General features: G+C 51.3%; 2 protein-coding genes across 3 annotated transcripts in view; both read right to left on the reverse strand.

Annotated features, from left to right (window-relative positions):
- Nucleotides 1-28,316: 28,316 nt before the first annotated feature.
- Nucleotides 28,317-56,292, reverse strand: MMP15 (matrix metallopeptidase 15 (membrane-inserted)). The gene is made up of 10 exons (XM_006878730.1): nucleotides 56,097-56,292; nucleotides 38,757-38,905; nucleotides 36,711-36,836; nucleotides 32,903-33,210; nucleotides 32,425-32,586; nucleotides 31,454-31,707; nucleotides 31,187-31,325; nucleotides 30,128-30,278; nucleotides 29,862-29,977; nucleotides 28,317-28,845 (listed from the first exon to the last, which is right to left on the reverse strand). Exons 1-10 carry the CDS (start codon nucleotides 56,256-56,258, stop codon nucleotides 28,394-28,396), a joined length of 2,019 nt encoding a protein of 672 aa, XP_006878792.1. The 5' UTR covers nucleotides 56,259-56,292; the 3' UTR covers nucleotides 28,317-28,393.
- A 5,209-nt stretch (nucleotides 56,293-61,501) lies between these two features.
- USB1 (U6 snRNA biogenesis 1) overlaps nucleotides 61,502-70,385 on the reverse strand; it is a 13,009-nt gene continuing 4,125 nt past the window's right edge. Inside the window, exons 3-7 of one of the 2 annotated variants that reach the window (XM_006878731.1) lie at nucleotides 69,527-69,710; nucleotides 65,997-66,050; nucleotides 63,512-63,617; nucleotides 62,495-62,578; nucleotides 61,502-61,606 (exon numbers count right to left, since the gene is read on the reverse strand). In XM_006878731.1, coding sequence (XP_006878793.1) covers nucleotides 61,502-61,606; nucleotides 62,495-62,578; nucleotides 63,512-63,617; nucleotides 65,997-66,050; nucleotides 69,527-69,710 — 533 coding nt within the window. The remainder of the gene's footprint in view (nucleotides 61,607-62,494; nucleotides 62,579-63,511; nucleotides 63,618-65,996; nucleotides 66,051-69,526; nucleotides 69,711-70,385) is intronic. The other variant, XM_006878732.1, reaches the window with a different exon arrangement.

The raw sequence follows: 70,385 nt of genomic DNA on the forward strand, positions 1-70,385 counted from the left end.
TCCTTTCATCTCCAGCGAGACTCACTCGAGAGGGAGATGAGACTCGGGAGAAACTTCCCTTACATCAGCTCAAAAGTGTGATGGGATTTAGGGGTGTTGTATTGTACTCTTTTTTTAAAAAAAAATAGTATTTTCTTCTTCCAAATAAGTAGACCACAAAACTGGAAAATTTTCCCCCCAAAAAACAGGTTCTTCATGCATTGCACTGTTAATCCTTTTACAACCGCTTGTTTGAACAGATTATGGGCACCAAAACAAAGAAAGAAAATAAACCACAACAGATTATGGGAATCGTTATACAACTTGCATATTACATCATACACATACAGATTTTGGGGGGACACAATTCAGTCTAAGACAGTGTGGGAGGGGTTTCTCCTGGCTATTTTACCCAAGGAGTCTTGGTGATAGAGAGTGATCAAAGAGTGGCAGTTTTAACATACAACCCCCCACCCCGCCCCCAATGTCTCTGTGGTAAAAAGACTTGACAGTCGGCTCCGGTCAAGATTACAGCTAAGAAACCCTCGTGGGGCCATTCTCCTCTGTCTGCTCACAGTCGCAAGGGGTCACTGTGACTCTGAATGGACTCCACACACCTACAAGCAACAGACCTTTAACCTGGGATGTCCTGCTTCCAACTCATGCCAGGAATTCTCTCAAGGCAGTCTGAACGTTCTGTCTGGAGACTGAGACTTGTCTTTGAAGGACGTGGGCAGGAACTGGAGAGCACAGGGCATGAGTCCGGAGCTGTGAGAGCTGGAAGTCAGGAAGCCACTGGAGGCTTAGTGACCTGGAGGCGGGGGGGCCTGGCCCTTCAGAAGGGTCATTGTGTGCAAAGACTCAGAGGAAGGTGAGTCTGCAGCAGGCATGGATGCCAGCGTGAGTGGTGGATAGGCCATTCAGCACTGGGTGCTCACAGGAAGACAGGATTATAAGTGCAGGTGGAAGCCAGGGGTGGACCAGGGAGCAGGAGAGGGAAGAACGGAGCAGGTGAGCTCTGGGAATTCTGCGCATGTTCAGGGGCCTGTTGGCTGACCCCTGTCGGGCTGACTGGATAAGGACTGGGACAGCAGAGAGGCTGGTACCACCACTAGTTGCTAAGAGCACAGAGGAGAAAGAAGAAGTGAGGGCTGAAGAGAGAGAGAAAGTGAGGTCAGGAGAGAGTGCCAGGTGAGAAAGCTAAGCCTGAGGGAGGCAGAGAGGACAAAAGAGAACACACACAGAGATACAAGTCAGCACCTGCAAGGACAGGGAGAGAGCAGAGCGCAGGGAGGGTGAGAGTCTGGGCCAACACTAGGAAACAGGGCACATGGGTAGCCAGGGACTTCTCAGCAGCCTTGACCTCTCTAGCCCTCCCCTGTGGCCCGTCCCTCTGGCCTGCTCGTTCCCACAGGGCACTCTGCCCAGAGAGGGAGACAGAGCCCCTTGTGCTAATCGGCACAGTTAGCCCAAGAGGTCTGACATAAGCGGGAACTTCTGATTTAACTGCAAGGGAAGCCATGAGGGAAACGGACCACATAGGAGGCCTGGCTTTGACCTCCTGCACTGAGTTCTGTGTTGACAGGACCTAGTGTGGAAAGGGGTGCTGCCTCAGTTTCCCCTCTGTAAGACGGAGTGGTGGTGAGGGGCTTAGGCATGCTGGGCCGGGTGGGGTAATCTGAAGCCAGTTGCTGAGATGGTGAAGTCACAGCCGAGGGGCCAAGAGATTTTCCCCTCCCCGCCCCAGCCTTTGTTCCAGACACAGGCAGCTGGGAAGGGGGCGGGCAGGAGCCCAGTAGAGTGTTTCCAGGGAAAAATTGATCCTTCCATTGACCAGCCAGCCAATCTTGACACCCCCACCCTTCCCCACCCCTCCATTCCTTCATTGCTTCCTCCTTCATTTCTAGCAGACGGAGGCTGCAATTGGAAAAAAACACCACGCTGTGTTTGTTCTCACCCTTAGCACCAGGCAGGCAGAGCAGGGTGTGTGTGTGTGTGTGGGTGTCCCCCCAGTCATTACCACCTGTATCCTGTGAGAAAAGAGGATGCATGGAGGGGAAGAGAGTCTGCCCACCTGAGCTGACCCCCAAGGACCTCAGTTTTGCCCTTTCTTATTGTCCCCATTTTCCACACCGAGAATGTAAGGCTTCAAGATTTGAAATGACCCACCACCACGGCATGCGGGTGCCCTGAGACTGAGTCACATCCCAGCCTGAACTGACCACCAGTTTGCTAACAAGGACCCAAGTCCTGCCTCTTTGCCCTCCTGGACTAGGCATTTCTGTCCTCTGTGTGGCAGTCCCTCTCCTGCCTATAGGACCCTGGAGGCCTCCCTATTGTCCCTCCCCGGGGTACAGGACCAGTGGAGGCCCCTCCCCTGTCTATAGGACCACTGGAGACCCCTCCCCGGAGACCCCTCCCCTGTCTATAGGACCACTGGAGGCCCCTCCCCTGAGTACAGGACCACTGGAGACCACTCCCCTGTCTATAGGACCACTGGAGGCCCCTCCCCGGAGACCCCTCCCCTGTCTATAGGACCACTGGAGGCCCCTCCCCGGAGACCCCTCCCCTGTCTATAGGACCACTGGAGACCCCTCTCTGACTCATGAACAGTGTGAAGGTTTCCAGCTCATAGAGCCTCTGCAGGCCGCCTGGTCTAACACCCAGCTGCAAAGACATGTGGAGCAGTTGAGATTCTATTTTTCTTGTTCGGAAGTAGGTTTTACCACCTCTTCTTTCAAGTAGGATGAGTTCTTAGAGGGGCTGTAAGCTCGGGTAGAGCCCCCTTCCCTCACTTCCCCTCATTCCCAAACCCCACTACAGCTTCTCTGCCAGTCTCAAATCAGGAGCTTAGCCTCGTTGAGGTGCTGATGTTGGGGTGCTGAGCCTTCTGGGCGTCTCTTCACTCCTTACCCAATTTCTGGTCATAAACGCCTCTTCCTGGAGCCTGGTCAAAGTGAACCAGCCCTTCCCCAGCCCTCAGCTCTGCGCCTTGGCCCCCTCTTCCAGGGTTAACTGGTGGAACGATCAAGCTGGTAGATGAGGCTGCTCACCACCCCCTGCGCCACCAGGGGGCAGGAAGCTGCAGGAACCTTTCCTCTTCCCCAGTCTCCCTTTTCTTGGTCACTGCTCCCCTCAGAGGCCCTCGAGCCCTTTCCTCCTGTCCTGGAACACCTCGAAGGGGAATTCCAGGTGGGGCAGGGATAGAACCATACATTTACTCATCTTCGCTCTGGAATCAACAGAGCTGAATTGCAATCCTGCATCTATGACTTTCAGCCATTGACACTAACTCTTGAGGCTTTGGCTTATGTGTTAAACAATCAGTTGTCTATCCATTCATTCATGGCAACTCATTCATCTGTCTGTCTGCCCAGTCATACATCTTTGACTAATCTACTTACCCATTGTTGTTGTTGTGTACCATCAAGTAGGAACCGACCCATAGCTGACCCTCCAGTGGGTTTTCAGAGGCAGTTAATTGCACAGAAGGAGACTGCCCATCCTTCTGCAGAGAACCTGGTGGATTTGAACCACTTGCCTTTGGGATTGCAGCGCAGTTTCTTACCACTGGGCCACGGGAGAAGCTGATTGCATTTATCCTATCTACCTATTTATCCACCCACCCATCAGTGATTCATTTAACTGTTTTTCATCCACCTATCCACTCATCAATTCATCTATTTGTTTACCTATTTGTTGTGTGGATTTTATTTTGTTTATCTATTTGTTTGTTCACCATCCATTCATTTCTCCATCTATTCACCCCTGGAGATATGCAGTAGGCTTTGTATCAAGTCCTGGGGGGTTAAACGGACTCATGAATTTCTAACAGTCCCCCTTTCCATGATAAATCATTTTTATGAGTTGTAGAGACTTTGATTTCAGGGGAACATAGTACAAAAAGCTAAAAACTCGGGCTTACTATTGGCCCACATGTACCACTGCTCACGGATCAGTCCGCTGTGCTGGGTCGGCTGGTGGCTTGCTGTGATGCTGGACACTATGTCATCTGTATTTCTTTTTTTTTTTAATTGAAATTTTAATGAAAGTTTATAGAGACTTAGGATTTCCATTCACTCATTGTTGCACATTCTCCTCCCTAGCCACCCCTCCCCCCAGTTGGCTTTTCCCTTTGAAAAGTAAAAAAAAAATAAAATAAAATTTCATTATTATACACACACACACACCCCCACACACACCCACCCACCCACCCACACAGTCCACTCCACCATGCAGCTCTCATTCTGGACCCTTGTCCTGAAACACCTATACATTCCTCTCAAGCAGTTCTCTCCCTCATCTGTTTTAATGTAGTATACATTATTTATCCCCTCTTTTCTTAATTTCCCCCCAACACTGATGTCAGTCCTGCTTTACAACAGTAGACTATGCAATATTTGTCACTCAGCATAACGTCCTCCAGGGTCACCCATTTTGCATAGTATTTCATGAGTTCTTTGTTTTTTAATGCAGCGTAGTATTCCATTGTGTGAATATACCACAGCTTCTTTATCCATTTGTTTGTTGATGGGCACTTAGGTTGTTTCCAACTCTTTGCTATTGTGAACAAGGCAGCAAAAAACATGGGTGTGCAAGTCATCAGTCTTTCTAATAATGGGTCACCCATGGTGGACACGGTTCAGTGGAGAGTCAAGACTCAGACAAACCTGGAAGCAGGACGAGCCAGAATTTATAGCTGACTGTCCTGCATGTTTTCTCCAGCTATAAGTTATCCCAGGGGAGATCACTCATCTCTCTCTCTCTATCTCTCTCTCTCTCTCTCTCTCTGAGCGGCTGGTGGATTTGAACTGCTGGAGGCAGCCCCTCTGGAATTCCGACGCAGCTCCTTCCTAACTGTGCCACCGGAGCCTTTGTCCGGGTGGATTCTCATTCATTGCTCTTGAGTCAGGACCAACTCAGAGCTGCCCCTTCAGTGGGTTTTCACAGGGGCTGTGAATCACAGGTGATGAAATTGCCCATTTTTCTTCCTTACAGCAGCTGGTGGGTTTGAAGCGCCTGGTCGGGCAGCTTCAACTCCTTACTGACTCGGCCACCAGAGCTCCCTTTTGGTAGGATTGTTGTTACGTGCCGTCGAGTCGAGTACAACTCATAGCGATACTGTGGATGGCAGGCCTGAGCCCTGTTCTATCCTGTGCCGTACTCACCACCTCTAACGCACTTGCGCTCGTGGCTGAAGTCACTATGTTTATTCATCTCAGTTGAGGGTCTTCCACTCTTTACCCAACCTTTTCGGGAATGATGTCCCTTCCAAGAAATGGTTTCTCCTAGGAACATGTCCAAAGTATGTTAGAGTACGATTGTAAAAATGGGGCATTTAAAAAATTTCATTAGAAAGACTATGTTCATGAGGGACCTCTGGTGGCCTAGTGGCAAGAAGCTTCACTGCAATCCTGAAGGTGCACGGTTCAAATCCAGAAGAGCATCTGGTGACAAACACCTCCTATACATGTCAGATCCAATTCGACAGTACACCAAATAGAAAGAAAGAGAGAGAGAGAGAGAGAGAGAGAGAGAGAGAGAGAGAGAGAGAAAGAAAGAAAGAAAGAAAGAAAGAAAGAAAGAAAGAAAGAAAGAAAGAAAGAAAGAAAGAAAGAAAGAAAGAAAGAAAGAAAGACTGTTCAACAATTGCATTGTTTGGGCTTCTGCACAAATCATCTTCTACCATGTAAATTCCAAGTCTTCTGGGCCAGTCTGGAGAGGCTTGCGGGTGGCTCCCAGGTCCTCATCCTCAGGAATATCGTTCCTCGCTGCCCGTTCACACCTCTGCTGTCATAGAGATGTCGCCTGGCCAGGTGCCCTCTTCCCTGGAGTTGCTGAGAAGTTATGAGTGATGGCTGGCAGATGAGGGGGTGGAAGGATGCAGCCCCGTCCCCTCTGTATGGGACACCTTCCACAGTGGAGTGCACAGTCCAGGTTCCCTGTAAGCGCAGACTCGGGCGAGATTTCTCCTTTTAAAAAAATTATTTTATTTCATTATTTTTTGTGTGTACCGTCAAATGATATCCGACTGGTACAGGAGGAGATTGTACCTCCTTCTTCAGCAGAGAATCTGGTGGATTCGAACCGTGCATCTCTGAGATTGCAATTGCAGCTTCCTGCCACTAGGCCACCAGAGCTCGCCAAGATTTCTCTTAAAGCCACATCTTTGCCTCCTTCCCCTGCCTTTTCCCTCACTTCCTTACAGGTGTCTGGAGAGTCTCCATAAACGAGTTATGCAAGACTCTCCCCTCTAGGCCTGGCCTGGCCCAAGACACCCCCTTTTCCCTGGAATCCACCCGGTGTGCCCTCTTGCAGAATGACAGCAGGGCTGGGTACCAAAGAGCCTCCCGGAAGAGACGGCACCAGAACCGGTGTATTGAAGGCGAAGGGAAGAGTTGACCAGCTGCTGCGTTTGGTCCCCTTGGCCTGATTCAGCTGCTGAGTCCGACGGGAAGGACGCAGTGGGCAATAAGAGCATCGTGGGCAAAGATCACGTCAAGTCAGGGAAAGGCCAGTGCGTTTGAGGAGAGCAGACCTGCGGGCAGCAGGCAGGGAACGGGAAGGAGGTCAGAGATAAGACTAGGAAGGGAGCTGGTACGAGAGCAGAGGGTGCCTGATGTGAGCCGCGGCCGTGGGTTCATGTCACTCACATGTAGCTGTGGAGGGACACTGTCACACGCCTCTGTGCTGAGCCCGGCAAGCGCTCGGATTGCCTGCATTGTGGCCAGCAGGCTCTACGGCTCTATGGGAATCGGCATGTGAGACGACACCCATTCACTGTTCTTGTCTCCGGAGGCTGGACGCTAGTACAGTAGGGCCTCCCCGGGGAAGCAGTCATTGTGGTCCACAAATAGTTGAGGTGGCTAGGAAACAGGAAATCCTGAAACACAATGAGGCCTGGCGTGCAGGATGCTCCAAGAACCTCCGGGGGCCAAAAGCCTGACTGAAGCGGGATTCCCCCTCACAGCTGCCCACACAGCAGGCCCCGCACAGGCCTCAGGGGCTCAAGGCCCAGCTTGGCTGTCCCCTGCCCCACTGGGGCAGCTCAGGCCAGGCCAGGGCAAGGCAGGACAGGCAGTGGACCCCTGAGGTCTTGGTGTGCACCAGTGGGTCCTGCTGCCCAGAGGTGTGGCAGGTGATACGTGGGCTGCCCCAACACCAGGACCAGTGGGTGCTTTCTTTAGGTCTTCCTCCAGGCACCCTGGGAGCCAATCTCATGTCTCTGACACACCTACCCTTATTACCCTAGTTATTGTATCAATCCATCTGGTCTGGGATCTTCCTCTCCTGCACTGTTCCTTAACCCTTCCATGTACTGCTGCTGCTGCTGTTGTTGTTGTTGTTGTTGTGTACCATCGAGCTGGAACCGACCCCTAGCTGACCCTCTAATGGGTTTTCAGAGGCAGTTAATTGCATGGGAGGAGATTGCCCATCCTTCTCCCACAGAGCACCTGGTGGATTCAAACTGCGTGACTTCAAGATTGCAGAACAGCTTCTTGCCATTAGGCTACCAGTGCTCCCTTCCAAGTACTGTTGTTCTTGTTGTTGTTAAGTGCTATGGAGTTGCACTTAACATAGTGACCCTATGAACGAAAATCCTGGACACCTCCTGTATAACTTTCGTCCTTTCTCCAGTTCCACGTACTACTATTTAATGTTCTTCACTAGCACAACAATTTAAATTTCAGAAAATCGGGACTTAACCCTGCTGGGGAATTCTGGGAGAAGATGTCGAACACCCATCTGGGAAGTAAAGGACTGAGCTATTGGCCCATGGTTCCCGTTGCTGGTGGCCAGCTACTCCAGGACTCTCCACCAGAACTCATCTGGAAATTACTCAAACTCATCCCCATCCAATCAGAACCAACTCCCAGCTGGGTTTTCCAAGGAGATTGTCCATCTCTCCTGAGAAGCCACTGGTGGATCCCACGCACGAGACAAACCCCACCTTTGAGCTGGGAGCTCAGTTCTCCACGAGGAACGCCCTCAGCACTGCCCGGGGCCACAACTCATGCTAATCCACATGGTGGAAGGTACAGTCTCGTTGCAATGTACACAGCCCTGATCGTCTGTTTCTTCCCTCACCCGCAACTTTATTCTGAAACATGTCAGGCCTATAGGACAGTAGTAGAAGGAACATTCATACACCCAACACGTAGATTCTGAAGATAGGGCCCCAGGGGAAATCCAGATATTGGTGGGACAAGATGTCACGCTGGAGACAGGACCCCTTAGGCACCCCGCCACTGGCTATGGAGATGAGAACCAGCCCTTCTGGCTGAGCCCCGTTGGAAGTGGGATGAGTTGGTGGCAGAAGCAGCTGTGCCTTTTCCCATTTCTTGAACCTTCAAGAAGACATGAGGGAAATGACACAATTAGCGTGTGTCAGATACTGCTGTCCCACTTCCTTGCCATTTCAGGGCAGCTGGCCTCACTCCTCATCCGAGGAGGCCAGGGGTGGCAGGGAGCTGAGCGTCCTGGAGCAGCGACCAGGGACTGACGGGAACTGAGGCCAGACAGCTTAGGCCTGTGCCTCTCAGATGAGTGTTTGACGTCATGTTCCCCGGCACATTCCCCAGGGGGATTAAGTGTAGTTACTTATGCATTCAAATTAGTGAAGAATATTGAATTTACCTTGTACTGCCAAGAGAACAAATCCATTTTAGAAGAAATGAAACCGGAATGTTCCTTAGAAATGAGAATGGCTTACTTGCTTTGGACATGAATTAAGAAAGCTCAGTTTCTACAGAAGCATATCATGCTTGGTAGGGTAGGGGGTCAGTGGAAAAGGGCTACCCTAAATGAGATGGTTGACTTAAAAACCACACGGATAAATCAAAGCACCCCGGCAGACACAAGGATGGGGTTGGGCCACACTTCACTCTGTTATACAGAGACTCGTCCCAAGTACAGGCAACCTGATGGCATCTAACAACAGCAACAATGCCTTTTTTTTAAAATCAGTCTTTTTAATGACTATGTAAAATAGGCTTGAGCATGGCAGAGCCTCAATAGTTGTTAACAACACCTATTTTAAAATCACATATTAGGACGAGCTCTGGTGGCCTAGTGGCAGGAAACTGCACTGCAATCCCAGAGGTGCATGGTTCAAATCCACCAGATGCTCTTCTGAAGAAGGAGGAACAATCGCCTCCTGTACCAGTCAGATCCAGTTTGATGGTACACACATAAAAAGAACAAATAAAAATTTTTTAAAAATCACATCTTAGTTTAGAAAATATATCATCTTATAAATAAGTCCTATCAAGAACATAAAAGAGAAAACTAAGACAAACTTAGGAGTCCTGAACTATGACTTAAACAGAATACCAAAGATAGCTGATAACATAGTCAATCGAGGATAAATGAGATGATTGAGACCTCCTGAAAATTAAATCTGTATGTAATACAAAAGAATTCTCCAGAAGAGTAAAAGGATATTTGCCCATGACACATCAAGCATATTGCATTTATAGAAAATTCTCAGCCTCAGGAAACTTCAACTAGAAAAGTACAAATTACCCAATTAGAAAATGAGCAGAGGACATGGATAGAGGACATGTCTTCTCCAGAGAAGACATTCACATGGCTAACACGCACATGGAGAAATGCTCGAGATCCTTAGCTGTCAGAGAGATGCCAATCAAAACAACAATGAGGTATCACCTAAGCCCAGCATGCAACAACAAATCCTGGCAAGGGCATGGAGAAGCCAAAACTCTCCAACACTGTCAATGGGAATGTAAAATGGCACAACCACTATGGCAAGCAGTTTAGAGCTTCCCTAGAAAGTTGGGAATAGAAATATCATTTGACCCAGCAATCCCACTGTGATTTATCTGTCCTACAGAAACAAGAACTGCATCACAAACTAACACACTCACATGCACGTTTATTGCCGCACTATTTTTTTATTATTTTTTTTAAATTTTGAAGATCAGTTTAATGTCCACAGGGAAATTATCCAGGATGTACTAAGTTTCCACATAACCTGCTCTGCACACAGTTCCTTCTTTTTTTTTTTAAATAATTTTAATGATGCCGCACTATTTTTAATAGCTAAGAGTCGAAACATTCAGTTGATGAACCTAAGAGTTCATCAGTGGGTAAATGCCTGAAGAAACACATACATTCACACAGTAGAGTAATATGCATCACTAAACAAAAGTCAAGAATTTGTAGAATTTGGGATAACATGAGTGAAACTAGAATAAAATACGCTGAGTGACATAAGTTAGTTACAAAAGGACAATTGTGGAATAAGACTACTAATACATAAATCTAAGAAATAAGGGAGTGCTGGTGGCCTAGTGGCAAGAAGCTGCACTACAATCCCAAAGGTACGCAGTTCAAATCCACCACTTTTGCCAGTTGGGTCCAATTTGACGGTACACCAAATTAATTTTTAAAAAAATAGCATTTTTTAAATTTTTTAAATTTTTATTATGTGTGTGTGTGTGTGTGTGTGTGTGTGTGTACTGTCAAATCAGATCTGACTGGTACAGGAGGATATTGTCCCTCCTTCTCCAGCAGAACATCTGGTGGATTCGAACCGTGCGCCTCTGAGACTGCAATGCAGGTTCTTGCCACTAGGCCACCAGAACTCCCCTAAAAATAGCAATTTTTTTTAAAATCCAAGAAATAGTTTACATAGAGATAGACTCAATAGTGGTGGGTTAACTGAGATAAGGGAGGGAGAGGAATGGAAAAACTGCAAAAAGAAATGTAGTATTATTATTAGGTGCTGTCTAGTTGAGTATGACTCACAGAGGCCCTGTAAGCAATAGGTCTGAACCCTGTGCTGTCCTGTACCAACCTCACAGTTTCAGACACACTCAAACCCATTGCTGTAGTCACTGTGTCGATCTACCTGGTTGAGATCTTTCCTCTCCTTCACCATACCTTCACCTTTCCAAGCATGATATCCTTCTCCAGGGAATAGCTTCTCCTAGCAACATTCCAAAGTATGTAAGATGAAAGTTTATCATCTTTGCCTCCAAGGAACACTCTGGCTGCACCTTCTCCAAGACATATCTGCTTGATCATTTGGCAGTCCATGGGATATTCAGTACTCTTCTCCAATACCACAGTTCAAAGGCATCATTTCTTTATCGGTCATTCTTATTCTTTGTCCAGCTCTCAGATGCATAGCAAATGATTGAAAAGAACATGTCTGAAACAGGCACACCTTAGTCCTCAAACTAACATTATTGCTCACCAGTCTCACTATATTGCACTAAATAATTCTATTTTAGGTGTAACTTCTGCATATCTTTGGTGTCTACTTTGTCATCTTCCCTAAGCGTGCTCTCTTTCTCTCTTCACTTGCCAGTGTTACTGTCACTTCAGCATTTGCAGAAGGAGCCCTGTTGGTGCAGTAAGTAAGCACTGACATCCTAACTTGAAAGTTTCTGGTTCGAGCCCACTAGCAACTCTGTGAGACGGATGTGACAGTCAGCTTGTGAAGACCTACAGCTTGGAAACCTGATGGGACAGCCCCGTCCCAGAGGGTCACAATGTGTCAGAATCAACTGCGTGTCAATAGCTGTTAAATGTTTTTAATGGCCACAAAGGATATCATCATTAGAAATTTAACCCAGGTCACAATTATCATTTGTGTTACACAAGGGCCTGCAGATATGTTTAATCTCTTCGTATACACAAAACCCCACACAAATAATACAATGGATTTTCAGAAACTGATCCTGTCCATGTAACCAATATCCAGACCAAGAAACAGAACACAAGCCACCAGAATCCCTCTTGTGACCCCTTGGATCACTACCCTCCACCCTGAGGGGAGCCACTAACCTAACATCTAGCCATTTTTAATTTTGTATGTATGGAATCTGAGATTTCTTAGTAAAGATGGCACAGGTAGGCAGGCCAGTCCTTGGGCCACATCCGTCGCTCGTTGGCTGGCTCTAGCTGGATGTTTGCAGCTGTTTCTCCTCATCTTGCTTGGATCCACAATCAACACTCCCTGGGACCACCAGTCAGAAAATCAAGTGAAATATCGCACTGAAAAAGTCTGCTACTCTCCAAAGTACTGAGAGCAAGTAAGTCAGTTTGAAGACTAAGGTGCAACTCATTTGCTATGCATCTGAAAGCTGGACAATGAATAAGGATGACAGAGGAACTGATGCCTTTGAATCGTGGTGTTGGAAAAAAGTGGTAAATATCTGGTGGATTGCCAAAAGGACAAACAAATATGTTTTGGAAAAGTGCAACCAGAGAGCTCCTTGGAGGCAAAGACAGTGAAAGTTGGTCTCACATACTGTGGGCATTTTGTTAGGAAGGACCAGTCCTTGGAAAAGGACATCATGCCTGAAAAGGTGGAGGGTCAGCAAAGGAGGGAAGGCCTTTGTTGTTATTGTTGTTATGTGCCATCGAGTCGCTTGCGACTCATAGCGACCCTATGTACAACAGCCTTAAACTCTGCTCTGTCCTGTGCCAATCGCACTGTCTCTGACACTCCCATCCCAATTACCCCAGTCACTGAATCAATCCACCTCATAGAGGGCCTTCCTCTCCTGCGCTGTGCCTTCACCCTCCCAAGCATGATGTCCTTCTCCAAGGACCTGTCTCTCCTCACAAAAAGTATGTTAGACAGAGCCTCAGAATCCTTGCCTCCAAGGAGCCACCTGGTTTAACCCTTTCCAGGACAAATCTGTTTGTTTTCCTAGCAGTCCATTGTATTCTCAATACTCTTCTCCAGCACCACAGCTCAAAGGCATCACTTCTCCTTCTATCCTCCTTGGTCATTGTCCAACTCTCTGATGCATAACAAGTGATTGCGAAGACCATGGCCTGTATCAGACGCACCTTAGTCTCCAGAGAGACACCATTGCTCTTCAGTACTTTGGAGAGGTCCCTAACAGCAGACTTTCCCATGGCAATGCGCCTTTTAATTTCCTGGCTACTGGTGCCAAGACTGTTGACTGTGGAGCCAAGCAAACTAAAGCTGTGAACAATCTCAATCTCTTCACCATCCATCCTTATGCTGCCAATTGGTCCAGTGGTGAGAATCTTTGTCTTCTTGACATTGAGCCTTTAACCAGGTGGATGGATTTACACCGAGACTAAACTAATGGGCTCAAGTGTATCACGGATGATGAGGAAGGCACAGGCTAGGACAGAGCTCAGATCCTTTGTTCGTAGGGTTGCTATGAATGATAGTTGACTCAAAGGCAACAACGGTATTTTTTTTTAGGGTAAAATAGTAAAGACAAATTTATTAAAAAGTTATAGCCCCAAAGTGACAGACCTCCCTGTTTGAAATGAAATCAAGGAGAGAGGCCAGTGTGGTTTCTTCTGCGTTTGGCTCCCTTTGTTGATATTTTCAGAAAGTCTTCCACACAGTTAGTTTATTACTGTACAAATGACATCCTCTGTACACACCAGCTTATTTTATCCATTCTGCTGTTTATGGGCATTGAGTCGGTTTGCAGTCCAGTCATTACAAATAATGCTGCTATGAATGTTCTCATGGAAGCCTTTTTGCAAACCTATGTTGGCATTCCTGTTGAAAGTGTTATGTATGAGGTCCCTCGGTGGCACAGATAGTTTGCACAGCTAACCTAACCTACAGAGTAGCAGTTCAAATCTTCCCAGGGGTATTAAGGTAGAAAAGGCCCGGTGACGTGCTTCTCCTTGGATGACAGCCAGGAGAATCCTATGAAGCAATTCAATCCTGTAACCCATGGAGATACCAGGAGCCAGGACTGACTTGATGGTAACTCACAGTCATATATTCCTATGAGCGGATGTTCCTAGGTCACGGACCATATTACAGTTTTCCAAAGTGTTTGTACAACGTGTGCTCCCATCAGGAGAGTATGAGAGTTCAGGTTGCTCCACATTCTTGCTGACACATGATCTCACCTTTCTTTTCTATTTTTCCATCCTAGTCTATCTCACATTTCTTCATTTACCTTTCCCCAACAGCTAATGAATCCGAACATATATTGTTATCTTCTTTAATCACTTGGATATTCTTTTTTGGAGAAATCCTGAGTGAGTGTTTTGCCCACTTCCCCCCCCCCTTTTTTTCTATTGAATTGTTTGCTTTCCCCCCTCTTCTGTTTTACAAAACAGTGATTTACATATTTTTGAATACAAAGTCTTTGTCAGGCCTATACAAGTATCTTTTTTTCATTTGGTTTCCTTTGTAATTCTCTTAATAGTTTCTATGAACAGAAGTTCTTGGTGTTATTAAAGTGCAGCTTTCTAAAGTCATCTTGAAAAGGTTTGTTTGTTTATAGTGCTATTTAATACCTGCAATTGTGATGTCATATCCTGGGAAAAATGACAACATCTATGTTAAATATCTTTGCCTCCTTTCTCAATTCTGTTGGACGGCTGCCTCAAGGCATCCCAAATTAGAATCCACTGAGGTCATTCTGGGCTATTGTGTCTTCTCAAAGAGTATTTCCTGTTTTAAAATAAAGGAGCCAGAGTCCCAGGTAATGGAAGAGCCTTTTAAAGAATTTTGAGATACAAGAACTTTCTCTTTTCTGAGGAATTATTTTGGAGGGAGCTGAAATCTTGCCTAATATTCAGGCAAAGAAGCTGTGGCAGCACAATGGTTAAATGCTCAGCTGCTAACCAAAAGGTTGGCAGTTCAAATCCTCCCACGGGCTCTACAGGAGAAAGAGGCCCTGATGATCTGCTTCTGGAAAAACAACAGCCTGGAAAATCTGGTGAGGTCAGTTCTGCCATCATATGATGGCTGCAAGTTGGAGGCAAATTGTGGCCACTTACAACAGTGTTCAGATACAGCCAGCCTGCTCAGAACTGTTGGCGGCTCCACTACTGGGAATGGCGAAATATCCTGGCTGTAGTCTATTCCTTCAATGGGAGACAGAGAGCGAGTCAAAGAAAACAAGGCTGTGATTTATGCGTAAGAAGATGGCTTCTAGAGGTACACCAGAGCTCAGTAAAACGCCGCAGACACTCTGCTCCTGTGTGCCTGCCTGGTCTGTCTGGACAGACTCCCAGACCTGCTAGCAGGGGAGTGGGGGCAGGAGGACCAGGGAGAGAGCCGTTTCCCCTCAAACCAGTTGGATGCTCAAAATATGTTTAACATACAACACTGTTCTTTATCTTAAAAACTAATTTTATGTTAGGGAGCTCTGGTGGCCTAGTGGTAAGAATCTGCGCTGTGATCCCCAAGGTAGATGGTTCGAAGCCACTAGCTGTTCTGTGGGAGAAGGATGGGCAATCTTTTCCCATGCTATTAACTACCTCTGAGAACCCACTGGAGGGTCAGCGATGGGTCGGTTCTGACTCGATGGTACTCGACAACAACAGCAATTATATTTTGGGAAAAAAAATACAAAACTTGTGATTTTTTTTTAAATTAAAATTTGTCTTCTAAGAAATGTACCATTATTTTAGAGGTTCCCTGGAGAGCTGCCAAGACTCCTCGCTGGGCCCTAGTGTTGGGGTAAGGAACAGGATTGAATTCCTGTTCAATGAGCCATGTTTCCTTTTGGGGCTCTGCTCTAAGGAATGGGGCACCCACTTGGGCCACATGATGGCAAACTCGGACTTCTTCATGAGGCATAGTGGGCACAGCGCCACGAAACTCTGCGAAACCTTGAAGGTGGTATCATGTCTGTTACAGTGAAAAGGAAAAAAGGAATACAAATCCACTGTTATACCAACAAAATCTTGAGATACAGTGGGGGGAAGTGTGTGTGTGTGTGTGTGTGTGTGTGTGTGTGTGTGTGTGTGTGTGTATTTCTCTCTCTCTCTCTGGTGTATGGTCAGGAGAGAGCTGTATTGCTAAGCCAGAGGTGGCGTCTCTCTAGCGGTTCGAATCCACTAACTACCCCACAGGAAAAAGGTGGGCAACGTCCTCATATAATTTACAACCTTAAAACTGCCTGGAAGGTCAGCTGTGAGCCACTGCTGGCTAATTGGCCCTGAGAGTGTGTGTGTGTGTGTGTAATTTTATTTTGTTTTGTTTTTAATGAGGAAAGGGCCTGTGACAGCAAGAGTGGTTAGAACGCCCTGCTGTCACCCTGGGCCATCTCCGTTTGTAAAAAGCCAGGCAGTAAGTACTCCAGGCTTGGAGGGTCAGATGGTCTCTGTGTGACTCTCTGTCCAGGGAGAGTGGTTTCAGATGGTACACAAATGGATGGTCTTGGCTGTGCTCCAACAAATTACTTATGAAGTGAGCTGTAGACGAGGCTGGTGTATCCCCCACAGTGGTTGTAGTTGGGGGAGTTGAAGGCTGAGGGTCAGTTTCGTGCTCCCCCGGCTTCTGACTTGTTGTGTGACCTTGGACAAGCTGCTGCCCCCTGGCCAGACCTCAGTTCCTAGTCAGTCTATGCAGTTGTTGTTGTTGTGTACCGTGGAGTCAGAAGCGATCCACAGCTGACCCTCCAGTAGCTTTTCAGAGGCAGTTAATCACACAGGAGGAGATTTCCTGGCTCAGAGGACCTGGTGGATTTGAACCACATACCCTGGGGATTGGCAACACAATTCCTTACCATGAAGCCACCAGAACTCGGTGCAGTACTATCTCTAATTTGATGTCTGATGTTGAGAGGATAGAGAGTGACAGAGGGTGTGGAAGTGCCTGGAATAGCAAAAGGAGATTCCCACTGGGCAGCCCAGGGCAGGAGCTGCTGGCTTCCTGGAGGCCTGGCCACCGGGGAATGCCTCTTTGGCAGAGGAAAGAAGGGAGTGGGGGCAGCCAACAGCATGACCCGAAACACAAACAGTCTTGGGAGAGTGACCGAAACTTCCAGGTTGCTGAAAACATGCTGGTCAGGTTTCAGGCCGGTTTCTGAGCAGGCGCAAAGGAAGGTGCTGGGGCTGGTCTCAGCCAGCGGTGGCCGACAGAGGCCCAGGCCCCTCACCTGGGCAGGCCTGGCGCTCTCCTGTAAAGACCACTGCCCGTCGAGACGCTTCCTCCAGAGCTGGAGCCCCTCTCAGCCACCCCAGCTCCATGGAGGAGGTCCCCATCTCACCACAGGACAAGGCCAGGGAACCGGCCAGGCAAGCTGTCACGTGGTGTGGGAGGGCACTGCGAAGCACATTTCCAGGGAAGGACGTGGGGCATTTCATTTTCTCTCCTCCCTTAATGACAACACTGATCGGATCGTCCCAATGACTGGGAGGGTGACACAGGGCTGGACAGTACTTTGGGCCGCTAGGGGTTGTAACTAATGCAACTGGCCCTAATAACAACTCCATTTGAATCTGTTGAGCCCTGGGAGGAAACAGCATTAACTCCAAATAAATCAAAGAAAAAGTACTAGTTGAGTACTTGTAGGACTTACAGAGGTCAAGGTCAAGGACTCCACAGCAAGGGATGCTGAGGTACCCTGGGTGCCCAATGAGACACCATTGCCAAACTGGGTTAGAGGGAGGGGCGGGAAGCACATCACTAGACCCAGTGAGAGCTGCAGTGGAGGGAGGGCACACACCCCTTCTCCAACCAGAGAAACACCCCTCCTCCCCTCCAGCCCCTGGAGGTCAAACCCACTAGAAGTCACAGGACACAGGAGGCTGGCACTGGGAAACGTAATCCACTTATCAGGCTCCCCGGGGACAAAGAGCAGGTGGAAACATTGTGGAATAAAGTCAGAATAAACGTTTCTTGTGCAGAAAGCTCTCCCCATGGTTGGAAACTATCTTAAGAACTGACTCCTAGACTTTGATTCATGTATGAAATGGAACAAGACCCCATGTGTGCTGGCCTTTATTAGTGTCCACGTTCACATGGACATGTGACAAGTGAGGATGGTTACATCACATAACCCTGCAGACCACAGCAGCACAGCCATGTGGCTGGGGCGGGCACGTGGGGGCCTCTGCGTGACCCCCCCTTCTGTCACTTAATTGGTCCATGACTGGGACAAGTCTATTCCTTTCACTAAGCCCCCGATTATGGTGATGAAATGAGAGGACCGTATCAAGGACAATTATATTTAGTGGGGTTTTTTTTCCAGGAGGATACAAGTCATAGCAAACCCCAAATTGAGTTGCTCAAAGAAAGGGAACTTACTAGCTCCAGTAATTCTATTATTTCTTATGAAATACTAAGGACACTGGCTTCAGGTCCGGCTGCATCAAGGAGCTCAACAATATCTGTTCACTTGTTTGATGTTCCTTTCCAATAGGTAGTTCCCATGTGTGACAAAGGTCAGACAGAGCTGATGGTAATCATACTGCCTTGGACATTAGCAGGGCAGAGGAGGGAACAGGCAGGGGATTCTACCTGGTCCCATCTGTTCCTGGTGCCAGGAGGAGGGGTAACACTTCTAGAATTTAGAGTGAAGGAGAGAAATTCTCAGAGAATTGTTGATTTTTTGCGAGTAGGGATGAAGGGATGGGTGAGGGGCAGCAACACTGATGCCACCACAGTAAGCATGGCTTTGTGTTTGCACTTGGAGAAAGTCATTATTCTGCTGATTCTTTTTTTTTTTTTTTAAATCCTACTAACAGTATTTATTTATCTTTCCTCAGTCAAATCCAGAGCCAATCACTTTCCCCGGGCTGCCTTGGGAGTTACAGGGAAAGGAACACAGAGGGTAGATGAGACAGGGGGGAGAAAACTAACAAATTATGGGAGGTAGAGATGGCTTCTTCACACGGCGAAGAGGATCAGAGAGGCCACCGTCAGGCAGAAGAGCGCCATGGCCTCCGAGAGGGCAAAGCCCAGGATATCATAGGAGCAGAGCTGCTGCTTCAGAGAAGGGTTCCTGGCATAACCAATGATGAGGCTCCCAAACATAATCCCAATCCCAGCTCCGGAGGCAGCCACTCCAACCGTGGCAGCCCCAGCCCCAGTGAACTTGACTCTGTGTCAATACCCTTGAGACAGTGCTGGTTTGGAAGCTGTGACTAGGGATAAATGAAATCAAGGGATGTGGGGCTGTCAGGCAGCTGAAATTCTCATCTCTCAATGTCTGTGGTTGTTTCCAGACCGCTGCAGACAACGGACGGCTCAGCAGCTGAGAGGCACTGCTGACCAGGGAAGGGGTGGGGACAAACTTGGTGCAGGTATACATTTTCAGGGGACGAGGGGCTGTGACAGGAAAGCTGCTCCTAGTGCAGAGAAGACAGAGAGGGGAGGGGCCATTCTGCTGATTCTTAGCACCAAGAGCTGAATCCCTGACAGTAGAGAAAGCAGTGACCGTGCATACAAGTAACTTGTCCAGACAGAGCTGGGCTCAACCCCAGGGTTTCTCTGGCCCAATTATTCTGACTTATTCTGATTCATCTCCCTGTCCTTTCTCTGATGCCGCTTTAATTCTGCCACCACAGCTCCTGTAACAGACTGCTGGGCACAGGACACACACGGGGCACGCCTCCCAGCCAAACTCTGCGGCTCCTCCTGGTGTCTGAGCACAAGGGGCAGGCAGGACCACCTGCCCCAGCCCACCCCACTCACACCAGGAAACAAAGCTGCATTCTCAGGGACACATTCCTCCCTGGTGACGTTGGTTGCACTCGGAGCCAGCTGTATCCAGAATGCACTCCTCCTGCAGTGCTTGACTCAGCCAACCAGTGGGGTAGGCATAGACTTGATGTGCTTCCTTATTCCTCTGAAGTAAATAATTTCACCACCATATCAAACATTCTACTCTAGGCGTGCCTGGCATCTGTCTCTCTCCCAACCCCACAGCACTTTCCTGCAGAATCAGATCTCTCCAAGTTGACAATCAGGGACAGAGTACCCAGTAAGCAAGGTAAACACAGGCTTACCTGTGTTTGCTTATACTCTGTAAAGAATAAAATCATGTGCACTTCACCACATCTGTGTTTGTGTGCATTTACTCATTAATAATCTCTAATCTGCTGTGAATAATTTCACATGTTTTCTACGATGTCAAAGATGTGATGAAACTCATGCTAGACTGTTCACTGGAGAGTAAAAAACTATCACACATAAGCCCATGCTGCCCTTGCTTTCTGGGTACTCTGCCCTCCATTCAGAATTCTAGGCCAGCCGCAGGACCTTTGCACATGCTATGCTTTCTGTGTGGAATGTGATCTCTCTGAGGTAGCGGCTCTGTGCTACTCACCTTAGCATGTCTGCCTACCCCTGATCATCAGTGGATGGCCATTGAGTAATTGAACAAGATGAAATCTTTGACAATTTCAATCTTTTCTCCATCTGCCATAGTATTGCCTAGAGGTCCAGTGGTGAGAAATCTCATTTTCTTGGTATTGAGGTGAAATCCATATTGAAGACCTTTAATCTTTTGTCTTTAAACTACCCCAGCCAGTCCTCCACACTTTGAGCAAGCAAGGTTGTGTCGTCAGGTTGCTGATGAGTTTTCCTCCAATCCTGATCCCTCATTCTAGTATAACACTCTTTGCAATCTGACAGAGTCTGTGTAACTCGGGTCCTGACTCCTTCACCACCCTGGCTACCTTCAGTCTGAAGGTTTTTTGCAAAGACTATAATGTCCTTTGCTGTGCTTTTATCAGGGATCCAAGAGGGAGACCTGACGCTTGGTAAGTATTTGAGGGTAAAAAGAAAGACAAAGAAAGAGGAAAAAGCAGATGTGGGTAAGGGGAATGAGGGAGCTCTGGTGGCTTAGTGGTAAGGAATTGCACTGCCAACATAAAGGTATGTGGTTCGAATCCACCAGCTACTCCACAGGGCAATTTCTTCCCTAGTTTTTTTTCTGCCTCTAAAACACCTAACATAAGGTCAGTTATGGGTCAGTTCTTACTTAGCGGTACACAACAGCAACATGAGGGGGATGAGGGCTTGATTTCCAGACAATGTACCTCATGTGACACCAACCATCCATCAGAGGGGGTTTGTGTGCTTTGATGCTGAACAGGGTGCTCTGGTGGCCTAGTGGTAAGGAGTTGCACTGCCAACCCAAAGGCATGCAGTTCAAAGTCACAGAAGGACGGACAGTCTTTTGCCGTGTGATTTACTGCCTCTGTTAACCCGCTGGAGGGTCAGCTATGAGTTGGACTCAACAATATGCTGCTGGACAGGACTCAGTGGAGCTTCCAGACTAAGACAGACTAGGAACAAAGGCCAGCTGAAAATGAGCTGGTGAAAACCCACATGGGTCATTGAAAGGTCTCAAATCGAAGCCAAGAATCACGCCGAGGTAGAGACAGACTTCTCAGAATTTATCGCGTACTGAGAATTTCTCTACTGAGAAAGGGGAGTAGCCCTGAGGATTGGGCTCAGGGGGTTTATGTGGGGTCATTGCAATGGTGCATAAAGTTCCTGGTCTTGGGAAACTGGTTCTGGGGAATGTCCTGACATAGGATTTTCTGAGTTCTGGCTTCAGAAAAATGTCCTGACATAGGATTTCTGAATTCTGGTTTCAGAAGATGTCCTGACATAGGGATTTCTGAGTTGAGCTTCAACCTCCATTTTTATTTTTAGCCTAACAGTCATGAGGCTCTGTGCCTTTGAGTGACCATGCGGGTGGCCCAGGTGCTGTTGTTGTTGTTATGTGCCGTCGAGTCGCTTGCGACTCATAGCGACCCTATGTACAACAGCCCTAAACTCTGCTTTGTCCTGTGCCAATCACACTGTCTCTGACACCCCCATCCCGATTATCCCAGTCACTGAATCAATCCACCTCATAGAAGGCCTTCCCCTCCTGCGCCGTCCCTCCACCCTCCCAAGCATGATGTCCCTCTCCAAGGACCGGTCTCTCCTCACAACATGTCCAAAGTATGTTAGACGGAGCCTCAGAAGCTCAACTCAGAAATCCCTATGTCAGGACATCTTCCGAAACCAGCACTCAGAAATCCTATGTCAGGCAGGACATGTCAGGTGGCCCGGGACTCATCCAGGCTTTATTCCATGTACTGGGGAGCTGACTCAACAGCAGCTAATAACAATCTGGAACAGCAGTGATGGGTGCCCTGTGGTCTGTTGTTGTCCAGCAAGTCAAGTATGACTCACAGCGACCCTATGAACAATAGAGCTGAACGCTGTCCTATCCAGTGCCATCCTCCTACTTCCTGATACACTTGAGCCCATTGTGGCAGCCACTGTGTCAATCCACCTGATCAAGAGTCCTCCTCGCCTTTGCCAACTTTCCACCTTTCCAAGCACCACGTCCCTTTCCAAGGAATAACCCCTCCGAGCAACATGCCGCAGTATGTGAAGCAAAGCCTCATCATCTTTGTCTCCAAAGAGCACTCTGGCTGCACCCTCTCCAAGACTTATCTATTTGTTCTTTTAGGAGTCCATGGGACGTTCAGTGCTCTTCTCCAACACCACGGCTCAAAGGCATCAATTCTCGTCCTGTCATCTTTACTGTCCAGCTCTCAGACGCACAGCAAGTGATCTGAAAGACCGTATGTTCTAGAACCCAGCAACTACAGCACAAGTTGGGACCTCAGGGCACCCTGAGGCATCAGCAGAAGAAAAAGGTTTTCTTTAAATGACAAGTGGGCTAAAGCAAAAAGCAAAAAATAATAATGGAGTTTATTGCCAGAAAACCCTGGGGAGTGTGTGTCCCTGAACTTCAGGCATGACTGGATCCAAATGTTCAAATAATACCTTCCAGAATCCATGCTGGCCTCTCTCTGGACAGGCTGTCTCCGTGAGGGGCAAAATGACCACCAGCATCTCTAGGATGGAGTCCCAGCAATTTGGCAGTCAGGCAGACACAGGGCTCCAGAAAGTCACAGGGGGTCCTTATTGGCTTGACTGGGTGACCTGCCCACCCCACAGGGGGTCCTAATTGGCTGGTCCTGGGTCACAAGTTTATCTGGTCACCAGAGGGTGGGGCCTGCCCTCCCAGAGGGAGGAGGGAAGGGGAAGGAGGGGCTGGTCACACAATGAAGGGCTGTTGGCAGAGGACAGGGGGCTTCCAGAATCCCTCATCTGCTAGTTGTATGAAGAAGTACCTTTGTCCAGAAAGCAGGGCCAATCACAAGCCCCTCTCTACAGTCCTTCTAAAGAACAGACAAGGAGGCCCCAGGAGGGGCTGGGGGAAGAGGGTGTGAATAGCGGGTGAGTGTGGGAAGAGTCCTGCCTGGTGGCCAAACCATGCAGATTCAGTGACTCCCCTCCAGGCCTCTGTTTCCTGATCTTACAGCATTGTGAGTTGGCTGGTGTAGACTTCTGTGGAATTTTTTTTTTTTTAATGAAATGATCTGTTTACTATCACTCCTCCCTTTCCACTAACACCATGACTCTTAATGGAATCCACTTTATTGCTGCCTTTCACGCAGGGAGGGGAGAGTTCCCAGGAGAAGCCTGCTCACACGGTTGTCAGTGAAGGGAAATTTGGGGACTATTTCTGTTAAGGTTAAGGCGGGTGAAAATGCGGGATGGGGGTCAAGGACAGTAGGAAGAAAAACCTGACCCTCAGTACCCAGGGCCTGGGAAGAAGGGGGTTCCTGTGGGTGAGGGAGGCGCTCTCAGCAGCTGAAGGGCGGAGGCTGGAACAGGATGGCCCTCCTCCCGGGCACCTGTCCTAGCCTTGCTGACCTTTGGCCCTAGTCCACAGACACTCCCAGAGCAGGAGGATGAGGGGAGTTTCCTCACCAGGTACCTGCCTGGAAAACAGGACTCCCCTGATCATGCAAAATGGCCAAGGGGTCGACAACCTGCCAAAGGGCTAGTTAGTGGTCTGAGGCCACCGACAGGTACAGTGAAGGAAAGGCCTGGAGACATTCCTGGGCGATTACAGCCACTTCCTATCCCATGGAGCACAGTGGGTCTCAGAAACACGTGGAGCTGAAGTTGACTGAACTACATTCGACTGGCTTAACCAGCTTCTGGAACTCCTGGGATTCCCGTGAGCTGGGCTCTGTTACAAGAGTCTGCACGGACCAGCTCAATCCAACCTCCCAAGTGTGTAAAATGGGCAGAGATGGCAGCCCCTACAGACGAGGGGTGAGGCCGGGAGGGGTAATGCTACTTGGCTGAGAGGCACAGCCTGCGAGCTACGGTGTCCAGGTTGGCATACAGGTGTCCACCTGTGACAATGGGCAGGCTGGACTCAACGGGGGATGAGCAGTGGCAGTCTGGCCAGTGGTGGAAGGAGACTCCGACCTGAGGAGGATGGGCGGGAATCTGGAAGAGGCAGACCTGGATCTTGGAGGACTGTGTGGTGTGTGCAGGGAAACACATCACAGAGACAAGAGCAGGGCATGTTCAGAGCGAGGCAAGCCTCCCCGCATGGGCTTGCCACTGCTTCCTCGATACCAAGGCCACGTTCACAGTGGGCTGAGGGCAGGGCCTCTGTGACCTGAGGCCTGGAATCCCCAGCCTCTACCCAGATAGCCACAGGGCGGTTGTCCCCTGCCCTTTGCATTCTGGAGGACGAGATGGGGGAAAGGCCTTCTGTAGAGGATCCTGCTGTGGCCTGGGCGGCTGTGGATGGGCAGGAAGCCGCCGACCATTCCTTCCCGTGAATCCAAGGAGAATGGCCTCTGTATGAGCCACAACAAAAAGGCTTTTTTGCCAAGTCTGAGGAGGAGGCCGCGGCCGCCTCACTCCCCCAGCCCGGCCTGAAAGGAGGCTCTGTTGATGGGCTCCTCTCAGAGGCCAGTCCTGAATCTGTGGGGAGGGGTAGAAGGAAGTGGGGTGAGGCCACCCCATTCTCCAGAAGCACCATGGCAGGCGGGGTGGGGCTGCTGTGTAAGTGGGCCTGGCCGGGATCGACCCTCTGAGGCCGCTTCCTAGCTGGGTGACCTTGGCCAAGCTGCCTTTCTGAGCCTCATGCCTCTCAGCCGTAGCATGTGAACAGGAGCCCTGGTGGCACCATATGTAAGCGCTCAGATGTTAACCGAAAAACTGGCAGGTCGAACCTACCGGCAGCTCCGAGTGAGAGCGAACCAGCAATCTGCTCCCTTAAGGGTAACCGCGTGGAAAACCCTCCACGGCAGCTCTCCTCTGTCACCCAGGGGCCACTGTGAGACAAAATCTACTCGAGAGCATCTAATGAGGCAAAGAGCCCTGGACGAGCAATGGTTAAGCTATTAACCAAAAGATGTGATAGGCTGCTTCTGGAAGATTCTCAACAGGTGCTGAGCCGGCTCAGACTGGTAGCAATGTCGTGAACAGGAGACTGAATCCCCATCCAGCCCTGTACCACCACCCTCACAGCCTTGGTTGGACGCTCTGTGGACGGTTCTACTCTGTTCTAAATGGTTCTGCTAGGAGCTGGAAGGGACTTGAGGAAAAGTTACACCCCAACAATGAAGGATTAAAAGGGGGAGCATGGGGTTGTTGGGGCCTCCGTCGCACATGCAGCACTGGCTCGTGCACCTCCTGGTCACCTGGGCCCACATATCCTCCCAGGAGCCCGGGAGGCAGGTGGAACGTCCTCTGTCGTGTACATGAGCCGTGGAGGGAGGAACGGGCGGCGTGGAGACCAAAGTCCTGCATGTGTCAGGCTCTCCAACTTCAACTGTGCAAATGCAGGGGGCAAAAAATACTGGAAGAAAACACTCTATACGTCACCACTGGCTGGTGGGACCATGTGGCTGGTTTGATTTATTTTTATTTACCTGTAATGTCTCACTTTTCCTACTTGAGAATTAGCAAACTAGAAAGGGTTGGGGGCTGTAAGGGGCCTAAGGTGAATTTAGGTTACAGCCATATTTTTTTTAAAAAAAACCAAACACCTTTTTTCAAGATGCAGTTTCCTCCTGCCAAATCTTGGGGCCACAAGACTTGGGAAGTTATGGCCTAAGCCCAACTCCTCTGCTCACCCCTCCTCTACGACCTCGAGTCAACGTCTCCACAGCCTCTGAGGGAGAAGTGGGCTTCCTTAGACCTGCTGCTGCTTCAGCCACAGGGTTTTGGATCTTGTAACAGAGCTTGGGGGTGGGAAGCTCCTCACAGTTTCCTGAGGAGATGAGGCCTCTGCCAAGTCTCTGCTCTGAGGAAGCTTTCAAGGAGAGGCAGCCTCTCATCCTCAACTTCCTCAGCCCAAATCTCTCCTCCACTGCCCTGTGACCACTCGTCCAGCCCAGGGTTTAGGCAGAAGGCAGCACTTGGGACTTCTCCCACAGGAAAGCTGACAGATAGCATCCCCTTCACCCCCCATGCCATCCACAGAGACCCCTGAATGTGAGCAGCTCACAGGCCATTTCCTCACTCGCTGAGAGGGCTTTGGGGCTTCCAAGGGCCAGCATTTCCTATTCTCTTCAGCCAGTTTTCAACACAAAGAGAGGAAGGGTGGGAACATGGGGGACAGGAGCTGAGGAAGGCGTGGGCAGCTGCAGGGGGAGGGGTGGGACCTGGAACAGATTGAGAGACCCTGCCCCAGAAGTTGTGGCGATCTGGCCTGCCTGTGGCTGGTGTGAGATTCCCACTACAGTTGATCACGGCATTACGGGGGGCCCAGCCATTTCTGAAAAGACTTGGCCAACAGGGTGGACATGGGTCCAAAGCGGTCCACCTGGCTGGCCAGCCATGTTCAGGTCTGAGAGGACCTCAGCCTCTTCCTCAAGCCTGGGTCTGGAATTCTGCCTCCTCAAATATGAAGAGCAGGTCTTGGAAGGTCCCTCGCCCTCTGAGCAGCGTGTATGGTGAAGGGCACTTAGGGAATCCAAGGTGCCACCATTCCCATCTCTTTGGTGCCTAACTCTGGACTCCTGCCAAGGGGGGCTGCAGGCTGCCACAGTTCAGGGAGGGCTGAGTGGCCCTGCCTGGTTCTTCCCACTCATCCTAGTGTGTGTGTGTGTGTGTGGGGGGGTGGACAACATAGTTGCTTTAAATGAGAGCAAACCATTCCTTCATTCCCTCCAGTCTGTGGCCCCAGGTCCCTTGTATCTCCCTCTGGCCAGCTGAGGGTGGCACCTCTCAATTGTCCCCTACCCCCCTTCAAAGCTCTTCTGGTCATAAGGCCTCATTTCTAAAGGTCATTAGGAAGGAGTCCCTAGATTAGGAATGCAGCCTCTCTGAGGCCTGTGTAGGTGGTCAGACCCCTGTCCCCAGCCTGGGCCCCTTTCTCTGCACCTGTACCCACCGGCCTCTCCAGTGTGAAATCCAGCCCTTCCAGATAAGGCTGCACTTGCTGGCTGTACAGTCTAATCACTGTGGAATATTTACAGAAATAAATGTATGGGGGTGAGTCCTGAGCCCAACCACCCCTGGACTAGCTCTCTGGGTCTACGTGGTGGCATCCCCTGCCCGCCCAGGGGCTATAGGATGCTGCGTACATGTTCCAGGAGCAGATGGGACACAGCTGGCTGTATAGTACCGTGAAGTCTTGGCCTTCTGCTGACTTTGGGAAGGAAGAGAGAAATATCTTTGTGTTCGGGGCTCAGATAAAGGAGGGGCGTCTCCATGAGGAGAGGAGGCTCCATTAGGGGTTCCACACCCCACCCAGGCTTCATGGGAAGAGGAGCTGCTGGACCCTCGCCTGAGCATCTCTCCTTCAGTCCCTGGGAGGACACAAGGAGTTGGAGAGGAGGGTCGTAGGGCTGCTGCATGGTGGGCTTTGGACCTCCACCAGCCCAGACTGGACACTAATCATCTTCTCCCAGAACCCCATTCTCAAGAGCTGGGATGCTGGCATCTGGAGCCTGGAGCTGGTGAAGATGGGAGCCTGAGGATAAGGGTATGTGGGAGCAGGCAGGAGAAAGTCTAGCAAGGGTGGCCAGGTGGTCATAGCTCAGACAAAAGAGTCATCAGGGACCTTGAGGCCCAGACTAGGGGGCTGAGTGGGTGGTATCACTCAGGAAAGGGGCCTTAGCAGACACTCAGAAGGCAGGTCCAGTGAAGGAAGGTGTTGTGGCTCAGGGGATGCTGGGAGCTGCCAACCCCTCTGCTGGTGGGGAGGCTGAAAGGGTTCACTAGGTGGGAGGTGGGTGAGCTGAAAGGAACCAGGCCTCGACAAGGACTCACAGGTCATGACTGCCCACTCCACCCCTCACCACTTCAAGCCTGGAAGCCAATCTCTGGTGGAGAGACCAGTGGACCACATCGGTCTCCAAAGGGATGGAGGCCACCATTATTTCCCAGGCTGGGGCAAAGGTGCCAGGCTACCCTCCTCTCCCCCATTGGCCTAGGGCACAAAGGACCTCCTCCCACCCTTTGCCCACTCTCCCAGGCTGGCCTCATAGTCCCTCCACTCCTCTGCTTGAGGCTCCTCACCTGTGGGTGGGGGCCTCTCCCTGTCCGGAGCAGAACTACATTTAGAAAACTGTTAATATTCTGCCCTGAAGGACTGAGGGACCACTCCTGCTCAGGGAAATTGAAACAAATGTCCGAATTAACATGGGGGTGGGGCAGAAAGGAAAATGATACCTGGGCATAAATAAACTATAGGGGCAGCGTGGGCCGGGGATGTTTGAGGGTCCAGGGGGGCCCCATCCAGAGGCTTGAAGGAGACATCAGAGGCTCTTGCTGGGCTGCCCCCGTGGGGCCCGTCTAGAACCGCAGGCTCCGCCTTGCCGGGTCCCTAGCACCATGAAGCGCTGGCAGGCGAGGCCGTCAGACCCACTCCTGTAGGGAGCGCTTGCAGTAGAGGAGCATGCGCGGTGCGCCCTTGCGCTGCATCTGCACCAGCGCGTACGTGAGGCCCAGGATGCAGAGCAGCAGCAGCAGCGGCACCAGCACCATCACCACGTTCACCGTCCGCGCCATCTCGTCCATCTGCACCACCACGCGGCTGCCCCCATCCTCATCTTCCCCGGCATCGAAGCCCCCGTCCCCGCCGTCCGGGCCAGGCCCTGCTTCCTTGCCATCCCCTCCGGCCCCTGGCTCCGCACCCCCGTCGGGGTTGAAGGGTGGGCGCGCCACGTCCGGCCATCGAGGCCCAGACTCCACATGCTCTTGGCATCCCATAAAGTCCCGCAAGATGGACTTGGGGTAACCGGGCTCCATTCGCAGGCGCTCGTTGTCAAACTTCCAGTATTTGGTGCCCTTGTAGAAGTAGGTATAGGCTGCGGGGAGGCAACCAGGGAGGGGCAGGTCAGGCCAAGGGGGGGCCCACCAACCATGGGGGCCCACCCACCACGTGGAGGCTGGACTGTGCTGAGAGGCCTTGACTTTAAAACCCTCTCTTACTTGGTTTAAGTATTTTAAAATCCTTCATGCCTAATCTACAGGGGGGTCAGGCTCAGAAGGTCAAAGCCTCTTCCAGAATACCAGCTTCTTGGCCCTGGTGAACACAAGCTACCATCATAGATGGTCCAAGTGTCCTGTCCAGCTTGCTGGGTCAGGGGCTGCTGCATAGTAACCCTGCTGACTCAGTGTGGAGCAGGGCCTGCACGCCATCCCAGACTTTACCAGAGAGCCTAGTGTCCTGCTTAAGGCCACACATCCATCCCCAGTACATTAGACATAGAGCCCAGCCCTGCCTTGGACACCTTGTCCATGTTTCATTAGCACAGAAAGATCGAGGTCTGAACCACAGGGGTGGTTGTGTTCATTGGGTCATATGCATTCACAGTGGTACCCTCAGCCGTAGCCCAGGGATAGCCTGGACCAAGTGGGCAGGGTCCCCCTGAGAGGTGGGCCTCTGGGGGTGAAAAAGCTAAGAGTCTCAGCTGCCTGCCGCAGGGCCCAAGTCAGGTGAGATTGCATCCCCCAGGAGAAGAGATACTCGTCCACGCCACCTCTGAGCCAGGCTAGTCCGCCCCTTCAGACTCGGGGCTCCCTGACGGCTGCCCAGTGTCACTCAGGACAGGCTGCCCTGTGCTGGAATTCTAGCTTCACAGATTCCTAGTAGCTATGGGATTTGGGCAAGTTACTCAACTCTCTAGCTTTGTTTTCCCATCTACAAAAGGGGACTATAATAATGGTCAGAGGGCCAGGAGAGGCCAGCTCAAGATGCTCCTAGCCTCCCTCTAAGTCACCATAATGCCAGGTGACCTCAAGCAAGCCTTGCCTGTCCCCTTGTGAGAGGGAGTGGGAATGGGGGGGCGGGCAGCATGGTATGATCTGGGCAAACTGGTACCTGCATCATTGCTCAGGAACGCCCCTTTGGGGGAGGTGGGGATCCCCTGCCAGACACTGATGGGCTTGGGGTAACCAGGGTCTCCGTGCTGCGTCTCCTCATTGAAGCGCCAGTACCTGAAACCCAAAGCATGCAGCTCTGCACCCAGAGACCCTGACGGCCCCAGGGCCTATTTGACACAGGCAGTGGGTTCTTTGTGCGTAGGCCTGAGGGGAGAGTGCCCAGTGGGGGCCTGGTCTGTTATGGGGTCAGAGCATGCCGCTCACCTGTCCTCTTGGAAAAAGAAGGTGTGGCCCGTGGGCTCCCACCAGATGGCCGTGTCTATGCGGTCGTAGGGGATGCCCAGCCCATAGCTGGTCAGTGGCTGTGGGTAGCCGGGCTCCAGGTTCGCCTCTCGGAAGAGCCAGTAGCGGTCCCCTGTGTGGACAAGGGGGCGCTCATCTGAGGATGGATCTGGGCTGAGGAATCACACAAACGAGGGGCACAGGGAATGCTAATGTTGGCCCACAAATGCACTCAAGGCCACTGCCACACTGACCTCAGCCCCACTCCCCAAACCCATCCATATCTCCACCACCACAGGAATCTCTCACACCAGGACATATCCATTCACTCCACCACCATGGTGATCACAACCTCCATACACATGACATTTACACAGATACACTCATGGTGACATTCAAATGAACTCACCTGTGCGTCACACACTCTGTACTCAGAGGGGCCTGGGACATGCTCTCTTGCATGCACGTAAGATCCTGGCACAACTGTGCAAACACCACGCACCAGTCACACTATACTCAAGCCTTCATTGCCCTGCCCCCTCCCACTCGGAGTTTTTACACAGCGAAGAGAGGGGAGCCCTGCCTGGCCCCTGGACCTGTATCTCTGGGGTCCCCCAGCTTCCAGTGTAAACTCACTATCTTCCTCATAGAGTATGTGCCTTGATGAGGCTGGGGGGCAGTGGGGCTGGGACACAGCTGACGGATGGGAAGGGCTGCCCATGCAGGGCCTTCCCCAGAGGGACAGGTCCTAGAAGGGGAGTGGTGCTTGGGGTCCAGAGCATGCTGGGAGAAACCATTTAATGAGGAAGGGGCTGCAGGATGCAGCCAGGATAAGGTGGCAATGGACAAGGATTGAGGGAAACCAGTCAGTGTTCTGTGTCAGCAGGAGGGTGGACATCATCCCGTCAGCGCAAACTCCAGGGCCCCAGGAGGGCCCCTTGCCCAGCTCGCCCTCACATGTGCATCTACAGCAGGGACGGGGCAGCGGGCATCTGAGAGACCCAGGGCAGACTTCCTCCCTAAGCTGGAGGGCTGGCTCACCCTTGAAGAAGACAAAACGCCCATCCTGACGCTCATAGGCAGCACTGATGTCCCCGGGCAGACCACGCCAGAAGTGCCCGATGGGCATGGGGTAGTTGTCCAGGACACGGTTATGCCGGACCCGCCAGAACCAGCGGCCCTGTGGAGAAGCTTGGCATGAGCAGGCAGAGCCTGACACTCCCTCAGGGACAGCTGGGGGCTGTCCAGCGGGCCCGGGGACGGCCACTGGGACTCACAGTGGGACAGGGTGAGGGGCCGGGGTCAGACCTTGAACACGAACATCTCCCCACGGAGCACGGCCACTGTGTCAAAGTCCCCGTCGCAGATGTTGGGGCCGTACTGGTCGGGCCGCTCCGTGGCTCGGGGCTGAGCTGGGGGAGCCGGCTTTGGGGGTCTCTCTGGTTTCCCACCTGGGGGAGGTGGCTGGGGAGGCCGAGGGGGCCAGTGGTCTGGCCGGCCTGGTCGCCGGGAGGTCACAGTGGGCAGGGGCCGGGTGGGCTGCGGCTGACCATCCGGGGTGCCTGTGAGTGAGAACAGGAGGTCAAGGGGCAGCCTAGCTTCTACTCCAGACTTGGAACCAAGGGCCGCCGACTGGAAAGACCTATGCAGGTATACCTGGCTGGACGAGGGGCCTCACCTGGCCAGTTAGCACTTCACCTGCTCTCACACAGCCCACTCCCTACTCTGGTGCCACCCCTACCTCACGTCCAGGGCCAGTCCCCTGAGGAAGCAAGGACAGAGTGCAAACGGCATGGCTCTGGCCTCTGCCTCTGAACCCTGCCAGGTGCCCATTCATCACTGGGTTTGGGGGATACACTGAGGCAGATCTGGCCAGGCTTAGCCAGGTACATGCTTCCAGCACACAGGAGGAGCCTGGCAAGGGCCCAGGACACCCGTGGCACCCCCAACATCTCAGGCCTTCTCCAGTGGAGTCTGGGTGGGGTGTACCTGCCTCGGAGGCATCACCTAACAAGACCCTGTGACAGAGAAGATGGGTTCCTGGGGACCCCTGGACCACTCTTAGTCTCACAGGAACACTGAACATGAGCTCTGGTGATGGTGCTGGGTGCGGCCAGGCCCTGAGGGCAGCCTGGCCTTGGTTTCCAGCACACCCCATGTGATGTGGGCAAGTCTGGACCTCGGTGGCCTCATCTCGACCACGGGATAAGGGCAGTGCTGTGCCCCAGGGTGCTGACAGGGGGAGGTGGCAGGAGTAGTATGCTGTGCCCCCCACTCACCGTAGAGCTGCTGGATGCCCCGGAGGTCGTCCTCGGGCAGCTGGAAGTTGTCAATGTCCATCCACTGGTAGAAAGGCGCCATGATGGCACTGGGGTTGCTCGAGTGCTCCAGCCCCAGCGCGTGGCCCAGCTCATGCACTGCCACCAGGAAGAGGCTGTTCCCTACAGTGACAGTGGGCAGCAGGGTCACCTCAAGTCCATCCTGGGGACGCAGGCACCCCAGAGTCCCTCAGGGATGAGGCTGCTTGCCAGCCTGCCACTGCTTCACTCTTAGAGCAGGCTGACTTCTGAGCCTCAATTTACCCATCTGAGAAATAGGTACAAGGATTCTTTCCCTTTCCCTGCCACAGCTTTCAGACTGTGAAAGAACAGTATCAGCGACTCTCACAGGGCAGCTCTCCCCGCCCAGCCCTGGGGAAGCCATGCAGCGCCAGGGCTACCACCCACCCCTGGCCCCACCCTGGCCAGCTGTCCTCACCATGCAGGTCAGTGCTGGAGAAGGTCCAGGGCTCATCTGCATCAAAATGGGTGTCCCCACCCAGGCCAGGGCCAGGGAAATAGGCGTGGGCCAGAAAGCCACCTGTGCCATCAAATGGTGAGCTGTCGCCATGGAAACCAGAGGCAAAGAGGACCATGATGTCAGCCTCCCTCTGCCGCCGCAGCCGGATGTCCTCATAGGGCACCTCCTGGAAGACCAGGGGCGTGGCCTGCTCCCACACACGAAAGGCCCTGCGTACTGCCTCCAGCGAGTGGTACCAGCCCAGCTTCTCTGTGTAGTTCTGGATGCTGCAGGGAGACACGTGAGTGATCCAGGGCCTGGGGACTATTATCAGAACCAGCACCCCACAAAGTTCGCCCACTGGGTTGGAAAAGAGACACCTCTGCCCAAGGAGTGCTCTGAGGATGTGAGGGGGGCCTGGAGAAACCAGCTGTCATTGCCTTAACTCTGACTCAGGGTGACCCTCTGTGTATCAGCAGAACTGTGCTCCCCAGAATTTTCAATAACTGTGACCTTTCCAGAGGAGATCACCAGGGCTTCCTAAGCCTCTGGCTGGACTTGAACTGCCAGTCTTTTAGTTTGTAGCTCAGTACTTAACTGTTTGAGCCAACCAGGTGACCTGGTGGACAATGTCAGTCAATATCAACTTGAGTTATTTTTATATTATTTTGAAAAACTGAATATGTCAAGCCAGTTTGTTAAGCCATCACTAAGTAAGGCACATAATATCACAAATGCACTTTAAAAAAATTATATTATTTTGTGTGTGTACTGTCAAATCAGATCTGACTGGTACAGGAGGAGACTGTCCCTCCTTGTCCAGCAGAGCATTTGGTGGATTTGAACCGCCCACCTCTGGGATTTTAGTGCAGCTTCTTGCCACTAGGCCACCAGAGCGCCCCAAAATGCATTTATTTTAAGAAAGATGTTAAATAAAAATACAAGTGATTACGTGGCCTAGGGAAAGTTCTAGAAAGTGGGATGCAAAGACTTGTGATTTGAGAAACAGGTTAAGTGGTTCTGAGTGCTGGGCTTCAGAGTCAGGCCTGAGTTCCAGTTCTGTCTCTAACATTATCTGTGACACTGGAAAGTGACTTGTCTCTGGGCTATTTGTAAAATAGGAAGGAAGAGGCAGATAGCGTTTTCTTCACGGGGTCCGTGGGAGGATGAAATGAAATGACTCATGTAGAATGGAGGCTCCGAGCCTGGTGTATGATAACACAAGACGAGGCCTGTTGCCCGCATTTAGCTTGTGTGCGCGGATAGTGTCCCATCAAATGCGATGGACATGTTTCTGCTGGTTGAACCATTATTCACTCTGGGACATCTAAGTCACTGCTTTCCTTCAGGCAGCGGGAGCGCTGGGTGGGGCTGAGGCTGGACTGGAAGATGGGAGGGAAAAGCCCTTGGGGACCATGTAGGACTTGCAGACTCAGGCCTGCAGAAGTGGGGAAGCGGATATTTTGCCCACAGACAGAGCACAAAGGAGAAGGGTGCGTGAGGACAAAGTTTTGCTGGTAATATGCGGCCTGTCCACCTGGTGGATACCAGCATTCCCTCCAGTCCTTCACAGACATCTGAAGCCAGGGGTCCCTGGGTGCACAGATGGTGAAGAGCTTGACTGTACTCAGCCAGGAGATCTGGGTCCTCCAGAAGTGCCTCCGGAGACACTTCCTGAATCTTCTCCCAAAAGGTCAGGCTTGAACCTCCCAGCCTTGTTCTGCTGGAGTCCACGGCAGCAGTCAACACGTCTTACTGGAGGCCTTCTTCTTCTTATGGGGACCCCCTTTACCAAGCATGATACCTCTCTCCAGGCCTGGGTCCCTCCTGAGAGCATCTCTAATAACATGAAATCTTACCATTCTCACTTCTTTTTTTTTTTTAGATGAGTTGGTTTAATTCCAGGTGGTACAGAATTCTGGGCATAATGAAGAATGAAGATTCTGACAGGATTCTGGATTGCATTTACTTTGACTGCACAGACAGCTAAGATTGGAATGGCTGAATGAGAACTGGAGATGGACCATCATAAGATTTCTTCTTCACTGTTTCACAAAGTTTCCTCTTAAATGTACAACAGGCTCCAAGACAACACTTCATTTTAACTGCAGGTGGTAAAAGATGTTACAGCAGAGAATCCAGATGTTTTAAAAAAGAACGGAAGTAAGGTTCATCATTGCCTCAGTCTTATTTTTTGCTAGATTTCTTAATTCCACCCGTGACCAGGGGACCTTTGCCCGCGGCCTTCGCTTTTAGTTCCTTGAGTTTCTTCTCTTCTTTTTGTTTCTGCTTGAAAGCCTCATCTTCCTCGTGCATCTCCTTGGTCTGCTTCTTGGCCTGTTTCAGGGGCTTCTTCTTACCACCTTCGCGGCCAGACATGGCGCCGGCCGCCCCTTCCCCAAACCTGCCACCGAAAGCCGAGGTCTGAGCCCCCTCCAATTCTCACTTCCAAGGAGTATTCTGATTGTTCTTCTTACAACATAGATGGTTCATTCTCCTGACAGCCCAGGGCATATTTAATATTCTTTGCCAGTACTTCAAATAACCGACCATTGAAAGGCTCGATTCTTCAGTCTTACTCAATTGCCTAGTTTTTGTATGCACACTGAGGTTGCCATTAACTTCTAGTCTTCAAAGTGCTATCTTTGCTTCTTTTATTTTTTTAAATTTTATTACTTTTTTGTGTGTGTACCGTCAAATTGGATCTGACCGGTACAGGAAGAGATTGCCCCTCCTTCTCCAGCAGAGCATCTGGTAGATTCAAACCACACACCTCTGGGATTACAGTGCAGCTTCCTGCCACTAGGCCACCAGAGCTCCCTTATCTTTGCTTCTTAATGGTTTTTAAGAAGTCCTTGACAGAAGATCTGTCCAATGCAATATGTTAACTTGATTTCTTGACTGCAGCTCTTCTGGGCGGTGACTGTGGAGCCCGATGTCTGTCTGTCCTTCATCTGTCATGATCACGTGTATTTGTCTCTACTGAGAGAAATTTGGTTTCTTGATGTTGATGCATCATCCACACGAGGGCTGCAATCTTGGCTTTTCTTTCTGTAAGCATCCCCAATCGTTCTTTTACCTTTAGCAAGCAATGTTGTGTCATCTGTATACCACAGGTTGTTGAGTTCTCTGAGTTCTTCTTCATATAGTCCAGCTTCTCAAATCATTTGCTCAGCATGCTGGTTGAATGTTATTGGCTATGTGCCGTTGAGTCAGAACAGATTCATAGCTGACCCTCCTGTGGGCTTTCAGAGGATGTAAACTGCATGGGAAGAAAACGCCCATCTTTCTCTCTCAAGAGCAGCTGGTAGATCCGAACCTGTCTTTGGCTTGGCAGGGCCACTCCTTACCACCAGGCCCCCAAAGCGCCCTGCTGATTGAGAAGGTAGAGAGGAAGGATACAACCCCGACACAAATCTTTCTTATGCTTTAAGCCAGGTCTTAAAAACAATTCCTGAAGTCCCCTCCCCATTACCACAAGGGCTTAGAGCTTGAACTGTACAGACCTCCACCCTGCCTAGGGGAGTCCAGCCCTGGGCCTCGGAGGAAGTGGGTGAACTGAGAAGCAGCAGTTATCAGAAAGGAGAGACTGGCAAGATGTGGGGACAACATCCCTAGTGTGGGCACCTCCCTGGCCACCCTGGGGTGCCCTTCTGGGACAGGAAGCTTCCAGGTGATGTCTCATCTGGTTACTAGAGCCTCAGCCCAGTGGCGTGGGGTGGGGGTCGGTGGTGGTGGTGGTGTGAGAGGTTCTGGGGACACCCCTTCCTGGCAACTGGGCTCCTACCTGAAGGTCAGGTGGTAGGTGTTCCACTTCTTCCCTGTGAGGGCATAACGCTTCCGCCGCCGAAGGTTGGCCTTCACACGCACCCCAAACTGGTCCGGCACCCCACAGCGGGGTCGCTTCATCCATCTGGGTCATGGACACGGACGGTTAGGAGAGCGCCTCTCCTCAGCATCCCTCCTGGCCTCTGCTGCCTCTTCCAGGCAGCCCACCTTCTAGTCATCCTGCCTCTCGCTTCGAAGCTGCCTCTCATATATGTCCAGTGGGGAAACTTTACGCTGAAACTCGCTCATCTATAAAATGGGCAGATTCTGTACTAGAAGGCAGGGTCCTCAACCGGGACTCAGGAAAGGTAAGGCTCTTCCCAAAATGAGGGATTAATGTGGATGTTTCGGGGTCTTGGTATATTATGCTATGTGCATGCTTATCAAGGATGTGAGAAGTCCCCCTGTCGTCAGACAAACAGGGCTCTGCTGTTGGAAAAACCAATCTTGGAGGGAAGGGTTACAGTGGAAAAAGCATGAGGTTTCCTATATACCCAGGCTTACAGGAGACAGAGGGCATGAGCTCCCCAAATCTACCTCGGCAAAGGAAGCCTTGGAGGGATGTCTGTAGGCTAGGTGACAGGTGTTGGGAAGAGCTCATGTTTATTCAGTACTTTCAGGAAGGAAAGGTGGGTTTATCCTTCAAAAAGGAGAGATTATGCAGATCAGAAGGCACACGCAGCTGGCGTTCAAGACAGCGTCTAAATAGGCTAGCTGTTCGTCGTCACGGGGCCTGTGCTGGAGGCTTTCCTCTGGCAGCATGGCCCTCCAGGGGTCACCTGTATGGCATCTTCAGGCTTGTTGGGAGGGAACATGTGGAGAGGTCAAGGCTCCCCATTTAGGGTGTGTTCCGGGGCCTTGTGGAAGCTGCATTAGCTGAATACTAGCTTTCCTGGTCTGATCTGTCTCGGGGAAACTCTGATTCAGCACATCATGTAAAGTGGAAAAGGAAATGGGCAAAGAAGAATGTAATTCAGAGCAAACCTAGCAGTCCAAGTGGTGAAAGCTTTTCCTTCTAGTCATTAAAAAGGGCATCTTTGATACAAGGTTCACATTCATTGCCACTGAGTCTGAACCGACTCATAGCAGACCCTCCAACAGGTTTTGAGAGGCTGTGAATTGCACAGGAGGAGACTGCCCATCTTTCTCCCTTGGAGCAGCTGGTGGATTCGAACAGCCTGCCTTTGGGCTGGCAGCACAACTCCTTACTCACTAGGCCAAGACGGCCATTACTGTAGGTGCCATCAACTGCGACCCTATGAACAATACATCTGACGTTTCACTATCCTCACGTTCTTGGAAATGCTTCAGCACGTTATTATAGCCACTGAAGGCTGTTGTTGTTGTTGTGTGCCACTGAGTCAGAACCAACTCATAGCTGACCCCCCAGCGGCTTTTCAGAGGCAGTAAATCTCACGGGAGGGAACTGCCTTTCCTCCCGCAGAGCAGCTGGTGGATTCAAAGCTTGGGGATCGGGGCGCAGCTTCTTACCACAGGGCCGCCAGGGGTCACTGAAGCCAAGGTTAGAGGGTCCTATGGTTATGTTAACAGAGAGGGAGTGAGTTCAGGGACAGATTGCAGGTGGAGAGTCAAACTACAACGGTGAGAGGAGTTAAATCTGGTGAGGACGCCTCCCTCAGTTGTCCTTTCTGGGTAAAAGGACACTTCTCCCTTTAAAAATGTTATTAATGAAATATAGTCTATTGCTTTCTTGGCAGTTACACCATCACCTGTTAGACCCAGGCAGGTGTGGCCAGGCTGTCCCCTCCAGGCCACACCTCTGACAGTCACTATCTGTCAATCACCATGCTCTTTCCTGTCACTGGATTCTGCCTTAGGTGCTTTTGCCTAAAGCTTTGGGTGGTCTCTTAACCATCAGAATTAGACACTGAAGACTGCACTATTTGCCACTGAATATGTCAGCCATTCTTACGTGGAATCTTTACATGCTAAGCCCAGGGTAGGTGCCAGTGGGGTCTGGGAGGGGCCCGACGGCAGGACTCACGCCTTGGTCTCCTCATCGAGCACACCGGTGACAGGGATCCCGTAGAATCGCTGCATTTCCGCGAGGGCTGAGGCGAGGATCTGGCCGGTGCGCATGGTGGACATGTGGCGGCTGGGCTGTGGCAGGTAGCCGTAGAGCCGCAGCCAGTTCTGCAAAGAGAAGCTGCAGCTCAGCATCTCAGGACCCAACACCTCTAAACACACGCTGATTACATCAGACCCCTCTCCCCACCTCCAGCACTCCATCCAAGACACACGCTGCTTGAACTTCAAAACTGCTTCCACTGCCCCAGAGGCTGTTCTCACACAAGAGCCTTAAAAAAGGTCTTTAAAAGTTAGGCCTGGTCAGTCTCTGCTGAGAGCCAGCCACTGGCTTCCCATCTCAGAGGACAAGTTTGTTCTTACAGAAGCCACAGAGTTCTCACCATCCAGCCTCCTACTCCAGGACCTTTGCACTTGCTGGCCTTGCTACCTGGAGTGCTGTGGTGTCAATACTTTGAATTTTGGCTTTTCTATCCATTGTGTTAGCCCCTGCTGGGTCACGGCCTCCAGCTACCTCAACTTCAGACATATTGTCTCGCAAATCATCAACAGCTATGGGACTAATATAAGAGATCATTTAGTATACTGTGAGAGATGGTGGTGGAGAGAAGGTGAAGATATTACGGCATTGCTATGAAGAGACTGTGGCAAGATGTAACCGTTGGTGAAGGAGCCACAGCTCCAGTTTTGCTTCTGGATGCTGCTTGAAGGAAAAACTGACTTGAAAGTTTGCTGGACAATTGAGGAAACCAGAGGCTGCTTTCATTTATGCTGCTGAACTGAACCTAGATTTTCACTTGTTGACCAACAAGCTGTCTGATTTAATTGAGAATTTAACTGTGTCTTGCTATTAATCTGGCTTGGGACTGCTGGACTAAACCTGGACTTGCATTGTGTGATAGTCTTTGCCTCCTCCATGCCTCAATCTATTTCCCTAAGAAACTCCACAACTGTGAGTCAATTTGCCACAAACATTGGATCCAATGGTTGGTAGAAATAAGTACAGGAGTATGGGCGGGGGGCTGGGGGGGTGGGGGTGGCATGCCTGACCATGCAGGTATTTGTCTGGTACTGTGACTATTACTGATGGAGACAGTTCCCCTTTATGAATCAGGCAGAAGTCAGACTCTGCCACTGCCCTGCTGCGTCTGCTCCCTTTATAATTGCTCTTCCCGTCAACATCTGTATGGCTCATGTCTTCAAATGTCTTCTGGCTTCTACTTCAACATCAGCTCATCTGAGAGGCTTTCTCTGACAACTGTGTCTACATACGGGTGTTCTACCCATCCTGCACACCCTCTCCTTCTCTAAACCTAGCACCTCCTACACGTGGGTGGTATAGTTTGCTGTTAACCTGGAGGTTGGCAGTTCAAATCCACCCAGTGGCACCATAGGAGAAAAGTATGGCAATGCACTCCTGTAAAAACTGCATCCAAGAAACCCCTCTGGAGCCACTCTACTGTCGCTTGAGGTCATCATCAGTTGAATCAACAATAGTTTTTGTTGTTGTTGTTTTACAATTTCTTTATTATGAGGGCACTGGCGGTTCAGTGGTAGAACTGTCACCTTCCTACAATGTACCTCATGCAGACCCTTAATCTGTCAGTGGAGGTTTGTGTGCTGCTGTTATGCTGACTAGGTTTTGGTAGAGCTTCCAGATTAAGACAGACTAGACCTACAACTCGATGGCACTTAACAACAACAACAAACAACACAACGAGAAAGCTCAGTTGGCTTAATGGACAGAAAGTGATGCTACCAAGCCAAAGTTGGGTGACTTTAATCTGCAGGCCTCAGGCCTGCTTTTAATTGTTTTTGGTTAAACATTCTTCTATGTTGTATAGCCCTGGCCTGTCCACTTGCAGTACAGAGGTAACTTGTGGTTGCTGGGAGGCTGAACACTGTGACACTGATGTGTCAAATGCGTTAATGGTTCACGCATGGTGATCAGTGTTTGGTGGAGCTCCCCGATTAAAACAAGCTTGGAAGCAGGAGTGGCATCAACTTCCGTAAATAGCTTGTCTCCGGAAACCCTATGAACCTGGAGAAAGGATGAAAGTTATACAAGCATTCAGGGCTTTCATTTATAGGGTCACTATGAGTTGTCTATGACTTGATAGCACTTAACAACAACAACAGGGAAAAATGCCTGACTTTAAAATCAGCCCATGAAAATCCTCTGAGTCAAAACAGTCCATTCTGCGACCAGTCACAGGGATGAGGTTGAACAGGGCATCACTACACTCTACTCTGCCTGGCGCTTCAAGACTCACAGCCAGTCCCACAGCTGTTATTGTGACGTGCCGTTGAGTTGACTGAGACTCACAGCAACCCTATGAACAACAGATCTAAAGCCCCTCCTGTCCTGTGTCAGCCTCATCGCCTCTGACACAACGTGAGTCCAACGCTGCAGTCACTGTGCCAATCCATCTCGTTGAAGGTCTTCCTCTCTTTCACGGACTCTTCTGAGCATGCCCAAAGGTTGAGAGAAGACGTTTCGCCATCTTTGCTACTAAGGAGCATTCTGGTTTCACCTTCTCCAAGACATATTGGTTCTTTTGGCAGTCCACGGGCTATTCAGTACTCTTCTCCAACACCAAAGCTCAAAGGCATCAGCATTGATTCTTCTGTAGCCCTTTAGTCACTGTCCACCTCGCAGATGCATAGCAAGTGACTGAGAAGACCCTGGCCTGGAATCAGGTGCACCTTACACTTTAAACTGACAGCACCGCTCTTTAGTACTTTGAGAGGCCCTTGACGGCAGACTTTCCAATACAATATATGTTTTGATTTCTTGGTTACTGGTACCAAGAGGGCAGACTGTGGGTTGAAGTAAGATGAGATCAATGACAATTTCAATATTTTCCATCTATCATGATGTTGCCTCGTGGCCCAGTGGGGAGGCTATTTGTTTTCTTAATGTTGAGATATATCTGTATTGACGGTTGTAGTCTTTGATCTTCTGCAGCACGCATTTTAAGTCCTCCCTTTCAGCAAATAAGATTGTATCATCTGCATAACACAAGTTGTTAGGGGAGCTCTGGTGGCCTAATGGCAAGAAGCTGCACTGCAATCCCAGAGGTGCACGGTTCGAATCCACCAGATGCTCTGCTGGAGAAGGAGAGACAATTGCCTCCTGTACCTGCCAGATCCGATTTGATGGTACACACACACAAAATAATAAAATAAAACAAACAAACAAAAAACAACACAAGTTGTTAATGTCTTCCCCTAATCCTGAGGCCACATTCTTCTTCATTTAGTCCAGGTTCTCGAATGATCTGCTCAGTATATAGACTGAAATGCATGTCTTTGGGATGGCAACACCACTGCTTACACTGGGACACCAGAACTCCCTCCTGAGATATTTGTCAATCAATTCTTTTGGTCCAATGAGTCCATGAGGTGGAAACCAAAGAGATTCCATTTTGCTGACCTGGCCTAACCCTAATATGTCTTTGTGCTCCAGTCCCAGGCCCTTCAAACTGCTGTGACCACTCCCGACCCAAAGTAAAATGGGTAAATTTCCTGCTCTTCCCTTCCTTTGGCGCTCATGCCCTCTGAGCCACAGCCCACTTCCACCAAAGCACACATTTTAAAGAAAGCCTATTCACTATACACTCAGCGAGTCTTTCTTCTAGACCTCCTAGTGAGTCTGGACCTTTCAGTATCATCTGTCCATCTTTTTAACTTTAGCAACTCCACAATTGGCTACTAGTATTTCTTTATTGTTTGCTCCCCACATTAGAATAAAACCTGGGCTTCCCAGGGTGGATCGCAGTGGCTGTACTTCTCTGACCAGCCTGCTGGGGACTTCTAAGGGGTCAGAGTGTCTGGAGGTGTCATCACTCACCCCCATGGGCAGTGTAGCCCAGCCCAAGGCAGGAGATAGGGGGTGCTGCCCCCACAGAGCCTCTCTCTCCTCCTGGAACAGTGGTGGGTAGGAACTCAGAGAAGGGACTGTGTGATGAGGGACCAGCACCACGACTGGTATACCACTCCCATCCAGGGCTGGTTTGCACAAATCAACTCGTCTCCCCTCCACTGACCCACCCAGCCGTCCGTTCTGCTGAATCTGGGCACCCTCTGTGCCAGGCATCATGCCATCTGATGTGGACCACACGGAGACCTCCTGACCTCCAAGGACTTCCAGTCTCCCCAGGGGTCTCTCATGGAAGAAAATGTACATACTGAATCCATGAACTGACAGGCTGTGGTGTCACAGCAGAGGGAGAGGATGTCCCCGCAGGGCTCCTGCCAGGTGTGGAAGTGCGTTCTCCAAACATTTTCTGCTGCCTCTGGATCTCTGGGCATTTCCTCTGAGGGGCCTCAGAAGGTAAGGCTGTAAACCCAGGGTCTATGAGGCAGGGCACTAGGGGTGCATGATGGTTGCTTTGATCGGCCAGCCATAGCTACATACCTGTCTGCCACCAACATCACTCCCAATTCCTCAGGCACTTGCTGTCCATGACCTCTGAGGGTCCAATTCGGGCACCTGGCCAGGGCCCCAGCTTGCCATGTCCAGGCTGCCAAGGGAGGGAGCAGGTGCTGAGCCCAAGAGGGCAGGGCAGAAAGAACCTGCCAGACCGGAGCCTGATGCCCAGGTACAGCTGTCAGGCCTCTCAGGATGCTGGGAGACAGCCACTGAGCAGTGCAACAGCTTGGGGACAGAGAGGGTTGGAGACAGAGGCGGCCTCGCCATTCCTGACATGTGAGTGTAGGCACTCCCAGCTTCCCGTGCTCAGCCCATCGCCAGTATGAGGGGCTATGTCCAGCCCTGCCTCCTCTCACGACTTCTATGTGGATGACAGGAAGGTGGCACACAAGCTTGACACTGTGTTTTGCAGGGAGGACAAAAACCCAGGGTGTCACTGTGGCTTTGGCCCTGACCACGGCAGCCCCATGTGTCAGGGGAGAGCTGTCCCACGGGGTTCCTGGAAACTGACAGCCAGCCCTTCCATCCACAGCACAGCAGGCTGGGCCCAAACAATCCGTGAGCAGGGAAGATGCCCCAGAATGGCTCTTACATTTGGTGAGGTCAGGAGACAGAGGCCAGGATGGACAGCTTTTGCTTCTATCAGGAGGGGAAGGTTCCTGGCCTCACACCACCGGCAGCTGGCCAGTCAAGCAGGGCCATGATGCCCTCATCAACCACTTGTGCCCAGGCCTGCTTTCCTCAGCTCATTCAGACTCCAATAGCATCACAGGGACCCTCTATGTTCTTCTCGGAGAGGGAACCCGGGTCATGGAAACTCCTGCAGGGGCGGGGGTGCGCACAGGGCTGTACTGAGCGTCAGAGGTTGGGAGTCCTTTACCCTTGTTGGACAGACACAGAAAAGACCCAGTCGGTGAGGGCATGAGGCAAAAACAATCCTGAGGGGTGAGGTGAGGGGAGCTGACAGAGGGCACCTTTGCCATTGCCTATTTGCATAAGGTAAAAATATCCCAGGGAACGCAATCAGAGGCCACCAAGGGCTGATTAGCTGTGTCTGGAGAGCGGCAGGGGTGGGGCGTGAGCGCCCCAGGAGGCCCCTGTGGGGAGGAGGGGCGCTTCTGTCAGAGTGAAAAGCTCCTGGGTCTGGCAGAGGGGCTGCTGTGAGGCCCAGGAAGCAGAGGGCTTGAACCCACAGCCTCATGGTGACCGACACAGCCTCACAGTCACCTTACAGTCGCCACAGGCAGGAGAGCTCGAGGCTGTGACCAGCTGACCCCTGGGGAGGCTCCCCACTGCTGTCCAGTCAATCCATACGGCCTCATCACAACCTCCATCGGGCTCCCACAAATCCCATGGGAGGAGACTGCCCCCCCCCATCCTTCTCCTGAGGAGCTGGGGGGAGGCTGGAGCCACCAGAGAAGGCAGTCTGTGGGTTAGCAGTACAATAGCTGGGGACCAGGCCACCCCCGGGCTTCCCCGGTTGGGGTGGGGGACACCTTGACACCAACCTACCACACCTGAGTATATCAGGTCGGGAGGATGATGGGGGCCACTTAATACTGACAAGCCCCTGCCTGGAGTCTGCGGCAGACATCACCCCAAGGTCAAGGCCTTCCTTCCCTAGAGTCCCTACTGCTGTGCAACCACGACAGCTCTGAGGATCAGGGCACAGTGACAGGAAATGTGTGTGTGTGTGTGTGTGTGTGTGTGTGTGTGTGTGACCCCTTGGAGCTGCGCTAAGTAGCCCCTCTGAGGCCAGGGAATAGCGAAGCCATTAGAGGGTCAGCTATGAGTTATTGTTGACGTCACAAGTGGGCGGGCAGAGCAGGTGAAACTCTTGATCTACTGGGGAAATTGAGGCACCGGGAGATGAGGGAACAGCAGAGCAGAAGCGGAGCCAAACCCTCCCTGGGGTACCAGTGTTCAGTAGAGGGGAAGGCTCTGAAGCCCCTCCCACTCGCAGCCAGGATTGGGGGTGGGAAGGGGGAGTGCTGGGAGACTCCATCCACCTGGGGTTTCCTGGCCCTGCCCTTCTTGACCTCCAGGTCCTATCTCCAGGGTACCCACATCTGGTGAGTGTCTGTCCCTCACAGGCAAAGGAGCCAAACTGACTCTGTCAAGTTAATACTGTTATTAAACAACAGCAACAGCAGCTCATAGCCGCAGAGCCAGAACTCGCACGTTAGCTGACCGTCCAGTAGGTTTCCAGAGGATATGAACGCCCCAGGAGGAGGGTGTCCATCTTTCTCCCACAGAGCAACTAGTAGATTCGAACCGCCTGCCTTTGGGCTGATAGTGCAACTCCTTAACCACTAGGCCACCAGAGCTCCCTATTATTATTATATTGTAATTAATTACATTAATCAATAGCAACTGATGCAATAAAGACAAAATGCCTATGAATGATAGAATGAAAAAAAGTCTACATGATTTGTAAACTCTCACTCAAAAAAACCCCTCTTGTTATTCTCATGACAAAGACAGGGAAACTGACGTCCTGATAGGCTCAGGGTCGTGACTTCTGAGGTGAGGGGCTGAGAAACTGATCTGTGCTGGACCCTCAACTCTGACTCTTTTGTTGTTGTTTGGTGCGTTGGAGTCAAGTACGACAACAGATCCGAACCGTGTCCTATCCTGTGCCTCCCCACACTGACACACTCGTCTCGCTGTCCATCCATCTGGTTGAAGGTCTTTCCCTCTTTCGCTGACTCTCTACCTTTCCAAACACGATGTCCCTCTCCAAGGTACAGCCTCTCCTCGCAATCTGCTCAAAGAATGTGAGACGAGGCTTTCTCAGCTTTGCCTCCAAGGAGCACTCTGACACACTTTCTCCAAGGCATATTTGTTTGTTCTTTTTGGCCGTCCATGGGATATTCAGTACTCTTTTTCCAGTATCAGCAGTCAAAACCAGGCCAGGGGCTGACTGTGGGACAGACCTTACTCAAGCTCAAGTTTAAACTGAAACTGAAGAAAATGAAAACAAGTCCACAAGAACCAAACTATGATCTTGAGTTGATCCCACCTGAATTTAAAACTCATATTAAGAATAGGTTTGAGAGAGCTCTAGTGGCCTAGTGGCAAGGAGGTGCACTGCAATCCTAGAGGTGTGAGGGTTGAATCCACTAGCTGCTCTGCTGGAGAAAGAGGGACAATCTCATCCTGTACCAGTCAGATCTGATTTGATGGTATGCACACAAAAAAATAATAAAATTAATTAAGTAAGTAAGTAAGTAAGTAGGAAGAGACGCTCGCCCTTTAAAGCTCACCAACCCCAAACCGATTCCATTGTTCTCAAGATGATTTCAGCTGGTAGCAACACTACAGGCAGAACAGAACAGTCCTTGGGTTTCCAGGGCTCTGAGCATTTACAATAGCCTCTAAAATGTAGAAGAAAGTAGCACTGTCCTTGTTTTGCAGAGAGAGCCTGCTCGGGTGAGGCTTGCCTGGGGCTGCATAATTGTCTGGACCAGAACTGGTCTGAGACTGGCCAGTGCTGTGGGCCAGGCTGTTTGGAGCATGCCCCATCCCACTTGGCTGGACGCTGGGGAAACTGGGCTCTGTCACCTCTCAGCATGGCATGGGGGGGAGGGGGCCCAGTTCTCCCCATAAGCAGCATCTCCTGGCCAGGTCTGTACCACATGAAGGCAGACACCAGGACCGCTAAGTAAGCATTATCAAGGTGGGTCCTTAGGGAGAGATGTCAGAGAAGGAGCCGCCAGATCGATACAGTGTATTAACGCAGAGTCCTGAGAGCAAGAAGGGGCCAGCACCACCAGTATCACCACAGTCCCTGGGGCTCAGACAGGCCGAGGGGACCAGCAGGACCCACAGGAGCTCCCATGAGGCCCTTATCAGCCTGCTTGATAAAGACAATGTTTGTGGGCTCCGCTCTGCTTCTGTCAGTGCACCTCCCTCAGCAACCCTGGGCGGCCCTGCCCAGCCACACACAAAAGGAGTCCTGTCAGGGCTGCCAGCAGCAGGGCCAACCCCTAGACTGTGAGGCCTCCGTGCACCCAGCTCCCCCACCCCACACCCTGCCACTGAGGGCTCGTGGGAGCTGGCCAAGGCCGAGCTGGCTTTGCACTTCCAGCCATAATGGACATAAAGCAAGGGCTGGACGGCCGAGGGCTGGGGGCAGCTGGGCCTGCAGGGGCCGGTGTGCTCTAGCTCCAACCCTCTCTGTCCAGGGATCTGAGCCAGGTGCCCTGTCACTAGCTGGGGGACCCTGGGCAAGTGCCAGATACCTCTTGTCTGGGGCCTCAGGCCCTCAGCTGCACAAGAACTCATGTAGCTTGAGTCTGGTGCCTTCCAGATAATGGCCTCTGAGGTGGCACTTGAACTCTGGGCATCTAGGATCATCAGGAAGCTTGTTCTGCTGCTGGGCAGGGCTCTGCCTCCCAAAGATACCTAATCTTTGTCCACACACAGGCCTTGAGCAATTGCAGAGCAGGTGGCTAGAACAATTCCTCAGGGCAACAGTTCGAATGTCAGCAAAAGGGGTCCATTGTCCCTCCCTCCCAGCGCTCCAGGGTTGAAATATAAAGGACTTGGCCAACTCCAAGGCTAGTGAAGAGGGGAGCCACTCAGTCCTGGGGGTGACACTGTCCAGTGTGCCTACAGAACAATTCTAGACCTTCTTTGCTTATTGAAGCCTTAAATTTGTCTCCCACCACAGGAGAGGGCACTCTACCCTCCCAATACTCAGCATTAAATAAAGCTGCAGGTGGGGGAAGGGACTCTGGGAAGGTGGGGCAGCAGGTGGGGGGACGGGCATATCCAGTCTGGAAGCAGGAAGGAGGAAGCAGGCCCGAGTTTCTGCCACTTCTCCACCCCTAAGCCTTCCGTCCCGCCCCAAACTCCTCAGCCTGGAAGAGAACACAAATGGGTCTTCTGCCCCTTTGGCTGCCCAGTGGGCCAACAGGGTGGCATGAAAGGGCTTGGTGCTTCCCCTGGAAACACCCCTTACAGGTGTTAAGTGGCCCAGTAGTACCCAGAGGCCTGGGTGGCTGGGCAGGTGGGCTAGCGTGCAGTTCTGGCCTCACCTCTGTAACCACTCCCCATCTGGCCCAGGCCCAGTAGGCTCCTGCCAGGCAGAACAGGCACAGGCTGGCATTGATTGGCAGCCTTTCGCCCAGCATGGGAGCTGGGAGACTGGGAGAGTTGAGGCAGACAAATCTGAGTTCAATGTGAGCTCTGCTGCTCTCAGGCTGGGGAATTTGGGGTGATCCCTTTCCTCTTTCAGGTCTCATTTTCCACTTGTCTAAAAGGGGGTGACAACAGTACCTACACTACCAGGATTCAATGTGACAAGGCCATGCCATGCCTGGGACAGCAGCAAGTATGTGAAAGGTGACATATATGTGCTCCCCAAGAGGCTGCAGACGCTGCTAACAAAGTACCACTTGTTTTCACTGGAGCGCATCGGCCAGCCACCGCACAGATTTCCAGGTTTTACACAAACCTGCACTAGATCAACCAGCTCCATCAAGCGTTAAGTGCCGTCGAGCCGACTGCAATTCACAGTGCAGTGTCTCTATGAACAACAGATCCGAATCCTGCCCTCTCTTGAGCCACCACCATCATCTCACGTACACATGAGCCAAAAGTCTGTCATTCTGTCAGTCCATCTGGTTGAGGGTCTTTCTCTCACACGCTGACTTTCTACCTTTCCAACACAAGACATCTCCAAGGACTGGCCCTTTTTAAACACACAGACACAAATTATGTGAGATGATATTTTGCTACGCTGTCTTGTACAGAACACCCTTGTACTGCTTGTTTATTGTTTTGGCAGTCCATGGGATGTGATGTTCAATATGTTCCTTGGACACCAAAAGGCAAAGGCCTCAATTCTTCTTCTGTTATCTTTATTCATTGTCTAACTTTCAGATGCATTAGCAAGTAATTGAAAAGGAGGAGGCGCACCTTAGTCTTTAAACTGACGTCTTTGCTCTTCAGCACTTCAGAGATGGTTCTGACAGATTTTTTCCCCATGTGATACATCTTTTGATTTCTTGACTGCTTGTGCCAAGGGTATTGATTTTGGATCCAAGTAAAATGAAATTGTGACAACTTCAATCTTATCTTCATCATCGTGATGCAGCCTTATTGGTCCAGTGGTGAGGATTTTTGTCTTCCTGATGTTGAGATGCAATCCCTATTGAAGGCTGTAGTCTTTGATCTTCTGCAGCAAACACTTCAAGTCCTCTTCACTTTCAGTAAACAAGATTGTGTCATCTGTATAACACACGCTGTTGAGGAATCTTCCTCCTACTCTAATGAATCATAATATCTGTAATAATAATAGATGAAGAATATTTATTCTTCTTAATAATGGCTAGCTTCTCAAATGATTTGTTTAGTTTATAGACTTAATGGCCATGGAGAAGGGATACAGCCCTTTCTTGGGATACAGAAAGGATACAGAAGGGAGCCTTGGTGGCCTAGTGGCAAGAAGCTGTGCTATAATCCTGAAGGCGCATGGTTCAAAACCACCAGATGCTCCACTGGAGAAAGATGGGCAATCTCCTTCTGTGCCAGTTGGATATGACTCGACGGTAGAAAGAAAAGAATGAAAGAAAGAAAAGGAAGGAAGGGAGGGAGGAAGGAAAGGAAAGGAAAGGAAAGAGGGAGGGAGGGAGGGAAGGAAGGAAGGAAGGAAGGATACAGAGAAGGAGAAAGGATACAGCCATCCTGATGCACTCCCTTCTTGATTCTAAGCCATGCAGTGTTTCCTTGCTCTGTTCAGACAACCGCCTCTTGGGCCAGGCATGTTGTTGTTGTGTGTTGTCACACCGGAACTAACTCACAGCTGACCCTCTAGCAAGTTTTCAGAGGCAGTACCTCGTATGGGAGGAGAATGCATGTCTTTCTCCAATGAAGCAGCGGGTGAATTCAAACCGCATGCCTTTGGGCTGGCAGTGCACCTCCTTATCACCACGCCATCAGGGCTCATTTGGTCTAGGTCTAGATATTCATTGGGTCTAGGTCTAGATATGAATTATTAGTCTCAGTTCTGTCATTGTTACGTTCTATCAAGTTGGAACTGACCCATAGCTGACCCTCCAGAGGGTTTTCAGAGGCTGTAAATCTCATGGAAGGAGACTGTTCACCCTCCCGAGGAGCAGCTGGTGGATTCGAACCATGATCCTTGAGTTTGCAGCACACTCCCTTACCACGAAGCCACAAGAGCGCCCTAGTCTCTCTTCGAGGCAGGGAAGCCCAGTTAGGTGCAATGCCTTGTGCAAGAAGAGCAAATGCCATTAGCTTCTTGCAGCCACTGTATTTTGTTGACATTTAGCAACACTTTCAACTACGCGGTTCCATGCTCACGAGTGCCCGGACGTGGAGCTGGAGTCTGACCGCCTGAGAGTGGCGGTCACTCATGGGGGAAGGACAAGATGGGGCCTACAGCCAAGGGTCAACCATGGCGAGTCCATGTGGCTCCAGCGCTCAACCATCAGGTGACCACAAGATGTGTGGCTGGGCTGGTGGCTGGGTCTTCATCAGTCTGACCTGATACTGAGGGCTGAGTTGGAGGGTCTTCCTGCTCAGTTCCCACCATCCTCAGGAAGAGGTGGGATCTGATGAGAAATATCCCTGTCTCTGACTCAGGCCTGGCAGAGGTTGCAAAATCTATGCCACCCTTATCCTCACTACCACTGGTATCCAGACATGCCCAAAACCACGGTCAGCTTGGGAAATAGCCCCCATGGGTCCACACTCAGGGGTGGGGAGAATGAGTGGGAGGAGGGCTGTCTAGTCATTTATGTGCCTCAGGCCTGGAATGTTCATTCAAAGTCCTAAGGATGCTCCTGGGACTTCACTATAAGACAGAAAAATATAGGCCAAATCTTGTGTTTCCCTGAGTCAGAGGCGAGCACATCTCCATGGACAAGCAGAGCTGGCTGCGGGCTTCGCCACTCAAGTGTCTGCTGCATGAGCTGGGCCTGTGACACACTAGCCTGCTGGGATGACACTGAAGATGCCAACTGTCTTCAGGCTGGGCATCAGCACAACTGGCCTCAGGCAGAAGTTATACTTCCCACTGGGCAGGGGTGACAGCAGGGAACATCTGGATCGAGCACCAGCAGGAGCGAGCAGAGGCCTCCAGAACACAAGTGCCTGCACCCTGTGCCAGTCTCATTACCTGGAGAAGAACCCCCACAGCTAGAATGAAAAGGGCAGTGGGTACTGCGATTGCAGCCTTTTGGGGGGCACTGGGTCTGTCTCCATGTTGACTCTCTCCTATATTCTGAAATGTTTTTACAAAGTCTCCACCCTTCTGGGGGTGGCAGGCATTTGTGTCCGGAGGTTCTGCCCAGGTGAGGCAGGTGTCCCCCTTGTCCTGAGCTCCACCATTTGGAAGAAGACACGCACTGGGACTGTCCTCTATAAGGAGAAAGCTGGTGAGCTCTGGTGGCCTAGTGGCAAGAAGCTGCACTGCAATCCCAGAGATGCATGGTTTGAATCCACTAGATGCTCTGCTGGAGAAGGAGAGACAATCTCCTCCTGTATCAGTCAGTTCTGATTTGACGGTACATGTACATAAAATAAAAGTCAGAAAAAGAGTGCATCAGGGCTGCATCCTTTCACCACACCTAATCATTCAAATGACGTGTTGAGCAAGTGATCTAAGAAACCAGACTACTTGAAGAAGAATGTAGCACCAAGATTGGATGAAGACATTCATCAGTAATGTATCTTAAGTGTATGACATAACCTTGCTTGTGAAGAGAACTTGAAGTAGTTACTGAAGATCAAAGGCTTCAATAGGTGTCATACTTCAACATAAAGGCGGGGGGAATCCTCACAACTGGATCATTATGCAGTATTATGATAAAAGGAGAGAAAAAATTGAAAACTGTTAAAGATTTAACTTAGATCCACAAATCAACACGTATGGAAGCAGCAGTAAAGAAATCAAACAACATACTGCCTTGGTTGGGCACACCTACTGCCAAAGACTTCTTTAAGATACTGAAAAGCAAAGATGTCACCACTTGAGAGTCTAAGGCGCACCTGGCCCAGGCCATGGTATTTTCATCTGCTTCATGTACATGTGAGAGCTGGACAATGAGTACGTGAAGAGCAATCAATGCCTTTGAACTGTGGTGTTGAAGAATAGAGAAATTGCCATGTTGTTGTTTACCATTGGGTTGGAACCGACCCATAGCTGACCCTCCAGCAGGTTTTCAGAAGCAGTTAATAGAATGAGAGGAGACTGCCCATCCTTCCCCCGTGGTGCAGCTGGTGGATTTGAACCACATGCCTTCGGGATGGCAGCTCAGCTTCTTACCACTAGGCCATTACCATACATGGACAAAAGTAGCAATAAGAGCTTCAACTTAGAAGCAAGATCGGTTAAGACTTGATCTTAACATATACTGGACCTGTTTTCCAGAGAGGCCAGTCCCTGGAGAAGTAGGGGGTGAAGTGAAGGAAGAAAGAAAAAAAAAAGAAGTGAAGGAAGAAAAAAAAATCTTAACAGGATAGATGAATAGACAGCAAAAATGGGTTTGAGCACAGCCGAGATTGTGAGGATTATGAGGCAGGATCGAGCAGCGCTGCTGTGAGCAGGAGTTGATGTGACGATGTCTAAAAACAACAATTATAAGAGGGGACGAGTGGTGCCCTGAGAGGCCAGGACAGAGGTGGGAATAGAGACCCTATAACTGGAAGCTGGGGCTCATTAACCGGCTCCAAAGGGGAGGGCAACCTGCCTCTCTCTTTTTGCTCGTCCTCGGCCATTGGTGTGTGTGGGAGCGTGGGTTTGTCAGAGAAAAGTAGTGCATCTACGTTTTAGTAGTAACGACATCCACCTATGACAGCTGGGGCTCTGAGTCACCCCCACAGGATGGGCTGAGGGCCTGAGGTTGCAGTGGGGTTGGTGAGAAGGGGCAGGGAAGAGGCATGGAAGGAGCGCAGAGCTTCTCTGGTGGGAACCAACTGCATTCCAGACTCAGGACAGGAAGATGAGGAGGAACAAGGGAGGGGGTCAGAGCAGATGCTCCAGGCAGGACCGGGGTCGTTACAGGAGACCTCGGGCCCACCTGGTTCCTGGAGTTTGGGCTGGAGGCTCCGGACCGGGAGATGGAAAACACCTATGTGAGGACCCATACTGGAGGCTGAGCCAGCCTTGCGCCTGAGCTCAGTTTAGCACCTGGGGAACATTGTCTAGCAGGGAGTGGAACAGGCAGGAGAGGCTCAGTGGAAGCGTCTCTCAGAACCGCAGCCTTCTCTAGAGTCCCTCATTCATTGCTAAGCGCTTCTGAATGGCTTAGAACTTAGATTGACCCCATCAACAACCGAATGAAACACTTCCAGGCCGTGGCCCATCTTTACAATTGCTGCCATGCTGGGGCAACTGCGTCAGTCCATCTTGTTGAAGGTCTTCCTCTTAGTCCCTCACCCTCTACCTCATCAAACGTGACGCCCTTCTCCAAGAAAGAGTCCCTCCAGTTGACATGCCCAAAGTACATTTATCAGCTCCGTGAGCATCCTGGTTTCTGCTGCCTGCAGAGGGCTAGGAGGAGGAGTGGGGCTGGCCTCCGCTTGCCTGACTCAGCTGCAGGGCTGCTCACAGGTCTCAGCCAATTAGAAGCCGGGAGCTACAGGAATGGTTAGGGAGGGCCACACCCTTCCCCAAGGAGTCCCTGAGGCTGATCCTTGGAATCAACAGACCTTGGGACAGTTCTCTGTACCCTCCTAGTGGAGTACAGAGGCCATGTACCCCTGGAGACTCGGAGCTGCTGGGGCTCCAAAGGACGGCCTGCAGCCCAAAGCCAGCTCCAGGGGCAGCTGGATGGGTCTCCATCCCGGCTTCCAGTCGTCAAGGGTCCAGAAACCCATCTAGCAACAGCGCCAGGCTCGACTCTTCCCCAGAAGTCCTGGGCTGCCCACAGGAGGAGAGTTTAAACTGGGGGCTGGCCAAGGAAGATTAGAGGCAAAGGAATGTGTGCAAAGCCCCCTCAAAAGCCCAGCTCTTAAGCACCTAAGATGCCACCAAAGTGCAGTAGGATCTATACAGCTTACTGTACTGAGACACCAAGGAGACTTTGCAGTGCAGTGGTTACAACACAGAGCTGCTCATCACAAGGTCGGTGGTTTGAACTTAGCAGCCTTTTTGTGGGGAAATGAAGTGACAGTCGGCTTCTGTGACAATTTACCTTGGAAATGCTGTTGGGCTGTTCTGCTCTGACCTACAGAGTCACTGTGAATTTTGGGAAGCACCAGATGACAAGGAGGATAGACATTTCTAAACAAATGATAAAGTTTTCAAAGCTATGAGACGTAAAATTTCCTATACTGTAGAGTGGGGCAGGGAACCGTGGGGATGTTGCACAGAGAGATCTGTGTGGCTAACTCAAAGCCAAGGCCTCTCTGGGCCGTTCACATCCACCAGCAGCTTCGTGGAGAAAGATGGGGAACTCTCCTTCCGTGAGGTTTACAGCCACTGGAAAACCCACTGGAGGGTCAGCTATGACTTGGTTCTGATGAGACAGCAATGGGCCACAGTCTGGCAGGTCAAAGTGCTTTGTGCCTAGCAGTCGGGCCACAGGCCGATTGGTGATCCCCATCAGTTCTTATAAACACCTGCCCCTGGTGGGGTAGGGGGCATGTACTGGGTTCCCATGCAGCCTTTCCCCTGGGCCTGGCTCCCTGCAGCTACAGTGGCCTGGAGGGGGTGCAGAGCAGGTGGAGAACTGACTGGGAGGTGTAACTAAACTCAGGAGGCTTTCCCTGCCTTTCCTCCCTGGCTTTTATGAAAGTAGGGCGGTGAAGGGCAGGCTTCCAAGGGAAAAAAAAAAATCTTCCAGGCAGCCCAGGGAGGTGGGAAGCCGCTTGGGGCCGGGAGGAAGCATTTGCTTGGCTGCAATCAGAAGAGGCGCCCAGGCCCGCAGCCTGGGAGGCCGAGGCTTCAGGCTGAGCCAAGACCCAAGGGCTCCGAGGCCAAGGAGGAGCGCCTGCTGCGCGCCCTGGAGACCCGGTACAGGGCGGCACTAGAGCTCGACTCTGGCCCTCCTTCCAGGTCGATTGCAGGTTCTTTAAACTCAAGGAGAGAATGGACCCTGCTTTTGCTCTGGGGCACTGGAGGGTGCTAGGCGACCCGATGGGCAGGGGCGCTGGGCAGGGCCAGCTCTATTCCAGGAAGCAGCACCTAGGAAGTAGCCCTGAAACTGATTCAAAGGGAACTCGAGGAGACCTCAGGAGGGATGCCAGGGAAGAAAAACGCTAGGAATGCGCCCTACCCGACCTGGGGCTCGTGTAGGGGCGCCGGGTGGGAGGAAGCTCGGAAGTAAAGAGTGTCTCGCCCTTAGACCCTACCTGGCTAGTAGCTGGGCTTCGGTGCGACTCCAAGAAAGTAGCCAAAGCGCCCCAGCACTTGGACTCTGCTGCGCTGGCTGTCTGCGCCCCCTCGCATCCCTGAGTACCGCTCGGTGTCACCTACCCAGACCAAAGGTTCCTAGGAAGAAACGTAACCGAGCCCAGCCTGGTGCGCCTCCGAACCAGCCCCCTTCCCCACTGTGAGCTAGTAGGGCTCTCGAGGAATCAGCTTCCCAGAGGAAAGGAAAGCGGGAAGGAAAGAACTGGGGGTGGCATGAGCTGCTCTCACACAAGGGCTAGGGCGAGTCAGTGTCCAGGTCAGAGCTGCAGTGGTGCAGAGCTGCCGCCAAGCCCTACGCCCACCAGGGTTTGCAAAGAGGTGCGTTGCAAAAGGCAAGCCTGGGAGGGGCTACGGGCCTCATCTTCCTTTCCTTCCCCGCCCCACTTGGGGCGAGGGGCCCCACTCCAGACACCTCCACGCCCCAGGCTATTGGAGTACATCTCCCCTTAAAGCCGAAGGTGGAGATCGGCCCTTACCTCGGCGTTGACTTGCGCGTCCTCCTCGGCAGCGTCGCGGCCCAGGCAGCCCAGAATCACCAGCAGCAGCGGCAGCAGCCGCGTCCGTGCCGCCGCCTCCCGGCCACCGGGGAGGCTACCCCCCCAGCCCGGCCACCCGGGCGCGCTCCAGTCTCTGCCCATGTTCTCGGTGTCCGGCCCCGCCGGGAGCGCTGCACGCAGGTCTTGCTGGCTCGCGGGCGCCCGTGCTCCGCGCGCGGCTGGGAAACTTGCGACACTCCCCGGCTCCCGGGCGCGCGGAGGACTCCCCGCTCCCAGTCCCCGGTGGAGCGGCTTAGGCCCCCCGAGCAGATTCCCAAGTCCCTGGCAAATGGGGCTGGGCGGCTGGGGACCGCGGAGGGGGCCCGCAGCAGAGGGGGCCGCCAGGCTCCCGAGAGCGAGCGCAACTCCAGAGCCTTTGTCTGGCTCAGCGCTCCGGTGGCCCGGTCCTTCTGTCCATGCCCGGGGCCGGACGCGGTCTGGAGCGCACGGCTCGAGCCAGGGAAGTCCGCTGGCCCCTGCCCCCTTACCGGGCACGGGGTGGAGGGTCCCCCGCGCAGTCCCCGGAGGAAGCGCAGGGAGGTGGCTGGGGCGCGCGAGCTCCGAGGAGCCGGCGCCCGACGTCCCGGGCGAGTTCGGCGCGGCTCCGGGCGCTCCCAGCCCTCTCACCCGAACAGCGCCCGCGCGCCGCTCTTAAAGGGACAGTGCGCTCGATGCGCCGGGCCGGGGCGCGCGCGGGGGCCGGGGGCGGTCCCGCAGCCTGAGGCTGCACGCTAGCAGGTGCAGGTGGGGAAGTTGCGCTGGCGGCGGGAAAGCTTCCCGGCCCACCCCAGTCACCCTCTATCCCAGCTTCTCCCGCGTAGGGGCCTTGACCTCCAGCGCGACCCTCAGAGGAGGGAGGGCGCGCGAGGAAGGCGTGGCCTCCCAGTGGGGGAGGGATGAAGACACCTCCTTTCCCTACCTCGTGAAGGGACATTGAAGCAGCGGTGGGTGAGTGAAGACTTAATAACAACAACAGCAACAATGGCTAGCAATTGTTTGCTTGAGGTTTTTAAATCATTAGCATCTTTGGTTGTTCCATGACTTTTCTTAGTCTCAAAGCGAAGGGCTTGTGCGCCTCAGGGCGCATAGTGACCAGAGTGCTGGATAGGAGTCTGAGCCCACCCTTCACTTGCAGTGAGCTTATCAGGGACGTGGGGCTAAAGGACTGGGTGAAGGTCGGGCAAGGATTCCAGCTCCCACCCAGCCTGGCGCGCACTATGTGCCCAGACAGAGGCCATCACTTTGGTAACCATTTTGTGCCAGTGAAATGCAACAGTGCCTCGGGCAAAGGCGCAGGGCGCCAGGCAAACCTGTCCAGGGTGCTTATCGTGTTCGATTTAAATCTATTATTAGAACAATTTGAGAGTCTGGCCGGTGTGTCTTCAGGAGGCCAGACCTGGGGGCTCTGGAGATGGGGGCTTGCTTGCATCCAAGGTTCGCTGAGGCCCGTGCAGCTGTCCAAGGGCAGCTGTCCAGGGGGGCAGCCTGGCCTCCAGGCTGATAGCCGCCTGAGGGCAACAACGTCTCTCTTCTCTACTACTTTGAAGCACCGGAAGTGGGAGTTTTCCTTACCTAGGGGCGGTTTTCACTTTTCACAGCCAGTCTCACCTGCTCCAGAAGTCGGGAGAGACCTGGCCTGGCCAGATCTCAAAGTAAGGATTTGTCTAAATCCACCTGCTGTGCTCCAGGAAAGGAGCTCAGAGCAGAGAGGTTACTCGGTGCTTGTCGGAGAACAAAAAGCTCCTGAAATGTTCTATCCAACTTCTCTGTGGGATCCTTCGTTTGGGAAATGCTCTTAAAATTTTACAGAAATTTGCTTTAAGAAATGTTTGTCGGAAATGGAAAATCGGGGTTCCCTCCTTAATGGAAAGCATTTTGATCGTCCACGTGCCAACCGTTGGGTTTGTGGAGCTTCTCATCATAGAGAGGATCCCAGGAAATGTACACAGGAGCCTTGGAAGCCTGCAGTCAGAGTAAGGAAGTGGCATTCCCAGGAGGCAGACCTTGATGCCTCCAGGATGTGCTTTGCTCCCTCCACAAGCCCCTCTGGGTGCTGGGTGGGCTTGGTGGTCGGACTGCATCTGCCATGTTACTTTCTATGGGGCCTGACAGTAAGCCTTTCAACCAGCCCCAACATTACCCACACTTGCCAACGCCTTTCATCTCTGCCCGGACTCTGATCTTTCCCTGCTCTTTTCTTCTTGGAGTCTTTTTAAAGGAAAGCGTAGGCATCGTGTCTATTCACAGCCCAATTTCATTCTGAGACCTTGATGATGAGAGGGGTTGCTGTATAGAAAGTTCTGGATAGAACAAAACCTAAAAGTTACTGGGTCCTTGCTAATGTACTGGCGATTTTTAAACACATTTGTTTACCCCCCTAGATTTGTTTCCTTAAGTGAAAAAGGCAGGCTCTACTCGGGTGGTCGCTGGGGTCGCTTGTCCAGTTAAGGGAAGGTGAGGCAGGCAGGCCCATGTCCTCGAGGCTGCCCCCTGCCTGGCTTCCCGGGCGGTGCACCAGACGCACCATCAAAGGGGGAGGCAGTATGTGCCTGGCTGTGCCAATTCACCACTCCCTTCAGCGCGTTTCAGGTGGCTGAAAATCCCAAGAGAGATGCCTGTCGATCGGAGAGGCGCCGGCTCTGGGTTAACATCTTAACTCCCTATCCAGGAGGCCATCAGAACCAGAACAAACCAACAGGCCGTGGTAATTTCCCTCTCCCTTCTGGGGTGGTCTGGAGAGGCATGTGGTGAGAGCTGGGAGCGCCAGGTGGAAACCGGCCAAGCAGAGATGGCCGTTTCCCTGCCCTGCAGGGAACATCTGAGCACACCGAGGCGCTGTGTTGATGCTCAGCTCTCTCCGGGGTGATAACCCCCATCACGTGCATTCCTTCACCACACGCCAGCTTTGCCTGGGTGGACCCCGCCTGCTCAGGCTCCCTTCCTGTCCCGAGGAGTCTCCCGGCTTCCCCAGAGCACATCTCCTCTTATGGAAGCGCCCTGGCTGCGTCTGCTTTGAGCTGAGCGGGTGCGCACGATCTTTGCTTTGAGCACTCCGGGGCTGGGTGCCTGCCAAGCCCAAGCCGGGCCCAGCCCGCCGCCCCCTCCCCCTCGGCCAATCGCCTATTTCCTTCCTCCATCGCCACCTTCCATTCTCCACCGAAGAGCTCCTTATTGATTTTGGCCGCTTCTCAAGTTGCTGCGCTTTAATCCCACACGCTGGACCGATGGCTTCCCCGCACTGCATCTGCCCCTCATCCCCACAGAAGGGCCAGGTCTGCGCTCCTGGAGTTGGCAATGGCTGCGCTACATCACACCCTGCCCTGGGCCCAGGAAGGCAGCTAAGCACGTGTCTAAGGCTTGGGCTCCCGGAGGAGCTAAATCAGGTGATCCGAGCCCCACAGGACCTGCCTTGACGCTGGACAGGCTTCTATCCTGAGACTGGAGCCTGTGGGAAGGTAGCTTTGTTTGCTCATCCATCCGGCTGGCATCAAAGCTGGTCACGGGGATTATTCATGCTATGCCTGCTCCACTGTGAATGCCCAGGGCTCACTCGGCTGCCAGCTCCCGAGCCTGGCACAGAGCAGGTGCTGGGAAGTGCTGGCTGCTTTGCCAAGGAGAATGGTGGTTTCCTCTCCCTTTTCACTGTGACCCCAAAACCCAGGACGCCAGAGGACCAAAGAGTGACCAGTCAGAGTTCAATCAGCAGATTAGTGTGGGGTGAGGGAACAAGGCACAGTTAGTGGGCACCTGCTGCAGCTGACACAGGGCCGGAGGGGGGCCAGCAAGTAGGTCTAAAGCCACACACTCTTCTCCCTCAGGCCCAGCCGGCAGTCTGGAGGCCAGGCCCCACCTGCAGGCAGTGTGCAGGGCTGCAGCACAACAGGTGAAATTAGGGCCCAGGCAGGCTTCGCATTATCCTCAGGCAGGTCACTTGGCGGGAATGAGCATTCCCACAGTTAACGTTTCGGGGGATGGTCGTTGTTGACGGGTGCCAGTCACTGTCAACTCCCAGCGACCCCGTGTGACAGAGGGGCTCCACGGGGTGTCCCCGTGTGTGTGACACAAGCGCTCCGTAGGGTCTCCTGAGCTGTGACGGTGAGGACAGATGGCCAGCACACTCTCCCCGCTGGGTGGGTTCACACTGGCAACGATGCTGTGAGAAGCTTAGAGCTCAACCACTGCACTACCAGAACTCCTTTTTTCGAGGGGTCAGTGGGTAGGAATCCCATTAGGGCGTTTTGGAAGTGTGAATAAAGCTATAAATATCTGTACTCACACTGAAGCAATGGGGCCAGTGGCTTCCTGGCCACGTGCCAAGCCCTACACTAGCGGTCGAGGCTCAACCTTTCCTGTTACACAGGCCCAGCTGACCAGGTGACACTGGGCTGTTTCTGGAGACAGCTTTAGTGTCTGTCAAGGCGACCCCAGAGGTGGAACAGAGACTTCTGGGCTGCCCTGAACTTCCAGGCACAGCTGGGAAGAGTGGAGGTGAGGCGAAGTTACCTTTTCACCTGGTGGAACAGAAGCGATCCACAACAAAACCCAAAATAAAAACTTAATTTTTAATTTGTTGAACATAAGTTAAAGCTGTAACATATATGTATATATAAATCTCTTCATTCATCACTGGAAGTCCAGGTGGCAAGTGGAAAGGGGTTAGTTCTTTGTTCTAGTTGAGGGGTTGATGAAACTCTGGGTCCCCCGGGCCTTCCTTCTTAGCTCCCTCTCAGAACAGCTGAGGCAGAGGAGGCACACAGAATGGGGAGCCCAGAGGTTACACGGGGGGGGGGGGGGGGGGGGGGGGGGGGGGGGGGGGGGGGGGGGGGGGGGGGGCTTTCAGCCATGAGCAAGGCCAGATGAAACATCTTCCCAGGCACCTGGCTGGGGGATATTGGGAGGAAGGACTGAAGAAAACGGCTGTGAAACCACCAATCAATGCCCTGAACTGGCCTCCTCTGGCACAGGAGGGGGGTAATGGACCCACAGTAGCACCCCATGTCTGGGCCTGGGCATGACTTAAAAGCCCTGGTTTAAAGCCAATGACATCAAAATGAACAGCTGAAGGGAGAGCATGGGGCGGGGAGGAAAGGGCCATTGGTTAGAGGAACTGCCCAGTTCTGGCTAAGATTGTGGGTAGGCTAACCTGGTGACCCCAATTTCTTTTTTTTGGTGTGTGTGTATATGGAACAACCACTTAACAGGAACCAGGAAGCCCAGGCTGCCCTCTACTGGTAGTTTGTGGGAATGACCGTCACCCAGGTCCACCCAGGTCTACCCAGGGGGAGGCTGGGGGTGTCCCCACCCAGGTCAGTCCGCGGTCTTCCTTTCTGCCAGGTCCTCTGAGCTCACTTCAGGGGCAAGGAGAAGAACTTGTTCCCAGACTTGCAGCGGATCTGCTCAGCACACACCCGCAGCAGCTGCTCCGAGTCCTCAAATGCATCCACGATTTCCTTAAACCAAGAGCCAGGGAGGGGCAGTCAGAGACACTGCAAGCAAGATCTGCCCACAGGAATCCTTCAGATTCCTTCAGGCGAGGGCAGCAGGGAGAGCCAGGGCCGAGTGGACGCCAGGCTCTGCACTGTTCTGCCCACCTCTGCCACCTCCCGATGCCTGTCCTACTATCACAGACCTCAGACTTTGGACCTGTTCCCACAGCGCCGGAGCCAGGTCCTCCCAGTACACTGGCTGCCCCAGCATGGAGGGGACCGGCCGTACATGTGCCTTGGCTTTACTTCAAATGTCTTTTTTAAAAATTCCAAATAGGTAGGTAGATAGTACATAAACGCCTGGATTCTGGAGTCCACTTTCCTATGTGGTGACCGCGTCCACAGTTTACAGCACTCTCCTGTCTCTACCAGGTGCCCGCTGCCGCTTCCATGCACTATTCTCTACAGGCAAGCGGGCTGTTCCATCTAGTTGCCAAAGCCTGAGAGGGCTGTGAGGGCGGGCACACGGAACTCTTTCCTCATCCCTGACACGCCGTGGAGGGCACCCAAATCTGTATGCTGGTCGACAGGCCAGGCAGCATCTGCTCAGACCAGGGTTAGTGTAGAGAGTCTCTCCTGGGGCGCTTGTTAACAAAAGTCACTCTGCGTACTCAGACTGGTATGGGTACTGCTAATAAGCTCCAGGTCACAGTGAAGCCTCAGGTCCAGGAACAGACTTAGAGCAGCAAGGTGAGGTGTCAGGGTCTCCTGCAAGGTCATTTCCTGGGGTCTCTACTTTGAATACCCAACGCTCAAGGCCAATCGGCGCCCTTCATCCCTCTCCCTTGATGCTCATCCCATCACTGCTAGCGCCCAGCTTCCCCTGGGCTCACCCCTACACTGGGATTTCACCTGTAATTCCTTCAGGCACTGCCCTTCCAACTTGGGACGTGCGTCGCCCACACACCAGGCCACACTGATGTGGAATGAGGGGTCCTGGAAAGGAACAGCAGGAAGACAGGTGGTCACCCAGATGCCCCCAGAGGCCCTGGGAATAGATAGTGGTCTGTGACAGCATTGAGTCCCCAGCTTGCTCCCCAAGTGACCAGACTGTTATCCCCCAAACACATCCAAGCAGCCTCCACAGACAGACAACGTGGCCCAGGGCCTTTCCTCAGAAGCATTCCTTCAGCTGACACAGAAAGTCATCACATTTGGAGGCAGGGAAGAGCCAGGCACTGATACTGCCTGATGGCAAACAGTCTCACAGATGCCACACTTCTCAAGAGTAAAGGAAAATGCCTAGAACTGTGAAGGAATGATGATTCTCTTCACAAATCTTACTTATATACTCCATCATGGTTTGGTTTTGTTTTAAATACATATATTAGGTTCAAATCCACCTAGATGCTCTGTTGGAGAAGGAGGGACAATCTCCTGTACCAGCCAAATCTGATTTGACAGTACATGCACAAAAAAATAATAAAATTAAAAAAAAAGAAATACATATATTAAACCAAACCAATGGCCCTTTAAAGCCTTGATGTTCTCCTTGGAAGCCCAGAACCCCTTGAGGCCACTGGGCAGAGACAAAGTGTCTGAAGCAACAAGGTATCTGAAGCAATAATTCCTCCTGCAGTGTTAATTAAAAAAAAAAAATTATTGGGGGGAAAATAAATACCAATATATTCTGCAGTAGAGGGAATACAGTGTGTACATATTTCTAAGATCTAATAGGAGACTTCTAAGAAATGCTGGACTTTGGCTGGGCTGCACCACACCTCACGGCCCTCAATCCCCAGATGTGTGTGTCCCCTAAAGATAAGCACGTGGAACAGTTCACATCAGGAAAACTCAAAAGAGCTCTCTAGTGTGGTTCTGAACCACTTACAGACGGGCCAATGGGGAAGAGAATGTCTTACTCATCACCTGGTAGAAAGTGGCCAGGTTGAATTCCTTCATGACTCTGTCCACCTCGGAAACCAGGCTCAGGAACTGCGCATGCCCCGTGGTAACCTCGAGTCCAATGAACGTCCTGGGGGAAGGCAGAGTGCGGGTAAGAGAGACATGGGATGCAGCCGGTGAGAACATAAACCATCAAACTAGGGAAGAGGATACACAGAGGGAACATGTAGAGGGCTGGGCTGTGAGTTCTGACCGCAACTTCCTGGCAAGTGCATTTGATGGGTTTTTGTTTTGTTTTGCTTTTCTTGGTGGTAGTGGTTGTTGTGGGGTACCATCAAGTCAGCTGTGACTCACAGTGACCCTATGACCATCAGATCCTTGACCTGTCCTGTGCCATCTTCATGATCTCTGTGGTGCTCAAGCCCACTGTGGTAACACAGTGTCAATCCATCTCATTGAGGGTCTTCCCTTCTTTTGCTAACCTTCTATCTTTCCCAGCATGATGTCCCTCTCCAAGGCCTAATTCCTCCGGAGAACATGTCCAAAGTATGTGAGATGAAGGGTCACTGTCCCTGCCTCTAAGGAGTGCATTTCTTTTAAAACATATGTGTTTGATGCACACCCATGTTTATTACGCCTTTGTTCCCAATAGCAAAGAGCCGAAAACAACCCAAGTGCCCATCAACAAATGAATGGATAGAGAAGCTGTGGTATATTCACACAATGGAATACTACGTTGCATTGAAAAACAAGGAACTCATGCAATATTATGCAAAATGGATGACCTTGGAGGACATTATGCTGAGTGAAGTATCTCAGTCACAAAAGGACAAATACTGCATGGTGCCACTGTTGTAAAACAGGACTGACGTTGGGGTTGAGGGAAGGAGGCGAGGAATGATGTATACTGCATTGAAACAGATGAGGGAGAGAACTGTTTAAAGGGATATATGATTTGGTATTACTGTCATGACAGGAGTCCAGAATGAAGGATGCACAGTGGAGTGGACTTGGGGGGGAAGGACTGTGTAACAATTAAAAAGAGTTTTTCTTTTCAAGGAAAAGAGTGAATTGGGGAGAGGGGGTGGGCAGGGAGAAAAGTGCAACATTGAATGACTGGAAACCCTAAGTTTCTGTAAACTTTCATTAAAATTAATTTTAAAAAAAAACCCACACAAAAAAAACATATACATTTGCTCTTTCGGCAGTCCATGGGATATCCGGACCTCTTCCCCAGCACCGTTTAAAGGCACTCATTCTTCTGCCATCCTTATTTACTGTGCACGTTCCAGATGCACAGGAAGCAACTGACAATACCATGGCTTGGATCAGGTACACCTTTTTTTCTTAATAATTTCCTCGCATCCTCACCAACATTTGTTACTTTATTTTTAAAAATTCCCTTATTTTGTTATTGAGAACATACACAGCAAAAATACACCAACTTAAAAAAAAATACACCAACTCGACGGTTTCTGCATGTACAGCTGGTGACGGCCATGACATCCCTCACTCCTGTTCTCACCCTCCTGTTTCATTAACATGAATTCAACGTGCTCTTTTAAAAACCTCTTAGAACTCCAACTTACTGCCGTCGAGTTGGAACCGACGCACAGCTCACCCTCCAGCGGGTTTTCCCAGGCTGTGCAGATGCCCATGTTCCTCCCACGGAGCCACTGGTGGATTCGAACCGCGGGAGAGGGGCCATCTGGAGATTAGCAGTGCAGCTCTCTACCCACCAGGCCACCAGGACTCCTTTACTTCCCTCTCAGATTCCTATCACTTTCAAGTTGTTGCTGTCAATTTGAGCCCATGTAGATAATTCTTAAAGTAGCACAGCAGCTCAGTGAGAGATCTATCAAGGGAGGCATCCGACAGCGTAGACCTGGAGGGCCAGGGAGCGGGGGAGATGCGCCATGTGCCACAACCGGGGCTGACCTGGGGCAGGAATCAGGGGTTTTCCCACGGTTCCAGGACGGCTGTCTCAATTTCCCGTACCTCAGACACCCTCCTAGTTACTATTCTGCTGTTGCCCTGATGCTGGATCATAGCAAACTCCCAGAAGGAGAACATTAAGGTCTCCGAGGCTCTAGTTTCTCCGAACGAGCCCGGGAAGCACTGTGGTAAGCGCTAGTCTGCTACGGCACCAGTCACTCTGCAGAAGGATGGGGCAACAAGTCCCGCCTGTGTCATGACGCAGCCAATTCTACCTGGTCCTGTATAGGGTCGCTGCGGGGGAAAACTGACCCCAAACATTTGGTATTCTGGGTTTTAATCTTCACAGGTGCACATCGCCGGCTCCACCCCTGAGCCACTGGAGGTCTGAATCTTTGACCTGACTGCAGGTGACTGCTTACCCATTTTGCCCCCCGGGTTCGTTCATGTGGGCATAGCTTTGGTTAGGAGATAAACAGACAGGATGCCGAGGCAGGCAAAGTCAGGAAAGAAGAGCCTCTCAATCTTGGCCCAGAAGTACCTTTTGGTGGAAGGGGCAGGGGACGGGACTCACCTGGTTTTCTCTTGATTCGTATAGATCTTTACCTGGTTGGCAGCGAAGAGGAACCTGAAATTGAGATGAAGGGAAAAGATCAGCTCAAGAGGATGAATACGTCATATGAGCTGGGCCTGATGTGATAGAGCCTGACAGTAACAGTTAATGCCCTTGGTACCCGCACTCAGGAAAGCAGGAGACGCGCCGCACTGGGAAGTCTTCAGGTAGGGACCTCTCCAAATTATTGAGGGGGAATAATGGCAGTTTGAGGACCAAGGTGCATCCAGTTCAGGCCATGGTCTTTCTGATCACTTGCTCTGCATCTGAGAGTTAGACACTGAAGAGGGACGACAGAAGAAGAATTGATGCCTTTGAGCTGTGGTGTTGGAGAAGAGTACTGAATATCCATGGATGGCCAAGAGAACAGACAGATAGGTCTTGGAGAGGGTGCAGCCAGATGCTTGTTGGAGACAAAGATGATGAGGCTTTGCCTCCCATTCTTCAGGCATGCTGTGAGGAGGGGTTATTCCTTGGAGGGGCAAGTGATGTTTGGAAAGGTAGAGGAACAGCAAAGGAGAGGAAGATCCTTGACCAGGTGGACTGACACAATGACTGCTGCAGTGCGCTCTTGTGTTAGGAAGTGTGAGGGGCAAAGGACAGGACAGGGTCTGTAACAACAACAATGAAAAGAAAAAAAAATCAGACATAATAGTTAATGTAAACAAAAAGCATTTTCAAAATAGTTAATTTTCTTTCACTCCACACTTACTTGCTTTCCTATCACAGAGGTGGTGAACAGAGGCAAAGGAAATCCTAAAATCATCCAGTCCAAACACTGAGTGCAGCACCGTCCAGATACTGGGGACATTTCTACTTTGTTAACAGTAGTTCATTTGACCAAACATTTTGAGACCATCTCAGCTTTACTGAAGGGAAATGAAGTCTTATTCCTCAAGCAGGTGGTAGGAGATCATTGAAGGGTCTTTTTGTTCCTGGGAAGACAGCTGTAGTATAAAGCGCTCACTTATTGGTGTGGAGTCAGCACGGACACAGCTGACCCTCCTGTGGGCTTTTAAAGGCTGTAAATCTCCCGGGAAGACACTGCTCTCCTTCCCATGCAGTTGTTGGTGGATTTAAACCACCACAGAGGTAGCTCCTTTGGGTTCACAGCCCAGCTCTCTACTGCCTAGGTCGCCAGAGCTCCCGAACTGCAATCTAAGCTGTAACAGGAACTTCTCCCGTGGTCCAGGGGCTGAGCTAGCTCTTCTGTGCCTATCCGTCCCTAGAATCCTCATATAATTCCATGCGGATGATGCAATATTTAGAATGTGTCCATTTTACAGCTAAGGAAACAGAAACTTTGACAGCATGCCAGGGTCTTCCTCTCCTGCGCTGATACTGCACTCTTCCAGGCATCAGGTCCTTCTCCAAGGACTTGTCCCTCCTGATAACATGCCCAAAGTCTGTGAGACAGAGCTTCGCAATCCTTGCGTCCAAGGAGCAGCCTGGTTTCACCCTCTCCAGGACGGATACACTTGTTCTCTTGGAGAATGTTCAGTATTCTTCTCCAGCACCACAACTTAAAGCTCCACAACTCTGGCTAAATCCTCTGATTTGTTGTTGTTGTTGTTAAGTGCCGTCGAGTCATAGGCGACTCATAGCGACCCTATGAACAAAAGTCCTCGGCTCTTTCGTGCATGAGTTTCATCCTTTCTCCAGGTTTATAGGGTTTCTGGAGAAAAGCTATTATGGAAGTGGATGCCTCTCCTGCTTCCAAGCTTGTTTCAACTGGGGAGCTCCACCAAACACTGTCCACCATGGGTAACCATTATCACATCTGACACATCAGTGTCACAGTGTTCAGCTTCACAGCAACCACAGGTTATCTCTGTATGGCAAGTGGACACACCAGGGCTATACGACCTAGAAGACTGTTGGAACAAAAAAAAAAAACAATGAAAAACAGGTCTTAGGGCCGCAGATTAAAGTCACCCACCTTTGGTTTGGTAGCGTCGCTTTCGGTCCACTAGGCCAACTGGTCTCTCTCTGTGTTGTTAAGTGCCGTGGAGTCATAGGCCACTCATGGTGACCCTATGAAGGCAAGTCCTCTTCCGCATGGGTGACTTTCATCCTTTCTCCAGGTTGCTAAATCCTCTGATTAGCATTTGTTTTATTTGTTTGTTCTGATTCAAGTAGTCTGTGGTCATGCAAAATAACTATGTGTGAATGACTCCAGGCGGGAATGTCAAAAACAGGCCCCAACTGATATGAGCAAAAGTTGGTAAGGGAGTAAGTAGCCCATGCGGAGAAAGATGCCACTGATCTCGCTCCAGGTAAGTGAGGTGCGTTTGTCTTCTGAAAACTGTTTTTTCTTGGCCATGTGTGAACTGTATCTTAAGCTTTCTGTTTACTGGGACCTGTGTGTAAACTATCCCTCTGGGGGAAAGAGCACTTGTAACTCTGAATTCAGGACTTGCCCAGTGAAACATGTCTCCCATATTTGGTACTGCCAGTACCACAGGTGTGGACTGTGGATCCAAGCAAGATGAAATCACTGACAATGTCAATCTTTCCTCCAGCATGATGTTGCCAATCAGCCCAGTGATAAGCATTTGAGCCTTCTTGATACTGAGATACAAGGCATACTGAAGGGTACAGTCGGATTTCCTGCAGCAAGCCCTTCAAGTCCTCCTCACTTTCAGCAAGTAAGATTGGGTCACCGCCCAGGCTATTGTGAGTCCGATGCCACATTCTTCTTCCCAGTCCAGACTCTTAAATGATATGCTCAGCGTACGTGGAGAAAGGATACAACTCTGATGAACATCTTTCCAACAACAGTTCCTTGCTAGGTCTGGACAATAGCTTCTAGGTCTAGATAGAGACTCAAGGTGGAATCTCAAGCATATCTGTAAAGAAATGATTGGCCTTCTCTGTTGAAGTACAAGTCACCTGCATCGTATTCATGTTTGCATTGTCTGGCACAGCTTTTTGCCAGATCTAAATCTCCAGGCTGGTGGTCTCCAGACTTAAACCAGCGTCCTGCCATACTTGTGGACTTTGGATTCATTGATATCTGAAGCTAGCCACCCTACCTCCCAACAACAACCTTGGACATGCCAGTGTCTGAAGACAGCAGCCAGAATTTTCCAGAGCAACCAGTCTGTGACCTTGCTTTCCAAAAGTGGCCTCTGCATATGTCAGCCTGGGAAGCCAGCAACCCGAGACCCTTCCTGCCTGCCTGCTGACAGCAGGGCCCCTGGCGCCCCAGATGTCTCTCTTTAAGTGTGCTCTACAACCCTGGGACTTCCCTCTGTAAGCAGTGAGTGATCCATTTCCTTGAAACAAATACCTCTCTCTATAATAAACTTCATTGGTTTTGCTTAAGCCAAAGACAACCTTCAGAGCTGGAACACAAAGGAGAGGCCTAATGGCCAGACTTTGGGCTTGGCCTGATGGCTGGGTAACATGCCTGGCACCTCCATCCCACAGGAGCCAAGGAAGGAAGAACCCGGGAGGGGAGGGAGATGTGAGGCCAGGGAAACACTCACCTTTGGAAGGGGGCCATGCGCTCTTTCAGGGTCTGCATGAAAGGGATGATCCAGTGATGGTGCAGGACCACGCTCTGGGACAGACTGAGGTGAAATTCCTCCATCCTCACCAGCCGGGGGACATACTTCAGGGCGTGGGGCACAATCGCATCGAGCAGGTCTTGGAACTCCTCACTGGCTTCGTCTGGACAAGAGTGGAGAGGGTCAGCCACGCTCACAGCCCAGGAAGCAGAGCGCTGCTGCTTACTTGGTTAAGTTTTGGGGGAAAAAAATAACTTCTCTAGCAGCCTATAGCTATAAGCTTTCTACTAATATTTTAACATATTGCTCATTGTAAAGAATTCAAGTAAATTCTATCACCAAGAGCAGACAGAACTATGTTGTGCAGTCCGAGTAAAACACGTTTGAATACAAATCTCCAACATGGTGTATTTATTTAAAAGCTGCAAATGCACGGTCCTCTCTAATCTTATGTGTTAGAAAATGGTAAAGGTTTCATAAAAAAGAAAATAAAAACAAGTACGTGAAAAAGTTCTGTTCGTTTTCTTCCTACACCATTAATGAATCACCATGACCCTCCTCAGGGCATAAACACCCCACTTTTCAGGACTGTTGTCCTAGAGCACACCCCCAATTGCTGGGGAACTAGGTTTCTTCATATTATACTACATATTGGACAACCTTCCACGTTAGAGCTCAGACTCTTTTCTCTGAAGCTCCAAGCTGTCAAGTCGATTTTGACTCATGGTGATTCCACGTGACAATGCAGAGCCGGCTCACAGGCTGTGATCTTTTTAGGAAAGGTGTCTTGGCGGTGCACGGCTGCTGATGGGAAGGTCAGGAGTTTGAATCCACTAAC

This window comes from Elephantulus edwardii, unplaced genomic scaffold (assembly GCF_000299155.1).
Source record: "Elephantulus edwardii isolate Elephantulus edwardi_28Jun2011 unplaced genomic scaffold, EleEdw1.0 scaffold00001, whole genome shotgun sequence".
Classification (NCBI taxonomy): domain Eukaryota; kingdom Metazoa; phylum Chordata; class Mammalia; order Macroscelidea; family Macroscelididae; genus Elephantulus; species Elephantulus edwardii.

Excerpts from the sequence above, each read along its gene's own strand:
- MMP15 (XM_006878730.1), bottom strand. The coding sequence starts at position 56,258 with ATGGGCAGAGACTGGAGCGCGCCCGGGTGGCCGGGCTGGGGGGGTAGC. Across the intron at positions 31,326-31,453 it reads GGGAGATGTTCGTGTTCAAG|GGCCGCTGGTTCTGGCGGGT; the intron begins GTCTGACCCCGG and ends GCTTCTCCACAG. Across the intron at positions 28,846-29,861 it reads GTTCCTGAGCAATGATGCAG|CCTATACCTACTTCTACAAG; the intron begins GTACCAGTTTGC and ends GCCTCCCCGCAG.